Genomic DNA, 54,397 nt, shown 5'->3' with positions numbered 1-54,397 from the left:
ACAGGTTTCCCCCTACATCCACCGAGCCATGCCTCCTCGAGCTGTTGATATTGCTAGTCGTAGTCTCGAGGTCGAGTACATAGTCTGTGCTGCTCCACACCATAGGCCCCACACTTTGTCAAATTATTGTGGTTTGTTGCGATGTTTATATACTAGTACTATGTAGGGTAGGATCTGATTTATTTGTAATTTCCACATGGTCAGGGTCGGTGTGTTGGGGCTGTACCATCTCAGTGCTATACATTTACACGCCATAAACAGGGATTCCCTTAGGAATATTGTCGTATGGTGATCCCAATTATCATCACTCATTATACCTAACAGGCAGTCCTCGGGAGTACAAGACACCCAAACCAGCAGTAGTGAGGAGAGAAGATCCGTCACCTCCCTCCAGAATGCAGCTCCAGATCATGTGCCAGAAGTCTGCCTCTTGTTCCCCACACCTCGGACATGCTGTAGATGCCACCCTACCCATTCAGTACATCCTAGTTGGTGTTAGATATGATTGATGAATTATATAAAGTTGAATTATTTTATTATTTATTGCGGGTGATACTTGTAAATGCGATTCCAATAAATCCGTTATAGATTCATTTGTAAGTGTGGGTATCCTCCTTTTCCATTTGTCAATTACAGGGAGGGGTTCTGCACTAATCTTTGCTTAAACTACATGCAAATAAATTGCCGTTACTAATCCTTCGGGGCCCTGGATTTTGACAACTCCTATAAGTGGATATTTGGATACTCTGGTGCTGTTGTGTGGAAATTTGTTCTGTACTGCAGCCCTAAGTTGTGGGTACGTGGTACTGTATATCATATTTTAGAGTCAAGGCCTCAAATGTCATCAGGATTCCTTGATCATAGATATCGCCTAGGGTCCTAGCTCCCGCCGATTTCCATATGTCCAAGACTACCGCAGTAAATTTGACTAGGAATTTAGTCTCTTTCCAAACCATCTAATTTGTGTAGTGGTAGCATTGGCTTTTGGAATTTGGCTGACCCCTCTAATACTGTCAATAAGGTATTGCATTTAAGGTAGGTTTTTAGGAAGTATTCTGATATGGTAAGATCCTCTGTTGTGAACCAGGTATGAATGAGCCGTATCTGGCCGGATAAGTAATATATAAAATAATCTGGTAAGGCCATACCACCCTCTACTTTTGGACGCTTTAACGTATCCAGACTGAGTTTAGCTCGGGATCTGCCCCATGTAAATATCCTAGTTATGGTATCTAATTCTTTGAAAATTGATTTGGGTATATGCATCTCAGAGTGCTGAGCAGCATGCAGCACTTTTGGGAGCATAATCATTTTCACTAGGTTAATGCGTCCTGCCACTGAGATAGGTAACAGTTTCCAGTTTTTAAATTTATTCCGGATATGCTCGATTAATGGAAGTATATTGAGTGACAGTGCCTGGGAGTGTCGCTTGGTGATATGGACACCTAGGTATTTGAAGGAGTCTACCACTTTCAACTGAGAAACTTGAGAGGGTCCACTCCATTCTGCCCTGCCCAGCGGCATGTACACCAATTTTTACCCAATTAATTCTTAGGCCTGAGTAATCCCCAAATTTGTCTATCAGGTTCACCACATTATTGAGAGACGAGTCAGGTGATGACAGGTATAGGATCATGTCGTCAGCGTATAATCCTATACGAACCTCCTCCCACCCCCCATGGTTACTCTGGTTATATTATTACTGCTCTTCACCCTAATTGCCAAGGTTTCAATTGCCAGGGCGAAAAAAAGAGTGGCGATAAGGGGCAGCCCAGTCTCGTCCCTCTATGAAGGGGGAAGCTGTCTGACAGTTCTCCGTTGACCAATAGCTTACTTATCGGGTTGTTGTACAGGATGCAGACTCATCTGAGGAACTGAGGTCCAAATCCAAAGCCTCTAAGACAGCCAATCTGATATCGCCATTCTATGGAATCGAACGCTTTGGCTACGTCCAGTGAGGCTAGTACCCAGTCTGCGTTCATAGAAGGTCCCAGCTGTGTCACCACCTGTACCCTTCTTATGTTCTCTGTGGTGGATTTCCCTGGCATGAAGCCTGTCTGGTCCTCGTGAACCAACGAGAGGATTACTCTGTTAAGGCGAGTGGCTAAAATTCTGGTTAGGATTTTATAATCCACATTTAGCAGTGCTATGGGTCTATAGACTCCGCAGTCCAGAGGATCTTTGTCGGGTTTGAGTAGAAGTACTACTGTGGCTTCCCTAAATGATTCCTGTAGGTGTCCCGTCTGCAAAGCCGAGTGAAAAGTGGTCAGAAGTTGGGGAGCTAACACCTCTGAATACCTAGCATAATCTTCTTTGGGGAGCCTGTCTGGGCCTAGAGATTTTCCATTGTTAAGAACTGCTATAGTTGCAGTACCTCCTCCAAGCATATAGGTTGATCTAATTGGGTACTTTGAGATGTAGTGAGTTTGGGGAAGGAAATATCTTCTAGATATATGGCCATCTCCGTTTCGGAAACCGTTATATTGGATCTGTATAAGTCAAGATAGAAGTGTGTGAAGGCATGAAGAATGGTTTCTTGGGTTCTAAGTTCTTGTCCCGTGTGGTCTCTAATTGCTAAAATCGCTGTAGATGGCGAATAATGTCGGATTAACTAGGCTAATAGCTTAGCTCGAAGTCAGTTTGTTTGCTTTATCTTTAAGTATTGTTAGATATTGTCGTCCCGCCTGCAGCCATTCATTTCTGTTGGCGTCAGTCGGGCGACTAATATATTGTTGTTCCAGTGTGGTGCACCGGGACTCCAGCTCTGATATTTGGCGAGTGATCCGAGATTCCCCGGGGCAAGTATATTATGGACCTCAAGTGTAACAGTGCTGATTTATTACCTAGTATATAGTCTATCCTGGTTAGGGAGTTGTGACTGTTACTGTGACATGATTATACTCTAGACCTGGGATATCTAGACCTCCAGAGATCGAGCCACCTAAACTCTGTTAAGAATCTGCTAAGCTGTGAGGGGTTCCCTGTATTGGGTAGGCTTGCAACATCATTAAAGCGATCCAGCGAGGAATCTAACATCATATTTAGGTCTCCCATGCAAATTATTTTGGCTCGTGGATACGCAGCTGCAAAGGTGACCGCTAGATGTAAAATCTGCATGGATCCGTGGGGAGGATTACAAACACCTAGCAAAACACAATGTACATTGTCGATAAGAGCATGTACAAAGACATAGCTGCCTTCCGTATCAATAGCTAGTTCTTTTGCCTCCCATCTTAGCTGTTTATGTACTAATAGGGACACCCCCTTGAGGCGGAGGAGTGATAGGAGTGAGCGGACCACTGTACCCATGGTTTCTTTTGCCCCAGAGATGTATTAGGTATAAGGTGTGTCTCTTGAAGACACAGTATATGAGGGCAGGCATTTCTAATAAAAGTATGCACCATTGACCTTTTTTGTGGAGTGCCTAATCCCTGACATTCCATGAGAGAATTTTAAACTCAGCCATGGAGTCCTGGGTAATCTCAGGAGTGGAGTATACTGCAATGTCTATAGTAATTCTGAGAAGGTTTGTTTGGTTAACCATAAACATGCTAACAGTAGCAACTAGACAAAGAAAACTTTAAGTCTTAACAACGTAATATTCGTAGTTTAGGTGTTATGTCTGGTGTAGCTGCCCACTTTCCAGACTCTGGGCCGGTAAAACAGGGATGCCTCGGTCTTTGGTGATTGTTTGACAGAGGCATGCCGGCTACAGCAACTGCCATAAATTTCTATCTAAGCACAGAATTTTAGTGAATGTGGCCCTAAATACTTAACTGAAACCTATAGAGGCCTAGACCAGAACCTGATGAAGGGGAACTATTAGTCCCCGAAATGCGTTGTTTACATGGCTATGCGCTTTCTTTAAATAATTAAAAAAAAGGAATATCCAGATCGAAGTTTCATGTCCGTTTCACCAGTGGATTTGCGCCATTGCAGCATCTTTTCTTCTCGACAAGCACTCTCTGGAGGATTGGACCCCCTTTCCAGGAGAAATATTACCTGTGGCTGCAGCCCTGTGGAGTTGGGTTTTACTCCATTTATATCTACAATAGAGTTGTGCCTATTCTTAGCACAACTCAATAAGGTGAGCCTTGCTCTTTCTTTTCAATAATTCAATTTATTCGAACGTACTATCCTATTGTGCGCCCCTTTCTCTCTTTCTCCCACCACCCCACTTGTGGTTCGAGTGGAGGTTAGAGACGTCCCCTTCTACAACTAGACCAGAAGCTATACATAAGAATGTTTGACACATATCAACTTAGCCTAGCCACTCCACTGGCGTCAACTGGTGGCCCTTCTGCAGATGGTTTCAGGAACTTCATCGTCTTGGTGATCTTCTCCGTAGGGCTAGCCACTCATTGACTTCTCCAGGAGAGATAAAGAAGATCGCTTGATCCCCGTCTATTATTCTTAGTTTCGCTGGGTAGCCCATGGAGTAGGGTACGTTGGCCTCTCTCAGCCGCCGCTTGACGTCCATAAAGGTGGCACGCTGTTTCAGCAGTTCCATGGAAAAATCTGCGAAGATGGAGACTTTGGCGTTGTCGTATTTGATTTCCTGTCGTCTTCTGGCTAGAGACAAAATCTTATCACTATCTTTGCAATTGAGAAACCTTGCAAGCATGGGTTGAGGCGGGGCTCCAGGTGGCGGTCTTGCAGGTACTCTATGAGCTCCTTCCACCGCGAAGGCCGCAGAGAAGTTTGCATTCGGGAAAAGTTATTTTATCCAGTTCTCTATGAACTTGTCCGGTGTACGACTCTCTGCTTTTTCGGGTAAACTGATAATTCTTATGTTGTTTTTTCTATGGAGCCTATTTTCCAAGTCGTCCACTTTTTGTCTTCAGAGTTCTGCTTTAGTGTTGAGCTCAGACAAGGACCTGGGAACATTGTCCGTGGCATCCTCTATTCGGGATATACGTTCGTCGGTGTGTTGGACTCTGTCCCGCAGGTTATGCATATCTTGTCGCAGGAGGCCTAGGTCGATTTTGACTTCATCTAGTTTTCTCGTTAGAGAAGTCTTGCAGGCAGTGATGGCTTCCAGGACCTGTGCTGTCTCTTGTTTAAGAGTAGATTCCTCCAGATCCTCCCCAGATGCCGTGGCAGGGGATGCATTGTCTGGTGCGGTACTAGCTCTAGTGTGAATATTTTGCTGCAATAGAGGGGACCGCGATGCCTCTTATGGTTGTCTGGAAAATTCTTTCACCTTATCTGCAGCACTTTGTGCTTTTTGTGGCCCCATTATTCAGTTATGTGAGGGGTTAATGTATCTAGAGTTATTCCCCACATTTGTGCCTCTTGATATGCCTTCTTGCTGCAATGTGAGCTGCCAGGGAGACGTGCAGGGGTTGTTCTGAGCTGCTTTTTAGTCCCTGTTTCAGGATTGTAGGGTCCTTACAGTAGTAAGTGCTGGCAAATTTCTCCCCTTATACCCCACAGGGTCCTGGAGTCTCCTCTGTGTCTGGGTGCTGCGCTGATCAGCAGCTCCCTCCTCCTCCCTTGTGCTGGCAATTTGGCCGACTGCCGGAAAAGTTGGCGGGTGCACTATATCTCCTGCGCCCTGCTCGCCAGCGCCCTTTCCTCTATCTGCCCGCTTCGGCTCTCCTCTTCCTTTTACCGCGACACAGCGCCGGGTATGTTTCTTGCTGGGAATCCATCCCGGCGCACATGCAGCTGGCGTTCGCGCCGCTCCCACCGGACTTCTGTAGGGTTAGTCGGGCTGTCTTTGCTCTGGCTCACTCTCTGTCAGCTAGTGTCAGGGCACTTTTAGGGGGTCTTCTGCCTTGATAGATGCAGGTGGTGGTCAGGATTTATCCCGCAGTGCTGTGCCGGCCATGGAGATCTGCTCAGGCATGTCTAGCCATCTTGGCTGCTGGCCACGCCCCCTCTACTCAAGTATTTTTATTTATTCAGACTGATCCCTGGTCCATCAGTGATAAATTGGCCAAAACCCTGGTATGAGAAATATCCCCAGAGCATGACTTCTTCCCTACCATGCTTTACTGTCTTCACAGTGTACTGGGGCTTGAAATTGGGGAGGGTGTCTGATGTACTGTCTGCAGCCACTAGTCCTGTGATGACTAACCTCTGGCACTCCAGCTGTGGTAAAACCACAACTCCCAAGATGCACACTTGCTTAGCTGTTTTCAGAACTCCATAGAAATGAATGGAGCATGCTGGGAGTCGTAGTTTCACCATAGCTCGAGTGCCGGAGGTTAGTCATCACAGCATTAGACCCAAAAAACAACAATCCTACTTTCATCAGTCCACAAAACGTTCCACCATTTCTCCTTCAGTCAGTCAATGTGTTTCTTAGCAAATTTTAAAAAGCCTCTTTTTTTCAGCACTCTGACTTTGCAAGGAGTTCTTGCTGGTAACTTTGGACCCTTATGCATCTTTTTGGAGGTGAACATTGGCTGGGCCTTTGCCATTTTGGCCATTCTTCGTTCCTTCAAACAGTAGTTCCCTGTCTTTCAGGTATTGGTTGCTCCTTCAAGGCATCTGAGATCATTTTCGCTGAGCAGCCTAGAATTTGCTTACTTCTCCACAGGTTTTTCTGTCTTCAATCAACTTTTTAATCAAAGCACACTCTTCATCAGAACAATGTCTGGAACAACCCATTTCCCCCAGTATTTCAGAAGGAAATGCACTATAACTAACATGTGTCCTACCTGAAATAAGAGCCAGAGTAACCCCTGTAATTCCACAGAATGAATGACTTCGCCAATTTAATCCTCACTGCTGTTATTTTGAGCCGCTTTCCAGTAATGAGTGCAGTGTGCACGTCCTGATTGTTGAGGCTGTTTTTTTTTGAAGCTGCGGATTACACTTTTTTTCTGCGCCAATCTACAGTACAGACCAAAAGTTTGGACACACCTCATTCAAAGAGTTTTCTTTATTTTCATGACTATGAAAATTGTAGACTCACACTGAAGGCATCAAAACTATGAATTAACACATGTGGAATTATATACCTCTTGAAGCTCATCAAGAGAATGCCAAGAGTGTGCAAAGCAGTAATCAAAGCAAAAGGTGGCTACTTTGAAGAACCTAGAATATGACATATTTTCAGTTGTTTCACACTTGTTTGTTATGTATATAATTCCACATGTGTTAATTCATAGTTTTGATGCCTTCATAGTCATGAAAATAAAGAAAACTCTTTGAATGAGAAGGTGTGTCCAAACTTTTGGTCTGTACTGTATGTGCAGAAAAACTGTGGCGGAATATAGAACCAAAATTGAGTAAGATGTCGCACTAAGAACACTCAAACGACACCAGGTGCTCCTGTAAATTGAGGCCACTCACTCAATTTAGAAAAGCATATACGTATATAGGTGAACAGGGCACTCAAGGATAGCTGCGACCGTGTATTTAAGGCAAAGATGAGCTTTATTGATAATATAAATATATTTGATGCATATAACAATCAAGAATGCAGTAGAATAAATAGGTTATTAACAAATAAATATAATGAATATTCGACAGAGCAAAGGCTATTATTCGATTAATCAGCAAATATTCAATAGTCCAATATTGTAAATCTTGGATCCAATGATTGTGAACATCCAAAGACTTGTTTGCAATAAGTCTATTCGTTTTTTACTTTCATATTGAGACAACAGTCATATGCTTTGCAGTTATTCAAATAGTCGCGGCGGCGTCCCGCCAAAGCGACGTGAATGGCAGCAACTCACTGCTGAAAAGCTTGCAAGCGAATTAAGTCCATTACCTTTGTATCGACCAAGTGTTCGTCCGAAATAATCACAAGAGCCTTCAAGTGTACTTACTCCCAGGATCTGCCTTTAGATATTTGTAGCAGTATTCAATCAGGAGATTAAAGCCGGCTCTCTGTTCGGTTATGGTCGATTTAATGGTAAGGTAGGTTTTTCAGTACAAAGATGGGGTGTAGCACCAGACGCGTTTCGGGGTCCAACCCCTTCCTCAGTGGTATGCTTCACCCCATCTATAACCCCTCTTTTATACTGGATGTTACTTGTTTAACTTGGTCTCAATCCAATCTTCATTTCCTGTCTGTCGGTACTCAGGTGTTCCACATTGTATCACAATCACAAAGAGAGATGTCAGATGTGGAAACTAAAAAATACTTTTGCTGACTTTTGCAATGCATCATATTTCTGCAATTTCACCCAGTTATATACTTTAAATTTCTACATCCATTGATGCAAAAAACGCATCTGGACACCATGCGTTTTTAATGCGGTTTCCATGCGTTTTTCGCATTTTCACTTAAATAAAGGTACATATTGCCCATCAACAATATATATTAATTTTAAAACATTGAGAACAATATCAAATACCATTTCTGTCTGTGATACTCTGGTATTCCACATTATATCACAATCACAAAAAGAAATGTCATATATGGAAGATAAAAAATAAAATGTCATATGTGGAACCTAAAAAATGCTTTTGCTGGCTTTTGCAATTCATCACATTTTTGCAATTTCACCCAGTTATATACTTTAAATTTCTGCATCTATTGATGCAAAAAACGCATATGGACACCATGCGTTTTTGATGCGTTTTTTGATGCGGTTTCCATGCGTTTTTTTTTTGCATTTTCACTTAAATAAAGGCACATATTGCCCATCCACAATATATCTTAGTTTTAAAACATTAAGAACAATATCAAATACCACTAAAAGTCTCTATTACAACTTTAAAAGGGAAATATAGACAGGATGATAATCTACCAAATGACTCCTAAATAAATATGTTAAAATGCACAAATTCTATAAAACTGTCAATATAGACATAAAAGATATAAAAATGATTCATGTTAATACGAGGGATGTGTTAGGGGGGGCGCCCACGTCTAGAGGAAAAACCGACTGTAATATAAACAGTCAGTTAAACGTCGAAACGTCGGCGCCCACCAATTACTTATAAGAATCCAAAGAGTTCAAACTCTGCATTGAGTCCTCTTGGTATCAGAGTATCGAATTCAAAGATTCGCTTGGTTTCAAGTCTCGACATCCTTTCAATATGGTTGCCACCTCTCCATTCTTTCTCCACTTTATCAATGGCTAAAAACCTCAAACCTGAGGGATCCTGATTATGTGTAATTTTAAAGTGGTATGATAGCGAATGGTTCTCAAATCCCTTCCGTATATTATTTATATGCTCCGAAATACGTTTTTTTAAAGATCTTTTAGTTCTGCCTATGTATAATAATTTACACGGGCATTCCATAGCGTAAATAACATTCTCTGAATTGCACGTTAGACAATCCTTTATTAGATGACGATGATTGTTATTAATGGACACCAATTCGTTGGTTCTTTTTTGGAAAGATGTTAGTTTGCAGTTCCTACAGGTACCACACCTAAAAAAGCCCTGTAGACCTATCCAACTTGAAATGGTGGATTCCCTATTTAATTGTTTTTTCACCGTAGGGGCCACTTTTATACTTAAATTAGGTGCCTTTGTAAAGGTGATTTTTGGATTAACCGGCATTAAGGTTCCTATAATCTTGTCCTTTTGTAACAAATGCCAATGTTTGGTCACAATTTGGCGTATTTTTTTATAATCGTCACTAAAGGGCAAGATTAAACGTAATATTTCTTGGGGAGGGTCCACAGATTGTGTCTTCTCCCCAAAAAAGGATTTCCTATCCATATTGTTAACTTGCTCCAATGCTTTATCCAAAATTCCTGTGGGGTAGTTCTTCTCCAAAAATTTATCTCTCATCTCGTCAACCTCCAACTTATATTGGGTTTCCAATGTGCAATTCCTCTTAATTCTTCGGAATTGTCCTTGTGGGATATTTGATAACCAGCTAGGCAGGTGACAACTGTTAAATAAGATGTAACTGTTTTTGGCGGTAGGTTTAATGAAAGTACTGCATACTATATCTTGATTCACAATGCTAATATTCAAGTCCAGGTATTCTACTTTTTCCTGGCTTGTTACCCCTGTGAATTTGAGGTTTCTATCATTAGAATTAATATCTTTCAAAAATAATTGTAGACTCTCATTACCACTTTGCCAAACAAACAGGATGTCATCAATATAGCGTTGCCAGAGCACCAGGTCCGTCCCCAGCTTGGGCTGTATGATCTGCCGTTCCCACTCTGCCATAAACAAATTGGCATAGCTGGGGGCGAACCTGGTGCCCATGGCGGTCCCCTGTGTTTGTAAGTAAAAATTCCCCTCAAAATTAAAATAATTGTGATTTAAAATGAAGTCTATCCCTTCAATTATAAACTCAATTTGTTCCACTCCTAGTCTACCTTCCAATGTAAGTTGGGACCTAACAGCCTGTTTACCCTTATCATGCTCTATTATTGTATATAGAGATTGTATATCCAAGGATCCCATAATCCAGGTGTCCTTAAATTTCAATTTCTCCACTATTTGAATAATTTGTGTGGTGTCTTTTGTATATGACTCTATTTTTTGAACCCTGGGCTGCAACATTTGATCTATATACTGAGATAAATTTGACGTAAGGGATCCTATTCCTGACACTATAGGTCGGCCTGGAGGATTTTCTTGGTCCTTGTGTACTTTTGGTACACAATAAAACATAGGTATACGCGGAGTTTTATTCAATAAAAATTTGTGTTCCTCATCTGTTAAAAGTCCTTTCTTATAACCTCTATTACAAAATGCTAAAAGTTCTAAATAAAATTGGTTAGTAGGGTCACTTGGTAGTCTACAGTATGTATTTGTATCCTGTAACTGTCTGAGACATTCTGTGTTATATTTCTGAATGTCCTGGATCACAATGGATCCTCCCTTATCCGCTGGACGTATTACTATATTTTCCTCTTTCTGTAAAGTTTTTAGAGCTTTTATTTCATCATTTGTCAAATTATTCCGTCTATATTTGGTGCTATTCTTTATTTTCCGTATATCGCTTTCTACGCATTTTTTAAAACTTGCCATTTCGTGACTGATCTCGTTTCTTGGGTATTTCTTGGACCTATTTTTACAAGTTGTATGTACATATTGGTCACCATTATCGATATCTCTTGTAACTGGATTTTTAAGGAAATACTTTTTAAGGCACAAACGCCTTATAAACTTCTCCACCCCTATAAACGTATCAAATTTGTTAAGGGTGATTGTGGGGGCAAATTTCAGACCCTTATTCAATAGTTGTTTTTGAGATTCTGTGAGGGTTGTAGAGCTCAAATTAATAATAGAATCATTTTCTATTGGCTCTTGATTTATCTGCGGTGCCCCCTTTTTCTTCCTTCCTCCTCTCCGTATTTTGGTCTGTCTCCCTCGTACGATTTTATCCTTTTTGGGTAATAAGGTTGTTGATAGTGATTCTGCTGTGCAGTGTAGTGTTCCTGATGAGGGACGTGATGGCGTTGTGATTTGTCTACTTGTTGGTGATATGGTATATGAAATGTTTGAGGCCTGTTCCTCAAATTGTATTGATGGTCCCCCTGGTGATTGGTATTGTGTACCTGTGATTCTTCTTGTTGTGGTATGTGTCTTGTCCGTGTCCTGTGGTGTGGTGGGGTCCTGTCTAAAAAAACCTGCCTCTCTTCAAGTGCTTCAAACCGATTATGTGTTGGTATTGTGTATTTATTCAAATTATGTGGCCTTTCTCTACTCACCACATCCTGTGATTCCTCTAATATTGTCCCTATATTTACAGTGTCTATATTTGTGTTTTCATTAGTGATTAAATTTTGCCCATTTTTAGGTATAAAATGTAACTTTTTAATTTTCTTTTCCATTATATCTTGCTCTACTTTATCAAGATTATTACATAATTTAGATTGCCAATAATTATATTCATCATTTTTAGGCAATTTGCCCATAATTATTTTCATATCATTAATTTTATCTGTAACATCACTCAATATTTCTTTCCTCCTTTTCATGATCAGCTCTACTAGGGAAAGGGAGTATTGGTGAAGCAATTTGTCCCATTCAGTATTAAATGTGGGACTTTGGAGATCCTGAGCAGGGGATTTGGTCAAGGTCAAGCCTTTTGGGGCTTTACCACATTCCACAAACCTGCACAGTGTTTTGATCTCCCATCGCTGTCTTAGTTGCTTCACCAATAAATTTTCCAATTCCCTAAATGTGTTTTTCATCATCATATCATTTTCCACATTAGTCTCATTTTGGTTAAACATGAAATTCTCAACTTTCAACCTTTTAGTTTCTACATGGTCCCAGATATCCATGGTGTTTAAAGTATCTTGTGCAGACATCATGAGCGGAAAGGTATAAATGTAAAATTGAGTAAGATGTCGCACTAAGAACACTCAAACGACACCAGGTGCTCCTGTAAATTGAGGCCACTCACTCAATTTAGAAAAGCATATACGTATATAGGTGAACAGGGCACTCAAGGATAGCTGCGACCGTGTATTTAAGGCAAAGATGAGCTTTATTGATAATATAAATATATTTGATGCATATAACAATCAAGAATGCAGTAGAATAAATAGGTTATTAACAAATAAATATAATGAATATTCGACAGAGCAAAGGCTATTATTCGATTAATCAGCAAATATTCAATAGTCCAATATTGTAAATCTTGGATCCAATGATTGTGAACATCCAAAAACTTGTTTGCAATAAGTCTATTCGTTTTTTACTTTCATATTGAGACAACAGTCATATGCTTTGCAGTTATTCAAATAGTCGCGGCGGCGTCCCGCCAAAGCGATGTGAATGGCAGCAACTCACTGCTGAAAAGCTTGCAAGCGAATTAAGTCCATTACCTTTGTATCGACCAAGTGTTCGTCCGAAATAATCACAAGAGCCTTCAAGTGTACTTACTCCCAGGATCTGCCTTTAGATATTTGTAGCAGTATTCAATCAGGAGATTAAAGCCGGCTCTCTGTTCGGTTATGGTCGATTTAATGGTAAGGTAGGTTTTTCAGTACAAAGATGGGGTGTAGCACCAGACGCGTTTCGGGGTCCAACCCCTTCCTCAGTGGTATGCTTCACCCCATCTATAACCCCTCTTTTATACTGGATGTTACTTGTTTAACTTGGTCTCAATCCAATCTTCATTTCCTGTCTGTCGGTACTCAGGTGTTCCACATTGTATCACAATCACAAAGAGAGATGTCAGATGTGGAAACTAAAAAATACTTTTGCTGACTTTTGCAATGCATCATATTTCTGCAATTTCACCCAGTTATATACTTTAAATTTCTACATCCATTGATGCAAAAAACGCATCTGGACACCATGCGTTTTTAATGCGGTTTCCATGCGTTTTTCGCATTTTCACTTAAATAAAGGTACATATTGCCCATCAACAATATATATTAATTTTAAAACATTGAGAACAATATCAAATACCATTTCTGTCTGTGATACTCTGGTATTCCACATTATATCACAATCACAAAAAGAAATGTCATATATGGAAGATAAAAAATAAAATGTCATATGTGGAACCTAAAAAATGCTTTTGCTGGCTTTTGCAATTCATCACATTTTTGCAATTTCACCCAGTTATATACTTTAAATTTCTGCATCTATTGATGCAAAAAACGCATATGGACACCATGCGTTTTTGATGCGTTTTTTGATGCGGTTTCCATGCGTTTTTTTTTTTTTTTTTTGTTTTTTTTGCATTTTCACTTAAATAAAGGCACATATTGCCCATCCACAATATATCTTAGTTTTAAAACATTAAGAACAATATCAAATACCACTAAAAGTCTCTATTACAACTTTAAAAGGGAAATATAGACAGGATGATAATCTACCAAATGACTCCTAAATAAATATGTTAAAATGCACAAATTCTATAAAACTGTCAATATAGACATAAAAGATATAAAAATGATTCATGTTAATACGAGGGATGTGTTAGGGTGGGCGCCGACGTTTCGACGTTTAACTGACTGTTTATATTACAGTCGGTTTTTCCTCTAGACGTGGGCGCCCCCCCTAACACATCCCTCGTATTAACATGAATCATTTTTATATCTTTTATGTCTATATTGACAGTTTTATAGAATTTGTGCATTTTAACATATTTATTTAGGAGTCATTTGGTAGATTATCATCCTGTCTATATTTCCCTTTTAAAGTTGTAATAGAGACTTTTAGTGGTATTTGATATTGTTCTTAATGTTTTAAAACTAAGATATATTGTGGATGGGCAATATGTGCCTTTATTTAAGTGAAAATGCAAAAAAAAAAAAAAAAAAAACGCATGGAAACCGCATCAAAAAACGCATCAAAAACGCATGGTGTCCATATGCGTTTTTTGCATCAATAGATGCAGAAATTTAAAGTATATAACTGGGTGAAATTGCAAAAATGTGATGAATTGCAAAAGCCAGCAAAAGCATTTTTTAGGTTCCACATATGACATTTTATTTTTTATCTTCCATATATGACATTTCTTTTTGTGATTGTGATATAATGTGGAATACCAGAGTATCACAGACAGAAATGGTATTTGATATTGTTCTCAATGTTTTAAAATTAATATATATTGTTGATGGGCAATATGTACCTTTATTTAAGTGAAAATGCGAAAAACGCATGGAAACCGCATTAAAAACGCATGGTGTCCAGATGCGTTTTTTGCATCAATGGATGTAGAAATTTAAAGTATATAACTGGGTGAAATTGCAGAAATATGATGCATTGCAAAAGTCAGCAAAAGTATTTTTTAGTTTCCACATCTGACATCTCTCTTTGTGATTGTGATACAATGTGGAACACCTGAGTACCGACAGACAGGAAATGAAGATTGGATTGAGACCAAGTTAAACAAGTAACATCCAGTATAAAAGAGGGGTTATAGATGGGGTGAAGCATACCACTGAGGAAGGGGTTGGACCCCGAAACGCGTCTGGTGCTACACCCCATCTTTGTACTGAAAAACCTACCTTACCATTAAATCGACCATAACCGAACAGAGAGCCGGCTTTAATCTCCTGATTGAATACTGCTACAAATATCTAAAGGCAGATCCTGGGAGTAAGTACACTTGAAGGCTCTTGTGATTATTTCGGACGAACACTTGGTCGATACAAAGGTAATGGACTTAATTCGCTTGCAAGCTTTTCAGCAGTGAGTTGCTGCCATTCACGTCGCTTTGGCGGGACGCCGCCGCGACTATTTGAATAACTGCAAAGCATATGACTGTTGTCTCAATATGAAAGTAAAAAACGAATAGACTTATTGCAAACAAGTCTTTGGATGTTCACAATCATTGGATCCAAGATTTACAATATTGGACTATTGAATATTTGCTGATTAATCGAATAATAGCCTTTGCTCTGTCGAATATTCATTATATTTATTTGTTAATAACCTATTTATTCTACTGCATTCTTGATTGTTATATGCATTAAATATATTTATATTATCAATAAAGCTCATCTTTGCCTTAAATACACGGTCGCAGCTATCCTTGAGTGCCCTATTCACCTATATAGGAATATAGAACCAGCAGAGTGCATAACATTAGACAAATCTCATGCATACTTTGTTTCTGATTCCAGTGTGGAAATTGACCTGACATAGATTTAGAAATCCGTAGATTGTCAATTTTGGTGCAGATTCACCCTTTTCAATGCAAAGGTAAGATCTGCGGCAAATCTGCACCACAAACTGCGTTTTTTCGTGAAGATCTGGTACAGAAATGCCCGTTCTCATTTGATATCTGCACTCCTGCGCATGTACCCTTAGGGCGCCTTTACACAATGCGGATTTTGTTGCAGAAATTTCTGCAACTGAAAATTGGTTGTATACACTTGAACGGGGAGGCAGACACATGGATTTCTGCAAGCCCCATTCAGATGAATGGAACAGATTTTCAGTCGTGGAAATTTCAGTGAGTAATTGCACCCTCACAGGTGAATCATTTGCTAGGTAGAAATATCACTTCTACTAAAAACACTGCTTTTCAGGTTAATGATGTTTTACTGCTATTTTTTTAACACTACTATATATCCATCTACATGGAGCTCGTATACAACGTGTATAATCCTCAGAGCAGCAACACAAATCCCTCTCCTGATGGTTTGTCACAATGTATCAATGCAGGTAAAATAAAGGCCAGACTATTAGGGAGGTCTAGGTGGGATGCAACTGTAACAAGCATTCAAAGGCGAGAAGTCTGTTGGTTTAAAAAAAAAGAATGTCCCTAGTCACTGACAACAAGCAGAGATCAGGGACTACGTGGAGGAATTTGATCTCCCTGTTGCACAGTGATTTATTATACAGTGATTAAGCTTCATGATCAATGGATGACAACCTCTTTTACAGACATATGCTCTGATCAGTTGTCACTTCCCTCTACTCTTTTCACACTGCATCTGCAGCCCGAGGTTTCCGCCATATTGCATTGGATGCATGTGTTTAATGGGTGGCACTAAGTGGCGTTCGTCATCCATACGTGCCCATGGTGCCTCCCTGGCATCAAATGTCCACAACATGCGGCCATGGAAGGAAGAGGCTTCACTCATCCCCCGACATCTGCAGCAGCCTTTCTGAGGGACAATTTCTGAAGGTCACCTGCGGTCAGTGCACATACCTCCAGTCATCATACTGGGCAGGCAGGTCAGACCGTCCATGTGACTGAAGGAGGGGAGTGATCGGGCGACTCTGCATTGTCCGCAGCCTCGTAAAGGCCGCCTATTGTTTACCCCCAGTCCGGCAATTACTGAAGATCAAAGTACAGAATCTCATATTTGCATCTTGGATACAAAAGGGGTAGAAGGAGTTATCTGCAGAGCAAATAGTCACAAATTCAGGGAGGGCCAAGGCTCCCAACAATCGCCTGCAGAGGGCACGAAGTCCATCCCCGGAGACCCCTGCTGCATGGGGTCAATGATTTATCCGCTCTGATACAAGTGCACGTCATATGGTCGGCTGCACACACACGGAGGATAGACTGTTATATCTGAAAGACCAATCTTTACAGGCCGTGTGCCCACCACCGTAGCTGTACGCCCGGCTGCACACTGCGTCTGAGCGCCAATGATCTCCTAGGCATTTATGAATAGTATCGTGATATTAGCCAATATCTAAGGTGATGCTGGGATAATTTGTCTGATCCATCCCCGCTGCCCCTGTCATCAGGAAAAATCTGTTTTTGATGCTCATCAGGTTGGAAAAAATTACAAAACCATCTCCAAAGAGTTTGGACTTCACCAATCCACATGGGGGTCATTTACAAAGACCACCAGCATTTATGCCTTGTATCTAGGAGTAATAGTTAATAATTAGTTGGGGTCAATGTCCCAGCAAAAATGTCCATGCAACAAAATACTGTTTCACAGGTGTTTAAAAAGTCCCAAAAAGGGGTTTTGCAACTTTTTTTAATGCCAAAAACTGGCGTAAGTATTTTGTGCTGCACTGTGGTACTTGGTTCTGCTGGGGCGGTATTTTGTGCTGCACTGTAGTATCTAGTTCTGCTGGGGCGGTATTTTGTGCTGCACTGTAGTATCTAGTTCTGCTGGGGCGGTATTTTGTGCTGCACTGTAGTATCTAGTTCTGCTGGGGCGGTATTTTGTGCTGCACTGTAGTATCTAGTTCTGCTGGGGCGGTATTTTGTGCTGCGCTGTGGTACTTGGTTCTGCTGGGGCGGTATTTTGTGCTGCACTGTAGTATCTAGTTCTGCTGGGGCGGTATTTTGTGCTGCACTGTAGTATTTAGTTCTGCTGGGGCGGTATTTTGTGCTGCACTGTAGTATCTAGTTCTGCTGGGGCGGTATTTTGTGCTGCGCTGTGGTAATTGGTTCTGCTGGGGTGGTATTTTGTGCTGCACTGTAGTATCTAGTTCTGCTGGGGCAGTATTTTGTGCTGCACTGTGGTACTTGGTTCTGCTGGGGCGGTATTTTGTGCTGCACTGTGGTACTTGGTTCTGCTGGGGCGGTATTTTGTGCTGCACTGTGGTACTTGGTTCTGCTGGGGCGGTATTTTGTGCTGCACTGTGGTACTTGGTTCTGCTGGGGTGGTATTTTTTGCTTCGCTGTTGTACTTGGTTCTGCTGGGGCGGTATTTTGTGCTGCACTGTAGTATCTAGTTCTGCTGGGGCGGTATTTTGTGCTGCACTGTAGTATCTAGTTCTGCTGGGGCGGTATTTTGTGCTGCACTGTAGTATCTAGTTCTGCTGGGGCGGTATTTTGTGCTGCACTGTAGTATCTAGTTCTGCTGGGGCGGTATTTTGTGCTGCGCTGTGGTACTTGGTTCTGCTGGGGCGGTATTTTGTGCTGCGCTGTGGTACTTGGTTCTGCTGGGGCGGTATTTTGTGCTGCACTGTAGTATCTAGTTCTGCTGGGGCGGTATTTTGTGCTGCACTGTAGTATTTAGTTCTGCTGGGGCGGTATTTTGTGCTGCACTGTAGTATCTAGTTCTGCTGGGGCGGTATTTTGTGCTGCGCTGTGGTAATTGGTTCTGCTAGGGCGGTATTTTGTGCTGCGCTGTGGTACTTGGTTCTGCTGGGGTGGTATTTTGTGCTGCACTGTAGTATCTAGTTCTGCTGGGGCGGTATTTTGTGCTGCACTGTGGTACTTGGTTCTGCTGGGGCGGTATTTTGTGCTGCACTGTGGTACTTGGTTCTGCTGGGGCGGTATTTTGTGCTGCACTGTGGTACTTGGTTCTGCTGGGGCGGTATTTTGTGCTGCACTGTGGTACTTGGTTCTGCTGGGGCGGTATTTTTTGCTTCGCTGTTGTACTTGGTTCTGCTGGGGTGGTATTTTGTGCTGCACTGTAGTATCTAGTTCTGCTGGGGCGGTATTTTGTGCTGCACTGTAGTATCTAGTTCTGCTGGGGCGGTATTTTGTGCTGCACTGTAGTATCTAGTTCTGCTGGGGCGGTATTTTGTGCTGCACTGTAGTATCTAGTTCTGCTGGGGCGGTACTTTGTGCTGCACTGTGGTACTTGGTTCTGCTGGGGTGGTATTTTGTGCTGCACTGTAGTATCTAGTTCTTCTGGGGCGGTATTTTGTGCTGCACTGTAGTATCTAGTTCTGCTGGGGCGGTATTTTGTGCTGCACTGTAGTATCTAGTTCTGCTCGGGCGGTATTTTGTGCTGCGCTGTGGTACTTGGTTCTGCTGGGGCGGTATTTTGTGCTGCACTGTAGTATCTAGTTCTTCTGGGGCGGTATTTTGTGCTGCACTGTAGTATCTAGTTCTGCTGGGGCGGTATTTTGTGCTGCACTGTAGTATCTAGTTCTGCTGGGGCGGTATTTTGTAGTGCACTGTGGTACTTAGTTCTGCTGGGGTGGTATTTTTTTGCTGCGCTGTGGTATTTGGTTCTGCTGGGGCGGTATTTTGTGCTGCACTGTAGTATCTAGTTCTGCTGGGGCGGTATTTTGTGCTGCACTGTGGTACTTGGTTCTGCTGGGGCGGCATTTTGTGCTGCACTGTGGTACTTGGTTCTGCTGGGGCGGTATTTTGTGCTGCGCTGTGGTACTTGGTTCTGCTGGGGTGGTATTTTTTGCTGCGCTGTGGTACTTGGTTCTGCTGGGGCGGTATTTTGTGCTGCACTGTAGTATCTAGTTCTGCTGGGGCGGTATTTTGTGCTGCACTGTGGTACTTGGTTCTGCTGGGGCGGTATTTTGTGCTGCACTGTGGTATCTAGTTCTGCTGGGGCGGTATTTTGTGCTGCACTGTGGTACTTGGTTCTGCTCGGGTGGTATTTTGTGCTGCACTGTGGTACTTGGTTCTGCTCGGGTGGTATTTTGTGCTGCACTGTGGTACTTGATTCTGCTGGGGCGGTATTTTGTGCTGCACTGTAGTATCTAGTTCTTCTGGGGCGGTATTTTGTGCTGCACTGTAGTATCTAGTTCTGCTGGGGCGGTATTTTGTGCTGCACTGTAGTATCTAGTTCTGCTCGGGCGGTATTTTGTGCTGCGCTGTGGTACTTGGTTCTGCTGGGGCGGTATATTGTGCTGCACTGTAGTATCTAGTTCTGCTGGGGCGGTATTTTGTAGTGCACTGTGGTACTTGGTTCTGCTGGGGCGGCATTTTGTGCTGCACTGTGGTACTTGGTTCTGCTGGGGCGGTATTTTGTGCTGCGCTGTGGTACTTGGTTCTGCTGGGGTGGTATTTTTTGCTGCGCTGTGGTACTTGGTTCTGCTGGGGCGGTATTTTGTGCTGCACTGTAGTATCTGGTTCTGCTGGGGCAGTATATTGTGCTGCACTGTAGTATCTAGTTCTGCTGGGGCGGTATTTTGTGCTGCACTGTGGTACTTGGTTCTGCTGGGGCGGTATTTTGTGCTGCGCTGTGGTACTTGGTTCTGCTGGGGCAGTATTTTGTGCTGCACTGTGGTACTTGGTTCTGCTGGGGTGGTATTTTGTGCTGCACTGTGGTACTTGGTTCTGCTGGGGTGGTATTTTGTGCTGCACTGTAGTATCTAGTTCTGCTGGGGCGGTATTTTGTGCTGCACTGTGGTACTTGGTTCTGCTGGGGTGGTATTTTGTGCTGCACTGTAGTATCTAGTTCTGCTGGGGCGGTATTTTGTGCTGCACTGTAGTATCTAGTTCTGCTGGGGCAGTATTTTGTGCTGCACTGTGGTATCTGGTTCTGCTGGGGCGGTATTTTGTGCTGCACTGTAGTATCTAGTTCTGCTGGGGCGGTATTTTGTGCTGCACTGTGGTATCTAGTTCTGCTGGGGCGGTATTTTGTGCTGCACTGTAGTATCTAGTTCTGCTGGGGCGGTATTTTGTGCTGCACTGTAGTATCTAGTTCTGCTGGGGCGGTATTTTGTGCTGCACTGTGGTACTTGGTTCTGCTGGGGCGGTATTTTGTGCTGCACTGTAGTATCTAGTTCTGCTGGGGCGGTATTTTGTGCTGCACTGTGGTATCTAGTTCTGCTGGGGCGGTATATTGTGCTGCACTGTGGTATCTAGTTCTGCTGGGGCGGTATTTTGTGCTGCACTGTAGTATCTAGTTCTGCTGGGGCGGTATTTTGTGCTGCACTGTGGTATCTAGTTCTGCTGGGGCGGTATTTTGTGCTGCACTGTAGTATCTAGTTCTGCTGGGGCGGTATTTTGTGCTGCACTGTAGTATCTAGTTCTGCTGGGGCGGTATTTTGTGCTGCACTGTGGTACTAGGTTCTGCTGGGGCGGTATTTTGTGCTGCACTGTAGTATCTAGTTCTGCTGGGGCGGTATTTTGTGCTGCACTGTAGTATCTAGTTCTGCTGGGGCGGTATTTTGTGCTGCACTGTGGTATCTAGTTCTGCTGGGGCGGTATTTTGTGCTGCACTGTGGTACTTAGTTCTGCTGGGGCGGTATTTTGTGCTGCACTGTGGTACTTAGTTCTGCTGGGGCGGTATTTTGTGCTGCACTGTAGTATCTAGTTCTGCTGGGGCGGTATTTTGTGCTGCACTGTAGTATCTAGTTCTGCTGGGGCGGTATTTTGTGCTGCACTGTAGTATCTAGTTCTGCTGGGGCGGTATTTTGTGCTGCACTGTGGTACTTAGTTCTGCTGGGGCGGTATTTTGTGCTGCACTGTAGTATCTAGTTCTGCTGGGGCGGTATTTTGTGCTGCACTCAGCTACTGCTGTTCACAACTACTTGTGTTGCTCGCCTTCTGTCACTTACACCAAGGGGCTGCTGTTAGTTTTTTCCACGGCCACTTTAAGTTCTCCGTTCGCCCCTCCCTATAAGGTTCTGGGAAATTAGACTGTCAGCTCCTGGGGATAGATAGAAAGTCCAGCACTGAGCACAATGCATTTATGTCACCGCTACATAAGTAATGCCAAGATAAGACCTTCCCTGCGTTTGATGTTCACAAGGTGTACAAAACAAATGCCACCATTCTGAGAGCCGGAGAGGTCCTCTTTCTGATATATTTGTGGTTTGTGCGGGTGAAATCCGGATAAAAGGCGCAATACGGCGCTGAGCTGAACCTTGTGTATCGCCCCCAGATGGCGGCTGCTCCAGAGATGTTCACGGCCCTGAATGATGCAACCTGTGACCAATAGATGAAGTCACGCGACATATGTGTCCTGAGCACGGATTCACTCGCTGCCCGCTGCTTCCTGTTGTCATGGTAACTGTTTACGCTGCACAAGTCTCCAGGTGATTCCACATACATGAATCATACAAAGCCATGAACATATGGACCATGATGTACACGGCCATCACCCAGTGACACAGAAGGCTCTGGCTCATCGCGTAAGACGGATCCAGAAAGAAAAGCGGATCCATCGCCCACAGCGACCAATCAGGTGGAAGAGAGGACTCCCTTTAGTGCCCCGGGTGGCAGAATCCACCAATTTATGGTCTCCTAAACACAGCCATGACTGAACCAATCACCAGACGCGGTTCCTCCGGGCACGGTTTTTACCAGTAAAGCCGCAGCGTTTTAAGAATTTTTGAAGAAAAGTCGATTCAAGGTGAAGGGCTGCGAAAAGGAGCAAAGGCCGCCTCTTCCTGAACACTGAGTGGAAGCATTTTGATGTTTCGCGATCAGACCCCTGGCCGGTCATCAACCCCTCTTCTAAATTACCCACAATTCCACAGGTGGAGATGGACAATGTCTAATCATCTAGCTCACCTCCACCCTACAATGGCGCTGCGCTCCCAGACCCCTCAGAACCTGGCGCTGTAATGTGGAGCGACACCTCCGTGAGTGACGAGTAGCACCAGTAACCCCACAACACGCACCTCGCCCTAAACTAGAAAGCTTATCAGCACACAAGTGCGAGCACTTGACGGAGCCCGACGGGCCCTAAAACAAGTACAGGGCCCTCAGAAATACTCCCCCGGGTCACACACAAGGGTAGATCTCGCCCCACTCTACCTCAGGGCAGCAGATCAACATCTGCCGAAATGAGAGCGCAATATAAAATCCTGCTCTCAGAGCCAATGAGGAGCGGGGGCATCAACGCTCAATTACTGGGAACCCAACTCTCAGCACCCCCCCCCCTCTATCCTCCTCCTGGGGTGACATCACAGGTCAGTGCACCCCTCTATCCTCCTGGGGTGACATCACAGGTCAGTGCACCCCTCTATCCTCTTGGGGTCACATCACAGGTCAGTGCACCTCTCTATCCTCCTGGGGTGACATCACAGGTCAGTGCACCCCTCTATCCTCCTGGGGTGACATCACAGGTCAGTGCACCCCTCTATCCTCTTGGGGTCACATCACAGGTCAGTGCACCCCTCTATCCTCCTGGGGTGACATCACAGGTCAGTGCACCCCTCTATCCTCCTGGGGTGACATCACAGGTCAGTGCACCCCTCTATCCTCCTCCTGGGGTGACATCACAGGTCAGTGCACCCCTCTATCCTCCTCCTGGGGTGACATCACAGGTCAGTGCACCCCTCTATCCTCCTCCTGGGGTGACATCACAGGTCAGTGCACCCCTCTATCCTCCTGGGGTGACATCACAGGTCAGTGCACCCCTCTATCCTCCTGGGGTGACATCACAGGTCAGTGCACCCCTCTATCCTCCTGGGGTGACATCACAGGTCAGTGCACCCCTCTATCCTCCTGGGGTGACATCACAGGTCAGTGCACACCTCTATCCTCCTGGGGTGACATCACAGGTCAGTGCACCCCTCTATCATCCTGGGGTGACATCACTGGTCAGTGCACCCCTCTATCCTCCTCCTGGGGTGATATCACAGGTCAGTGCACCCCTCTATCCTCCTGGGGTGACATCACAGGTCAGTGCACCCCTCTATCCTCCTGGGGTGACATCACTGGTCAGTGCACCCCTCTATCCTCCTGGGGTGACATCACTGGTCAGTGCACCCCTCTATCCTCCTCCCGGGGTGATATCACAGGTCAGTGCACCCCTCTATCCTCCTGGGGTGACATCACAGGTCAGTGCACCCCTCTCTCCTCCTGGGGTCACATCACAGGTCAGTGCACCCCTCTCTCCTCCTGGGGTCACATCACAGGTCAGTGCACCCCTCTATCCTCCTCCTGGGGTCACATCACAGGTCAGTGCACCCCTCTATCCTCCTCCTGGGGTGATATCACAGGTCAGTGCACCCCTCTATCCTCCTGGGGTGACATCACAGGTCAGTGCACCCCTCTATCCTCCTGGGGTGACATCACTGGTCAGTGCACCCCTCTATCCTCCTCCCGGGGTGATATCACAGGTCAGTGCACCCCTCTATCCTCCTGGGGTCACATCACAGGTCAGTGCACCCCTCTATCCTCCTCCTGGGGTGACATCACAGGTCAGTGCACCCCTCTATCCTCCTGGGGTGACATCACAGGTCAGTGCACCCCTCTATCCTCCTCCTGGGGTGATATCACAGGTCAGTGCACCCCTCTATCCTCCTGGGGTGACATCACAGGTCAGTGCACCCCTCTATCCTCCTCCTGGGGTGACATCACAGGTCAGTGCACCCCTCTATCCTCCTGGGGTGACATCACTGGTCAGTGCACCCCTCTATCCTCCTGGGGTGACATCACTGGTCACTCCTCCTGGGGTGACATCACAGGTCAGTGCACCCCTCTATCCTCCTCCTGGGGTGACATCACAGGTCAGTGCACCCCTCTATCCTCCTGGGGTCACATCACAGGTCAGTGCACCCCTCTATCCTCCTGGGGTGACATCACAGGTCAGTGCACCCCTCTATCCTCCTGGGGTGACATCACAGGTCAGTGCACCCCTCTATCCTCCTGGGGTGACATCACAGGTCAGTGCACCCCTCTATCCTCCTGGGGTGACATCACAGGTCAGTGCACCCCCCTATCCTCCTCCTGGGGTGACATCACAGGTCAGTGCACCCCTCTATCCTCCCGGGGTGACATCACAGGTCAGTGCACCCCTCTATCCTCCTGGGGTGATATCACAGGTCAGTGCACCCCTCTATCCTCCTGGGGTCACATCACAGGTCAGTGCACCCCTCTATCCTCCTGGGGTCACATCACAGGTCAGTGCACCCCTCTATCCTCCTGGGGTGACATCACTGGTCAGTGCACCCCTCTATCCTCCTGGGGTGACATCACAGGTCAGTGCACCCCTCTATCCTCCTGGGGTGACATCACAGGTCAGTGCACCCCTCTATCCTCCTGGGGTGACATCACAGGTCAGTGCACCCCTCTATCCTCCTGGGGTGACATCACAGGTCAGTGCACCCCCCTATCCTCCTCCTGGGGTGACATCACAGGTCAGTGCACCCCTCTATCCTCCCGGGGTGACATCACAGGTCAGTGCACCCCTCTATCCTCCTGGGGTGACATCACAGGTCAGTGCACCCCTCTATCCTCCTGGGGTGACATCACAGGTCAGTGCACCCCTCTATCCTCCTGGGGTGACATCACAGGTCAGTGCACCCCTCTATCCTCCTCCTGGGGTGACATCACAGGTCAGTGCACCCCTCTATCCTCCTGGGGTGACATCACTGGTCAGTGCACCCCTCTCTCCTCCTGGGGTGACATCACAGGTCAGTGCACCCCTCTATCCTCCTGGGGTGACATCACTGGTCAGTGCACCCCTCTATCCTCCTGGGGTGACATCACAGGTCAGTGCACACCTCTATCCTCCTGGGGTGACATCACAGGTCAGTGCACCCCTCTATCCTCCCGGGGTGACATCACTGGTCAGTGCACCCCTCTATCCTCCTCCTGGGGTGACATCACAGGTCAGTGCACCCCTCTATCCTCCTCCTGGGGTGACATCACAGGTCAGTGCACCCCTCTATCCTCCTGGGGTCACATCACTGGTCAGTGCACCCCTCTCTCCTCCTGGGGTGATATCACAGGTCAGTGCACCCCTCTATCCTCCTGGGGTGACATCACAGGTCAGTGCACCCCTCTATCCTCCTGGGGTGACATCACAGGTCAGTGCACCCCTCTATCCTCCTGGGGTGACATCACAGGTCAGTGCACCCCTCTATCCTCCTGGGGTGACATCACAGGTCAGTGCACCCCTCTATCCTCCTGGGGTGACATCACAGGTCAGTGCACCCCTCTATCCTCCTGGGGTGACATCACAGGTCAGTGCACCCCTCTATCCTCCTGGGGTGACATCACAGGTCAGTGCACCCCTCTATCCTCCTCCTGGGGTGACATCACAGGTCAGTGCACCCCTCTATCCTCCTGGGGTGACATCACTGGTCAGTGCACCCCTCTCTCCTCCTGGGGTGACATCACAGGTCAGTGCACCCCTCTATCCTCCTGGGGTGACATCACTGGTCAGTGCACCCCTCTATCCTCCTGGGGTGACATCACAGGTCAGTGCACCCCTCTATCCTCCTGGGGTGACATCACTGGTCAGTGCACCCCTCTATCCTCCTCCTGGGGTGATATCACAGGTCAGTGCACCCCTCTATCCTCCCGGGGTGACATCACAGGTCAGTGCACCCCCCTATCCTCCTCCTGGGGTGACATCACAGGTCAGTGCACCCCTCTATCCTCCCGGGGTGACATCACTGGTCAGTGCACCCCTCTATCCTCCTCCTGGGGTGACATCACAGGTCAGTGCACCCCTCTATCCTCCTCCTGGGGTGACATCACAGGTCAGTGCACCCCTCTATCCTCCTGGGGTGACATCACTGGTCAGTGCACCCCTCTATCCTCCTGGGGTGACATCACAGGTCAGTGCACCCCTCTATCCTCCTGGGGTGATATCACAGGTCAGTGCACCCCTCTATCCTCCTGGGGTGACATCACTGGTCAGTGCACCCCTCTCTCCTCCTGGGGTGATATCACAGGTCAGTGCACCCCTCTCTCCTCCTGGGGTGATATCACAGGTCAGTGCACCCCTCTATCCTCCTGGGGTGACATCACAGGTCAGTGCACCCCTCTATCCTCCTGGGGTGACATCACAGGTCAGTGCACCCCTCTATCCTCCTGGGGTGACATCACAGGTCAGTGCACCCCTCTATCCTCCTCCTGGGGTGACATCACTGGTCAGTGCACCCCTCTATCCTCCTCCCGGGGGTGACATCACAGGTCAGTGCACCCCTCTATCCTCCTCCCGGGGGTGACATCACAGGTCAGTGCACCCCTCTATCCTCCCGGGGTGACATCACTGGTCAGTGCACCCCTCTATCCTCCTGGGGTGACATCACAGGTCAGTGCACCCCTCTATCCTCCCGGGGTGACATCACTGGTCAGTGCACCCCTCTATCCTCCCGGGGTGACATCACAGGTCAGTGCACCCCTCTATCCTCCCGGGGTGACATCACTGGTCAGTGCACCCCTCTATCCTCTATTCCCCACATGACCAGCCAGCGACCCGCTCTCTCCGTAGCTCAGGTAACGCCGAAGACTCCGCCCCTCACGTCGTACGTCACGTACTTGAGCAGGACTCTTATGATTTACGTTCTGTCTTGAACCAATCAGCGTCCAGGGGGCGGGAGGGTATATAAGCGCAGGGCCGTGGTGGGGAGATGCAGTGACTCCGTGGCGGTGTGCGGTCCTGTGCGGTCTGTGGGGCTCGGGAGGAGGACGGGCTGCGCTGGGCGGTAGCGGTGTCCTCGGTATGACAGGGGCAGCCCCGCTGTAGACAGCGCACACTGCCGGCTCCAGCTAGAGGGGTCCGCGCTCTAAGGGTCGGCGGTGCTCTGGATCGTGTCCTGCTCCCGGATCATTCGGCTGAAAATGCTCTTCTGGCACACGCAGCCTGAGCACTACAACCAGCACCCGAGCGGAAGCTACCTGCGGTGAGTGCGGGGCCACCGAACGCTGCACAGCTGAGGGGTTGTCACAGTGTGTCAGCTCTGGAGCAGCAGGGGTTCCCTGTTTTGTTACAATGTATCAGTTCTGATTGGCACAGTTTCAATTCACTGACAGCAAGCAGAGATTTGGAAAATGGTTTTCTTATAATGCCAAGTTCTGCAACTTCGATATACTTTGTGTTATACTTCATAAGTTTATGGAAGTTGCAGAACTTGTCATTGTGCAGAGATCGTTCATACAGATAGGACCTGGCAGCCCCTTAAGGTGACCTTTAGCTCCCCATCCCTGACCGTGATCCACCCGGGGTGCATGCTCTACAGGGTGACCCATGTGTGACCTGCTGGGGAGGGCGATGTGGCCCCTGGGCTCTGCGACCTGCTGGGGAGGGCGATGTGGCCCCTGGGCTCTGCGACCTGCTGGGGAGGGCGATTGTGGCCCCTGGGCTCTGCGACCTGCTGGGGAGGGCGATTGTGGCCCCTGGGCTCTGCGACCTGCTGGGGGGGGCGATTGTGGCCCCTGGGCTCTGCGACCTGCTGGGGAGGGCGATTGTGGCCCCTGGGCTCTGCGACCTGCTGGGGAGGGCGATTGTGGCCCCTGGGCTCTGCGACCTGCTGGGGAGGGCGATTGTGGCCCCTGGGCTCTGCGACCTGCTGGGGAGGGCGATTGTGGCCCCTGGGCTCTGCGACCTGCTGGGGGGGGCGATTGTGGCCCCTGGGCTCTGCGACCTGCTGGGGGGGGGCGATTGTGGCCCCTGGGCTCTGCGACCTGCTGGGGGGGGGCGATTGTGGCCCCTGGGCTCTGCGACCTGCTGGGGGGGGCGATTGTGGCCCCTGGGCTCTGCGACCTGCTGGGGGGGGCGATTGTGGCCCCTGGGCTCTGCGACCTGCTGGGGGGGGCGATTGTGGCCCCTGGGCTCTGCGACCTGCTGGGGGGGGCGATTGTGGCCCCTGGGCTCTGCGACCTGCTGGGGGGGGCGATTGTGGCCCCTGGGCTCTGCGACCTGCTGGGGGGGGCGATTGTGGCCCCTGGGCTCTGCGACCTGCTGGGGGGGGCGATTGTGGCCCCTGGGCTCTGCGACCTGCTGGGGGGGGCGATTGTGGCCCCTGGGCTCTGCGACCTGCTGGGGGGGGGCGATTGTGCTCCGGTCCTCTGCAGTGAGGGTCGCGCTGTAGACGGAGCCCCTACCATGTGGCGCTTTACGCTGCCGTCCCTGTCGGAATAACTTGCAGCCGTCTGTATTGATCAGATGTTCGTGCACAATCCACATGCATCCCTGGCCGCCTGACCTGTGCAAATACATAAAACGTGGGGTTATCAAGAGCGATAGGGCAGGTTTGTAAAGCCAACACGGAGTCTACAGATTGCACTGCGGCGGGCACTCGCCTCTGTGGGGGGGACTTTATCACTGGGGGAGAGTCTGCGCTGCGGTCATTTACGCTAAATTCATAATTTCCGTCTAGAGATGTTCCAGATTTTTAGGCCACCCCTATTGGAGTAGGATTGCGCCTTTGGGGGATCGACTTTGCTAAAGTTGCATTTGATAGATCTGGCTTGTGTCCAATAAATGGTTAACCACTCCTAATTTTCAAAAAATGGTGTCGCGGTGTAAAATCGTGGAAAGTTGCACATTTTCGCACAGAAATGGCACGCACCAAAGTCTGCAGCTTCTTACCCTCCTAATCTGGCGCAGTGTCCGTTCCCTGCTAATGCGTTGTCTGTCCGGGAGGTACGTGCCATCTGACGTTCAGGACTGTAGGAAAGCTGGGTTACTGACGGCGATATTGTTGGTGTCAGAAATGTTCGGACGATTATTGTCTATTGTTTTTGGTTGCATTGTCCGTCCGCTCCTCTCGCCGCGGACGTGTCTGGAACTTTCTCTCTGAAATGTCCTGTTAAGACAGCATTGGAGGATTTACTGCGTACTTGCATCCTTGGCGCTCGCTGTATACGTCTTTCATTGCTGCGTCTGAACGCTCTAGCGTTGCGGGCGGGTGGTCGCACCCGGGGTGGACAGGCTCTTCTCCACTGAGCAGAGTCTTTACCGCGGAGTTGCACCTCTTGCGGTTAGTTTAGCAGTGGCGGTCTCCGGTATTTTGGGATGTAGACACTCGGCCCTGTTCCTCTCCCTCCGATATTATGTAAGACGTCTTGCAGCAGACTCTGGATCGCCTCTGGTTGTTGGCTGACGCGGCTGGAGCTCGACTTTCCACGTCTATTTCTGTCCTTCATCAGGGCTGGGGAGACTTGCCAGGGTTCTGTGCGCTGCCAACGTCTGTCCTCATCTGGCATGACCTGAAATGCGTGGTGACCTCGCCTCACCCCTCGTGTCCCGCAGATGAAATCTGGCTCCAACAGAGGAAGATCTGTGATGGTCGCTGCCCTGACTCTGTGTAATGTTCCCGACACGATAAACGGTGGTAATGAGCGCATTTCACGCCATCCGGGCTGTTGTATGAGAGCGTGCAGAGGTTGGGAGTTGTAGTGACTGCAGAACCTACCTTCATTCTGTAATCGGCATGGGATTTAATGTCTCCATGTTACGGGGTAAGGCGTCCGCCGTGTCCTGCGCACGTTCAGGTCAAACATTGGGCTTATTTCTCTACTTTTGTGCGGAAAAACTGCAGCGTAATAAATTACCAGCAAAGTGACAGATTTCACCTTTTGCAATTCAAATCCACCAGAAACTAAGATCTGCAGGGATGTTGTCTGACGGCCCGCGCCGTATCTTAGGGTCCCTTTCTGGTCAAGCTGCAGATTGTGGATCATTGCACAACTCTCATCCTCTGCCCCCCCCCCCCCCCCCCTCCACATTAGGTGCCAATTTTAGGTTGTTCCCATAAAGCTCAATGTGTGGCCGACCAGAATCGCGCACAGGCAGCGGCTCTTGGATTGTAAGTAATCTGTCTGTTACTGAGAACTTATTACCGCATTTACTCAGCTGTAAAATAATTACCGCCAAATCTACACATCAGCCTAAAATATCACCGCCAGAGCTTCTTTTTTTTTTTTTTTTATAATAATTTTCCTCCAAGGAAACCAGTTGCCCATTTTACTGTCCAGAAATCTTTGGCCGGTTGACAACCCTGATGGCCACCAGCATTACACCACGTCAGGCGAGACCTCTGCCGGTAAGGATTGCCTCAAACAGAAAGCCCATGGGCTGCGTTCACGCAGATCCACAGCAGAAAACGGCTTGTTTTTGGTGTCACTTTAAGGCGTTTTTAAAAGAATGTAAGAGTATTTGGTGGAGATTTCTCTGCTCCCCATTGACTTCTATGAAATCCTCAATCAATGCTTCCAGAAGTCACCGCTCCCTCTCTAAATCTACTGAAAAACCTCCACCGTTTTACACTGAGCACAAGGCGGAGTTTTTAACATTAAAGTCAATGGGGAAACTGGTGGAGTTGCTGGGGAACCAGTGGCAGATTTTAGCAGTGTGAACATGTCCTTAGGGAGCCTGCGCACAAAAAACACAAATCCGTGCACCAAAACTGCAATAAATGGTGCGAACAACTGACATGCTGTGGATTTTAAAATCCAGGTAACTTAGGGCACTTTCACACTAGCGTTTTTCTTTTCCGGCACGGAGTTCCATCAAAAGGGCTCAATACCGGAAAAGAACTGATCAGTTTTATCCCCATGCATTCTGAATAGAGAGCGATCCGATCAGGACGTCTTCAGTTCAGTCATTTTGACTGATCAGGCAAAAGGTAAAACCGTAGCATGGACTCGTCCTCACTTTGTAGGCAGATGAAGGTGTCAGCGATGTATAATGAATGGCGACAATGTTACAATGTGTCCGGCACTGAGAAGCTTCCTCTCCAACAATGTTTCCTGTTCACCATATAATGCGAGACCTGGCGGTGCGCTCATCACCAAGCTTATGGAACACAACAAAAATAGTCCTGCTTTGCACAAGCCGTATGACATTGCTCATATATTGTGGTTATAGGCAAGATATCTGTAGACACAAGTCATTGCTGGACCGGTCAACCGCTGAACGTCGCGTAAATAGAGACGGAAATCCTGTCCCGGTGTCGTATTATGTAGCTATAGAAAAAACCAGTAAAGGCGACTGTCACTCGTGTTTGGTGTGGATCCGTCATGGATCTGCCCAGACAGATCCTTTAAGATAATACAAACGTCTGCATCTGTTCAGAACGGATCCGTTCGTATTATCTTTAACATGGCCAGATCCGTCTTGAACACCATTGAAAGTCGATGGAGGACGGATCCGTTTCCTATTGTGTCATAGAAAACGGATCCGTCCCCATTGACTTGCATTGTGTCAGGACGGGTCCGTTTGGCTCAGTTTCGTCAGACGGACACAAACGCTGCAAGCGGAATGGAGACGAAACGGAGGCAAACTGATGCGTTTTGGACCGCGTGTGAGAGCCCTGAACGGATCTCAGAAACGGAAAGCCAAATTTGTGTGTTTTTGGCCGATTGCACTATTTTTGGGGTCTTTTATAACTGAGGGGGTCCCACGGACAGTGAAATTGGAGGTTTTATTGTGGGAATTCTTTTCTTGTGCTCCAATCTCCTGAGCTTGAGAAAAATTGAAATAAAATTAGTCGCTTTTGTTACGGATGTACTACCGCGTCCTGGGTGTTGACATGTAAATGGAGGCGTGATTGCGTCAGGGTTGGCGAGTGCCGGCCCTGCTGCATTCTGGGAGATATTTTTAGTTTTCAGCTCTTGTTTGAACTGGATGGATCCTGACGAGCGGAGTCTCGTGGGCAGCCGACATCATCAATCTTCACCATGTTCTGGATTATGCAGGTTATGCGGAAAGTCAACTTTCTGCTCGTGTCGCAGGCCTCGGAGGGTTAAAGGGGAGAAAATAAACCTAAAGCTGGGATCCAGCCGCAGGGATTAATGCGGTGAATGTTCCTTAGCATCGGATCTGCATAATGAAGTGGATTAAGGCGTTCGGCGTCTTGCTGAGCTCCAGCGCCGCACAGCAGTAAAATGAAATTTGGGGAATTTGGGCCGAACAGTGATGTCATTAAATCTGCATGAAGCTGAAGTTGTGGGAAGTTTGGATCAGAGCAAAACACCATTTTTTCACCCTGTCTTGAGTCTTTGCCTCCACTTTAACCCCTCATCTGCCACGTGCTGGAAATGGTCAGGTTATCACTTGCAGAACGTGGGAGAAGTTCTCAGTTTGTGAAAACTTTGTCAGATTCTATAACTCTTTGAAGTTCAGACTTGTGAAGATCCTGCAGAGTATTTGACGCTGCTCTCTTTCTTATTCTAGTGACGTCCTTACTTTACCAATTTTTAAGCAAGAGGAGCATCATCACCTCTCTCCCGACACGGATGCAAAGCTGCCCCCCTTCCAGTATGTCCTATGTACAGCCACTTCGCCCGCTATTAAGCTGCATGAAGAGAGTTTGACCTATCTCAACCAGGGTAAGTGGCCGGAGCTTCCCCAGCCCAATATGCATGTCGTAGAAGAGCCTATAGAATGTACATCATCTTCTGTTTGGATGCAATTAACCCTTTCCATTACACACTTACAGGATTATGGCTGAATCTGGATGCTCAGTCGCCGGGGTGGATAGGAGCCGACCCTCTGGCTCTGATCTCCTAGCTTATTCCTTAGTGCAGCCCCCCCCTCAGAATTGCGCCGGCTCCTTTGTTAGGACGTAGAACAGAATCGATTATCCCCCCGACTTACATTCATTACACAAATGCTGGATATGTGGCCAGTGCACCAAGGGGCCGCTTGGTGTCCACGGTTTGTATGTAGGGTGCATGTCCCCTTGTCGTCTGCAGCTCCTATGCAACCATAAAATCTTTTTGAAAGAGCCGCACTGCGTTTGGAAATGCCGAGATCCTAGTGCCGCCAACTCTTAACTCTTGTCGGGTACGTCAACCACTCGCCTGTAGCTGGCTATGTTGTGGAGCCTCGCTTGCCCTGATGATATGAGGTAGGCCCTTCTGCCTACAGTGATGCTGACGTACGAGGGGTCCGATCCCACCTCGGACAATCCCAAGGTCGTTGTGCTTCTATGGCCGCACGGGTCCCCTGGAGTTGACGATATTTTGTACGGTATTTGTCCACGCGCTGCTGTTCACAATAGTTCATCCGTCTGTCCGCACAATGTCAGAGCTGTGATTTTAGCCCCATAGGGCGGAGGGTTGGGCAGCGCCTGCAGTATTGTGCACCAGTTTGAGCTTTCTGTGTCTTGTGACCATGGCGCTGCCCACAATAGATCTGCTCAGTGTCCCCAGAATCCATGGCGCTGCCCACCATTTAACCTGCTCAGTGTCCCCAGAATTTGTACCTTCTAGTAATGGAAGACGCAGATTAAGTCTTCACGGTTGAGCGTCTTGTGGCTTTCTCTGGCCAGTGAGACAAGATGTTCCCATTGAAGATCTCCCCAGATCCTGTTGCATAGTATTAGGCCCTGTGTGACAGGTGCACTTATGTACGGGGCCCTGCATCATGGGCTGGGAGGCCTCGGGGCTAAAATACAGGTGACCCTTTAAGAGCTCATGTCGTATGACATGCATGATGTTACCATGCTGAGGCCTGTATAGGGCACCATTGATCAGGAGTTGCAGATTTTAGGTACACACGTCAGTTCTTTCTGCCGATTCCACCCACGGCAATGCATTTGTGGCGACACTTTTTTTACTTTTCCCTGTCCTGCAGAGACTTGCCCTGTTACATAGCGCCAGAGTAGAGATGTAGACCCCTGACCAATATATATATACGGAGTATAGTCAATGTACAGAAGACCAGTAAGTAATGTATCCCCTGTGTCTCGCAGAAGGGCCCGGCTCCATGGAGGAGCTGAAACTTTGTTCTGAGAAACTTGGGAGAATCCACTTCTTCAACTCCATTCCATGTATTGGTGCAGAGCTGCTTCTTCTGGATATTTGGTTGAATTCCCTTTAAGGAGCTCAGTGTCTTCTAATGTGTTGGCCAGGAGCTCCTGAGGGGCCATGTGAGTGTCCTAGTTGACTGGAGGTTTCCTTTTAAAGGGATATTCCTGTTGTATAAAGTAGGATAGGGGATAACTATTAGATCGCTGGGACCCCCAACCGTTCACCAGAAGGGGGCCCATACCTCCTGGATGGAGCAGTCGGTCTCACAGGAGTGCAGCCGCTCCATTCATTTCTATTGGAGTTCCAGAGATGGGTGAGCACTCTACTCTCCAGAACCCTCATAGAAATCAAGGGAGTGGCCGGTCAGCCTTGTTCTCATAATCAGTGGGGGTCCCAGGACCCCCACTAATCTAATAGTTTTCCCTAATCTTGTGGATAGGGGATAACTTGATGCAACCGGAATACCCCTTTAAGTGTTTCTGACTATGAAGCTTCTCTGAGGCTAGCTGCCATCTTGAGTGGTGCTACCTAGCCATGCCCAGGCTCTGCCTTGTAGACCACAAACAGGACCATCTCCAGTTTCTTCCATAGTATTTGCTGAATGGCGCAGGTGTGGCTGCTGACCCTCCTGCGTGCCCGCGGCTGTGACCAGGTCAGTGCAGGGACTACAGAACATGGTTTACATCTAGTCTGGGATGGAACGGATATGGACAACCTGGGGTTGAGGAGATGAGAATCCTGCTTCCTGGGCTGAGATTCCATCTTAACGCCAAGTTGTCATATCCCGTTCCGCCATTTCTCGTTGCACGGGGCCTGTCGCTCGCCGCTGTTCATACTCCCCAGCAATGACTGTCTCAGTGGGGTCATGAAGCCTTTGGCTTTCCACCTGCTTGTGGAGCTATGAGATGTGATTTGTAGCTGCAGAACTGGTGGGGAGCCACAGGCCTGGCCCCTGGTATGGAGGAGGATGGAGCTTCTACTACCCTAAATTTGCATCTCCTGCCCATATATTTACCTGAACCGCAGTTTCTTCAGGGTTCAAAGTAAGATTTGCAATTTTTGCTGTAATGTGACCAACACCTTGAGCTTCATGTCAGGACATGGCTGGCTTGATTACAAAAAAATGGAAGGCTCTCAAATGAGTGAAAAGTTGTCGTCTATCTGCTGGCGTAGCCGAGGGGACTAGTGCCCTGAATGTTTGGCCTTCAGTGGGCTCTGAAGAAACGGAGATGTGGCCCCCGGGGAATCAGACTTCCAGACACATTGTATCCGATCAGTCATTTCTGGGGATCCCGTGTAATGTGTGTGTGACCTCAGCCGTCTCTGCAGGATCGCTCGCCGTCACCCGCTCTTTATGATTTCTGTGTCCTTGTGTTTGCCAATCTGAGGGAGTCTTTTGTTTTCCCAGTTCTGACCTGTTTTCTTTCACCTGTTTCCCTGTGGAGAAAAGCTTGTACTTGAGAAAGAATTGGCCTGCTTGGGTGATACTCAGAGACCCGCGCCCTGCTACCATTGTGTAGGTGGGTGGGTAGAGAATTCCTGATGTACAACATATGGAGGTGATGCTAACATTTCTCCCTTCTCACAGGTATCTATTTTGCTTTTCTCCCTCTACCTATTTGCATTGAGTCTTATACCGGAGGAGGGTCCCTTCTCATGAACCTGCTTGTAGGGATCCAGAGCTTTGACCCCCCCCAAAGAGAATAGATAATCCGTAGAAATCAGTAACTCGTTTCTTTAATGTTTGTTGTGATTGGAGAATCATGTGTGCGGTTGGCATGTTGCGTGTGTGGGTGAGACGGGTGCTGCTGGCTGTAAGATTGAGCCCCTCGGATCGCCTTGGGATATTGTCTGATGGGTGAGTGACTAAATCATGGTGTGATTGCGTTCTGAAATCTGGCGCTGTCATGTCTTGTATCCTCATCTAATTGTAGATAAAGCTGCGGTTCGTAAAGTCTCTGCCCCATGCATAAGATGCCGAGTATCCTGACAGGCTGGACGCTATGTAATTCCTGCCCCAACGCTGCTTCTTACAACGTGTCCGTAGTTGGCGTCTCACCCTGCAGCCAGTGGTTTAGTGCATGGCCCCGGCTGCTGTTAGGAGATCTCCCTTAGCTGTTGCTTGTTACAATGTATCACCCCCCCCCCCCAGCTTCTGGTTGTTACTGTGTTACTACAAGAAAATTTAGAGGAGCGCATCCCACGGGTGCATGTCCATCAAGCAAACGTGGTTGATTGGGAAAAAAAAATGGCTGCACAACATTTCACATACAAACAATAGAGCTGAAATTCTAAATTAAAGTGGTTTAGTGTAACCCCTCCTGCCGGCCGCTGGTTTAGTGTAAAACCCTAAACCCCCCCTCTGCTGGCTGCAGGGTGAGACGCCCCCCCCCCCCTCACGCCGGCCGCTGGTTTAGTGTACCCCCGTGCCGGCCGCTGGTTTAGTCTAGCACCACCTCCCTTCCCCCCAGCTGGCTGCTGGTTTAGTGTACCCCCGTGCCGGCAGCTGGTTTAGTCTAGCACCACCTCCCCACGCCGGCCGCTGGTTTAGTCTAGCACCACCTCCCTTCCCCCCCCCCCCCCCCCCCCAAGCCGGCCGCTGGTTTAGTGTACCCCCGTGCCGGCAGCTGGTTTAGTCTAGCACCACCTCCCCACGCCGGCCGCTGGTTTAGTCTAGCACCACCTCCCTTCCCCCCCCCCCCCCCCCAAGCCGGCCGCTGGTTTAGTGTACCCCCGTGCCGGCCGCTGGTTTAGTCTAGCACCACCTCCCTTCCCCCCAGCTGGCTGCTGGTTTAGTGTACCCCCGTGCCGGCAGCTGGTTTAGTCTAGCACCACCTCCCCACGCCGGCCGCTGGTTTAGTCTAGCACCACCTCCCTTCCCCCCCCCCCCCCCCAAGCCGGCCGCTGGTTTAGTGTACCCCCGTGCCGGCCGCTGGTTTAGTCTAGCACCACCTCCCCACGCCGGCTGCTGGTTTAGTGTACCCCCCATGCCCAGCTGTCAGATTGTCAGGCTTGTCCTGGTCCTTTTCCGGGGTTGTTGTATACATTTAGGTGGAGAATCTGAGTAATCTGGATCTCTATCTGTTCTCCTTGTAACGTCGTGCCCGCCTGTAGGAGCTCGTTCACATGGGAGGTCCTACCACGCTGATACTAGTATTACAATGTTACTTTCTTGTCCTGATTGCAACAGTTGGCAAAAGAATTGGCTGCTGGTCTGAAAACAAAGTAATTGCAGAGAACAGATTTAATTACTAGGCATCGAGCGTTTTATAGGCAACTGCTCGTCATTGATGGGTGGAATAGCCTGTTACCTGGAACACTCTGCTCCGCGGGCGGTTTACTGCCAGTGATAAGGGGTCACGTGTGTCCTGGCAGTGCCCGTCAGGAGGGCCGGATCTGACTACTGCCCTGGGTTTATGTTATACCTGGAGCCTCTGTCATTTCTTGGCCGGGTGTCAGCACTCAGTATGAGCCTTGTGTAAGACGTCCATCTGGGAAATGGTCCCCATCGTCCGTGCGCCCCCATTCATAAGAGGTTTCTCCATAATGTGTGAGTCACTGGTTGTCTGATGAATGGAGGACACTAACTGGTGGTGAAATGCATTGGGTGTCATCTGTACGAAGACCTCTGAGCCCAGGATTTGGGGGGATGCCATGTCTTATGGAGAGCGTCTGAACAGCGTGAGGAGTCTAGGTCCAGACAGCGCTCCTCTGGGTACAGGGTATGCAAAATGAGAGACCAGTTATTACTGGGACAACGGTTTTACCTCCCAACTCCCCAGTTATTTTGTGTTGGTGGTCTACGGGCCACTCGTCTGTTTTCGGTATGTTAGAAGTGACCCTGTGTGTTGAATGCCTGCGGCCCGTCACCTATCCAGATGTATGTTCCCCGACTGCGACCTAGTAAATCAGTAACTGCATTTCTAGTGAAGGCTGATCCGGGGTTTGTCTCATTAATTCCAGGACAATCTTATGAAGTTCGCCTTCTGGACAATAGAAAACTGGGAGAATTCCAGGATCTGAGTAGTAAGCATATCAAGGTAGGAGGCTGCGGATGATGAGCGCTGTGCTTCTGTGCCACCGACCTCCAGGCGGCTGATGCTTTCTCCTGTGTTGTAGAGCATCATACGTGTAGTGTTCCATGACCGGCGCCTGCAGTACACCGAGCATCAGCAGTTAGAAGGCTGGAAATGGAGCCGGCCTGGAGATCGCATCCTTGACATAGGTCTGTACGAGTGTCGCGCGCCTCCTTACACTGTCCTGCTCCTCTGCTTGAGACCCTTTACCATAAGCCCCCCCTGAGCTGATGTGTGTTTAATGCTCCTTACAGATATCCCACTGTCTGTCGGTATATTGGATCCCCGAGCGAGCCCAACGCGGCTGAATACTATAGAGTTCTTGTGGGATCCCAGCAAAAGAGCCTCGGCGTTCATTCAGGTAGCGGGATTTACTATGGAAGTGATCAGTTCGTCTTAAATTCTGCATTCACCTCTGACCCCTGACCTCTTCACTGTCTGAAGGTGCACTGCATCAGCACAGAGTTCACACCTAGAAAGCACGGAGGAGAGAAGGGCGTGCCGTTTAGGATCCAGATTGACACGTTCAAACAGAACGAGAATGGAGAATACACAGAACATTTACACTCGGCCAGCTGCCAGATCAAGGTCTTCAAGGTGAATGATGGAATCTGACAAAGTGATCGTTACATTTATTATCCAGAGTCCTTCTGAAATATGGGGACAGAACAAGTCAGAACATTAATGCTTTTCTATAGAAACTGTACATGGTTTACATTGCTTCTCCCATACTGATCCTGTAATGTATTCCAGAGCTGCACTCACTATTCTGCTGGTGCAGTCAGTGTACATACATTACTGATCCTGAATTACATCCTCTATTATACTCCAGAGCTGCACTCACTATTCTGCTGGTGCAGTCACTGTTACATACATTACTTATCCTGTACTGATCCTCAGTTACATCCTTTATTATACTCCAGAGCTGTATTCACTATTCTGCTGGTGCAGTCACTGTGTACATACATTACTTATCCTGTACTGATCCTGAGTTACATCCTGTATTATACCCCAGAGCTGCACTCACTATTCTGCTGGTGCAGTCACTGTGTACATACATTACTTATCCTGTATTATACTCCAGAGCTGCACTCATTATTCCACAACAAAGCTGAACTTTCCCAGTCATTCTCTGCTTGCACAGAGGTCACTGGTCACTTTCCATTCTGTGCAGTCATCAGAGGTGGGAAGAACAGCTCCTTTCATCCAGCAGACAGGAGACGGCCTCTGTAGAATGTAATACATTGTGTACGGTTATGTTCGCGCACTGCAGATTTCTTGCACGTGTTGCAGTAATCGTGCCTTCACAGGTATGGAATGGATTTTCAGTTACAGAAGTTTCTACAATGAATGTGCCTCAGCGTTGCGGTCATGATCCCCAGGAAGTGAAGTATTTGCAGTGTTACCTGTGCGGCAGGATTTGCTGACACCAGTTGAGGCCCCTCTGAGCCTGTAGATGTCGGCCATGCGCCTGTCCTCGTTCCTGTGGAGCTATGGTGTCGCCAGGTCTTCTGGACCTGCTCCAGGCCTCACTCGGCTGCGGCCAAAATGTTGCTTTTAGTTAAATATTTAACCAAGAGAATGCAGCCAACCGCCCAGCAGGAGGGTGCGCGGGGACTTACCTGTCCTTGCTCGAGAGGTGACGGCCTCTGTATTGTAACGTGTCGCTGTGCATTCTGTTGGCAGTAGATTTGATCATCCAGGGGCCGGGGCTGTGACAACCTCGACTAGCTCTTCTATGTAATATCTGGTTGACACGTCTGAGGCCTACAGCAAGTGACCGTTTGATTGTTCTTTGGTAGCCCAAAGGAGCAGACAGAAAACAGAAGACTGATCGGGAGAAGATCGAAAAACGGACTGCGCAGGAGAGGGAGAAGTATCAGCCATCATATGAGACCACCATTCTGACCGAGGTGAGGAGCCATCGTGTGTCCTGCTCCAGTCACCTCCAGAGCTGCGCTCAGTCCTGCAGGTTTCCTGCTCGCAGAGCAGTGCATTGTGGGAACCCGGAGCACGGTTACGCCGGCCGGGCTGATTGCAGATTGTAGAGAAGCCTCAGAATTCTGCACACGGCTCTAGATCTGACTGAAGTAAAGTGATCTGAATGGAGTTTTTTTAATTGCTGTTTGTTAGTGTATCAGTGTAGACAATCCACTGTGCGCAAAACATGGCAGCACAAACCTACCATGACACATTGTAACAGAAGGACAGTCGTTAACCTTTACAGCATTGAAGGCAGGGGCCATTAGAAATGTTCTATAATGCATTAGAGAAGTTTTATTTTCAGAAGACTGTACTGGCCCTTTAAGACCTGGTGGTGATCATCTTTGTGTCCTGATTTTTCCTAGTGCTCGCCTTGGCCGGATCTGCCTTATCAGTCCAACAGCTCCTCTTCCCCGGGATACAGCAGCTCCCCGAATAGCTTCCACATCGGAGAAGGGTACGCCGGATGGTCTCCTCGTGTAGACGAGTGGTGTGATCGAGTGTCCTAGAATGTGACAGTGTAATAGAGCATGTGATGGTGTAATAGAGCACAATGTAACAGTGTCACATAGTATAATATAGTGTCATAGTAGAATAGAGCATGTGATGGTGTAATGTAATAGAGCACAATGTAATATAGTGTAATAGAGCACAATGTAACAGTGTCACATAGTATAATATAGGGTAATGTAAGTGTCACATAGTATAATAGAGCATGTGATGGCGTAATCTAATAGAGCACAATGTAACAGTGTCACATAGTATAATAGTGTCATAGTATAATAGATCATGTGATGGTGTAATAGAGCACAATGTAACAGTGTCATAGTCTAACATAGTGTCATATAGTATAATAGAGCACAATGTAACAGTATAATATAATAAACCAAATATTGCCACAACTATGGGATACACATCCCTAACTGGCGCCATCCTGGAGGGAGCACAACATGGATAACTGTTCTTTGTCTAATTGACTTTTGTATAGTTTCTCATACACTTGCACTTTAATTATTTTTGCCTAGCACATGGACGTCTGTATGGACTGTTTATCGGCTGTGGTCTCCCTCCAGGTGTTGCCATTTTCCCTGCACTTGAATCCTCTTTTTACCACTTTTATGTTATTTGTCTTTTGGAATTGTGTAATTGCTATTCCATTATAAGTGGTCTGGTAGTGATTTATAGGTGTAATAGATTGCAGGGAGCTGCTGCTGCCGCCTGTGCTTGGCTTCTGCATGAGGTTCCTGGTGTTGGTGCTTTTCTCCGGCTGAGTCAGCAGGTTTTCAGCACTGCTCCTGTGGACAGCGGCACGTGGTTGATCCGCTCGTCGCTCCTGCTCCGGATCCTGTTTCTCATGTTTTTGCTTTTTTTTTTTATTTTTTTTTTTTAGCAACTGTTCTCCAACCCCTCAGGTGGAGCCGGCTGTGCTGCAGAACGATGTAAGTATGAGAAGTATTTGCAACCTTTTCCCTACAAAGAAGCGGCGCTTGGTGGCTGATCTCGGCCGGCTTTATTTCACAATAAAAATGCATCATTACTGCCGCCTAAATTCACCGGAATTCCAACAGTCAGAATCTGGCGTCCCGTCTTGGGCTACTTTCACAGAGTGATCCGGCAAGCTGCACGCGAACGGACAGCATTTATAGACTGATGCGGATCCGTCTTACAAATGCATTGCAAGAACGGATCAGTCTTTCCGGATGTCATCTGGAGAAACGGATCCGAATATATATATATATATATATATATAATATATAATTTTTTTCCACATTTTTGCCAGCATTGCAGTATTTTTAATGCCTGATCCGGCACTAATACATTTCAATGTAAATTAATGACCCGGAATTTAGGACGGAGATGATACCGCAGCATGCTGCAGTGTTTCCTCCGTTCAGTGACCTCCTGATGCATCCTGGACGGATCGCTCTGCGTTCAGAATGCATTAGGAGAAAACTGATCAGTTCTTTTCCGGTATTGAGCCTCTAGGACGGAACTCAGTGCCGGAAAATAAAAACGTGTGAAAGTAGCCTTAGAGGGATGTGTACTCGGAGAATAGCGTCCACGTCACCGGGTGCAGTGGGGACCCCCCATTGTCTTGTGCCTTGGTTACTTGTGTTCAGTCTTTATACTTTGTTTCATTAACCTCTTAATGACCTCCCAGTGTCTTTTGACGGCAGGTAGCATTTCAGCACGTGCACAGAATTCAGTGTTTTATCATTTAGGATCCCCCCCCCCTGTCATTAAGGGGTTAACAGTATTTATCTTCCATAGAAAGCCATTCCTGGATATAACGAGACTTGGACTCCAGAGGGGAAGGTAATTGCCGTGGTCTCCATCCTCTGCTTTCAGTGACTTTTTACTTCATTTTCGGGGGACCTCATTTCTTGTCCCATCTCCTCCTTCCTTCAGCATCTTGTGCCGTCGGCGACCATCCAGGACGTGCAGCAGTGGCTTCAGCGCAACCGCTTCCCACAGTACTGCCGGCTGCTCTCCAGTTTTTGCGGTACGTCCGGTCGCCCCTCCAGTTGTTTTATGTGGGCGCTGTTCATGGGGACGTGCGTGCGCCATTTATGGCTGTGCCTGTCTACATGCTGACTGTTTCCGGCCCAGGATGCAGCTCTCTATATGAACTGTACGCTGGTGTTTTGTCAGCTGAAGCCTGCGAGAAGTCTGGCAGCCATTTTAGATTTATTTTTGCAGATTCTTTCATTTTTGGATCTAAAATGCGCTTTAGATCGTTTTAATAACTATCACCAGGTGATTACCGGCTCCTCTAATGGATTTTGTTCTACAGGCGCTGACTTGTTAAAGATGAGCAAAGACGATTTCGTCCAGGTCTGTGGCCCGGCCGACGGCATCCGGCTCTTTAATGCAGTGAAGGGAAGGTAGGTACAGGCCTGGTGCGGGGGGGCGATCAGCTGCGGGGGGCAATCAGCTGCGGGGGGCGAACCTCATTTGTCTCTTCCTGCAGGAATGTGCGGCCCCGGCTGACCATCTATGTCTGCCACGAATCTGAGCAGAACCGATCCGTCCCACAGCACAAACGGGAGGCTGACAACTCCGCTGTGTGTGGTAGGTGACCGCTATGCATTAACCCTTTATTGGACACGTTATTTTTCCAAGTGTTTCCATGAGTGAGCTATAGGTGTGGGGTGTCGTACACGGGCTCTGTTGTGTGGACCGTGTTGTACAGATATTACTTGGCGCCTCTATGTAGGGGCTTTTCCAGAATCTTGGGATGGTGTCCAGCCCGGGCAAAATGAGAACCCGCAGTCCTGGGGGTGACGGGGACGAGTCCTTGTGCGTTTCATCTCCGGATTGTAGGGTTAGGGTTGTCTCTGGGTCTGTATTTCCTGACACGGCTTTCTCTGACCATAGTGCAGGCTCAATACCCCCCAAAAAGAGTGGTGCCCCTGCTGAAGGTACCGTGCCTCGGGGCAATCTGGGGAGACGTCTGTGCCCTTTTAGTCACCCTCTTGTATCCACCGCGTCCTGCGTGTTTCTGCCGCTCGGCCTGGTTGATGACGACGTGCTCTCTCTGCAGTGTACCATGCCATTTTCTTGGAAGAGCTGACTGCTCTGGAGTTAATGGAGAAGATTGCGAACCTGTATACAATCTCACCGCAGCAAATCAACCAGATCTATAGACGGGGACCGACTGGGATCCACGTGGTTGTAAGCACAGAGGTGAGTCCACGTCCTCTTCCATTACATGCTGGAAACGTGACCCCTGAACAGAAATCTCCATGAAACTGGCCATAGAGATCAGACTATTCAGCTGCCACCAGTCGGGTATCTTATCCCAGTAGTGGGGGGGTACAGGGCTGAGCAGCGGCAGGTGTACGTGGCCCCTTATCTCCAGATCTAACCAGTGGATTGAAAACTATGGCTTCTGCTTAGAAATATATACAAATGGCCGACATAGAGCACAGGTGTGGTACCAGTGTGGCCATCTGTCTGACTGACATCTCCAAGATGTTACATACTAAGCACACGGGGAATGCAGAGTGCAGCTCTGGAGTATAATACAGGATGTAACTCGGGATCAGTACAGGATAAGTAATGTATGTACACAGTGACTGCACCAGCAGAATAGTGAGTGCAGCTCTGGAGTATAATACAGGATATTACTCAGGATCAGTACAGGATAAGTAATGTATGTACACAGTGACTGCACCAGCAGAATAGTGAGTGCAGCTCTGGAGTATAATACAGGATGTAACTCAGGATCAGTACAGGATAAGTAATGTATGTACACAGTGACTGCACCAGCAGAATAGTGAGTGCAGCTCTGTAGTATATAATACAGGATGTAACTCAGGATCAGTACAGGATAAGTAATGTAATGTATGTACACAGTGACTGCACCAGCAGAATAGTGAGTGCAGCTCTGGAGTATAATGCAGGATGTAACTCAGGATCAGTACAGGATAAGTAATGTAATGTATGTACACAGTGACTACACCAGCAGAATAGTGAGTGCAGCTCTGGAGTATAATGCAGGATGTAATTCAGGATCAGTACAGGATAATGTAATGTTCATGAATGTCCTGGCCCTGCTGCCTCGGTCAGCCCTCGCAGAAGCTCCTAGGTTGTCCCAAACACTTCACGGATTATACTGAAGATTGTACAGTCCTGATCAAAAGTTTAAGACCACTTGAAAAATGGCGAACAATCCTATGTATCATGGCTGGATCTTAACAAGGTTCCAAGTGGAGCTTCAACATGCAACAAGAAGAGATGGGAGGGAGACAAAACACTTTTTGAGGATTCAATTTAATGAAAACAACGAATAAACTGAAACAGGTTGTTTTTCAGCTGATAAAAAGTTTAGGACCACACCTCCAAAAAAAAAACTAAACCCCTTCCCCCCCCCCCCCCAAAACAGAAATCCAACTTCCAAACATGAGCTCAGTAATGAGAAGCTCCGCCGTTATTGTTTCGGCATGCTTGATGCAAGCGTTTCCATGAGGTGAGTGGGAACATTTCTCCAAGTGGTGAAGACGGCCGCACGAAGGCCATCTACTGTCTGGAACTGGTGTCCATTTTTGTAAACTTCCCTTGCCATCCATCCCCAAAGGTTCTCAATTGGATTTAGATCAGGGGAACACGCAGGATGGGCCAAAAGAGTGATGTTATTCTCCTGGAAGAAGTCCCTTGTCCTGCGGGCATTGTGTACTGTAGCGTTGTCCTGTTACCCCACAGACGAGGGCCCTCAGTCATGAGGAATGCTCTCTGCAACATCTGGACATCGCCAGCGGCCGTTTGACGCCCCTGCACTTCCTGAAGCTCCATTGTTCCACTGAAGGAAGAAGCCCCCCAGACCATTATGGCGCCCCCTCCACTGTGGCGCCTAGAAAACATCTCAGGTGGGATCTGCTGGTCATGCCTGTAACGTTGGAAACCATCAGGACCATCAAGGTTACATTGTTTCTCATCAGAGAATAAAACTTTCTTCCACCTTTGAATGTCCCATGTTTGGTGCTCTCTTGCAAAGTCCAAACAAGCAGTTCTGTGGCGTTCAAGGAGACGAGGTCTTTGAAGACATTTTTTGTTTTTGAAGCCCTTCAGTCTCAGATGCCGTCTGATGGTTATGGGGCTGTAGTCAGCACCAGTAAGGGCCTTAATTTGGGTCGAGGATCGTCCAGTGTCTTGACGGACAGCCAATTGGATCCTCCGGCTCAGTGCTGGTGAAATATTTTTTTTGGGTCTTCCACTTGACTTTTTTGTTCCATAACCCTCAGGATCATTTAAGAAATTCCAAATGACTGTCTTACCGCGTCCCACCTCAGCAGCGATGGCGCGCTGTGAGAGCTCCTGCTTATGCAGTTCAACAACCCGACCACGTTCAAAAAGGGAGAGTTTGCCTTTGCCATCACAACGTGTGACTACCTGACAGACAATGAATCCACATTTTTGCACAGATTTGGTCCTAAACTTTTGATCAGCTGAAAAACTGCCTGTTTCAGTTTAATTGTTATTTTCAATTAATTAAATGCTCAAAAAATGTTCTGTCTCCCTCCCATTTCTTCTTGTTGCATGTTGATGCTCCACTTGGAACCTGGTTAAGATCCAACAATGTAAAATAGGAATTTTTTGCCATTTTTCAAGTGGTCTTAGACTTTTGATCAGGACTGTATAAGATCTTCTGCTGATTCACCAGACTGGGGCTTACAGGAATCCAAAGGCTTGCCGCCCCATCCACATGATTAGAACACATTTCTGGTTGTGGACATTTCTGCAGCGCGTGAAGGCCTCTTACTGTGCGGAGATACAGCGACTGCTGCGTCACGCGAGAAAGTTACCATCAGACTCTGGATTCAGCCGTTGCCTCCTGCGATTATAGATATTAACAGGATGGATATTGGACTAGAAAGGGCCGTATATCAAAGGAGAAACCTTTTCAGCTAATAGAGCAGATTTGGGGCCCTTGGATGGCCCCACCAAGGCTGCCCTCCACGTATTTAACTGGGCATGGAACGGCTACCTTAGCGGGATTACAGGGCTTGATCTGTGGGGATTTGAGACTTTGGCGTTAACCGTAATATAGATTGAGTTATTCTTATTTCCATCTGGTTGTGTGAATAGGTATTGTCCCTGGGGGGCCAGAGGGGGGGGGGGGGCAGGGGGGCTGACCCCGTATTGGGTTAGTGGTTTTGTTCCAATAAAAGAGTTAAAAACAAAGCATTTATTTATTTTGGTCTCTGAAAGTCACATTTTCAATCTCTTCCTCAGATGATCCAGAACTTCCAGGATGAAACCTGCTTCATCCTCGGCACCATGAAAGGTGGGTGCTCTGAGGCCTGGCTGGTGGTCTGTGGGGGTCTTCCTCGTTGCCTGTATTAATCATGGCTGTGCTCTGTCTTGCAGCTGAGAATGGCGCTGGTTATCACATCATCCTAAAGTGAGATCTCCTCCACGTTGTCAAGATAAAGACTTTAAACTCTGCTGCGGGGGCATCAAGTGGCCAGTGAACAACCCCCCCCCAGAGCCCCCGTCAGTGCGTAGCAGCATAGATCCGGAATGCAGACATTGTATCCGGAAATCCTTAGGTTTGTTGACCCGGTGCCCGGCAGGCGTCTCGCGGCTGAGATGTACAGATGTAAATATGGGATCCGGGCCTTGTAATCATGTACATACCAGAAGCTTTCCAAACACTGGACCCCAGGTAAAACTCCGGACCCCTATGAGAGAAGGAATTGTACAAGTACAGGATCCGTCGTGCCTTCCATGTAGTCTCTGCCGCCCGTTCACCAGCGCAGTGTCCCTGTGCTGCTGTACGGCGCCTGCACAATGCCCACTGATGGCGCAGACCACGAATGTATGTATATACACTACCTGGGAAATCCATGTATTGCCCCCCCCCCCCCCACATACACACTTGCTGCAAAAAATGTTTTTTGTCTTTACGTCTGTGCTTCTTGTACACTTTGCACTCTCTGAGGTACTGCGCACACTACATGGGGCCAGGGGTCTTGTAGGTCATGGATCTACGCTATGTAGGACATGGACCTCTGGTAAACTTGAGTCTTCTACCTGGCACAGCTCGTCTTGTCTGGATCCCAATGAGCGCGGACGAGTTTCTGCTCCCCGATTAACATTTTGCTGTGTCAGGTTTTACAAGCTGCTGATAGATTTTTGTGCCTTGCAAATCCCCTTCCCCCAACACTGCTGGAGACCTCACAATTCAGGGATCGGTGTCTTATCGTGATCCCAAAAATCTGAGCCACTCGTTACCTGGGGAAGCGCTGGAGCCATTGCACTCAGGTCACATTGCCATCCGTACAGAATAAGGCAGGCACATGTGATGCCCCTTTGTATAATCTTCCTCCTCGTCTGAAGTAGTAAATGAGTCCCAGTAAGATTACAGCAAGTGATAAATCCCTGTGCAGCGGAGAAGCTGAACAAGCAGCAGTAGCTCCAGGTCCGCGAGCTCACATGACCCCATAGGTGCAGTCATTTCCATCTGAATGTAGAAATCGACTCTTTCTGGGTTGGTTCGGGAATTGGCTGCTGCAGGGAACGGTCCTTGATGTAATTTGGTTATGGCTGCTCCTCGGGGGCGGGAGCTTGGCTACTACAAAGTAACAAAGTAGCCCTTGTTATGGAAACGTTGAGCATGTCTGCCTAGCATTACTGACGGAGGATTTCACTATGGTGCTGGGTATAACGCAATAAGATGGGGGCACCAGAGGTTTGTGGGTGTTCAGGGCTGACGTAGAATCCGAGTGCAAGTGCTCACCCTGCATATCGAGGTTTTTTGTGGGATTTTCTTCTTCCATCTGTTACATTTTTCCCTCTCTTCTGTGGCGCATGGGGGGACCTCAGCCGGCCTGAGCGTTCGGGTTCCGTCCGGAGGGTCGGCGCCTTGCGTCTCTTACCCCCCAGGCTCCCGCCATTTCTCTTTGGGGTCATCTGTTTCCTGGAGGATTCTATTGAGGTGAAGGTGTCGTCTTTATTGTTTTCCTTCCTGGTGCCTAATGTTTTATATTTGGGGGTCGGGTTTCTATTTGCTTCGAGGTTTCTTGTCCATTAATCAGAACTCTCTGCGTCGATGACTGAACCATTACTGCCACTGGGAATCGTGTTTTGTACGTGTAGTGGATGAAGCAGATTTTGCACTGACTTCAGCTCTACAGGAACCTTCTAGAACTGGAATCTGTATTAAATGCAAATAAACCTGTTTATACAAAAGAGTCGAGACTTTGTGCTTTATTGTGAGGAGCGGGAAGTGGGGCGAAGGTCGTAAACTGCAAACGCAGAATCGCGGATTTTACATAATACAGAATATTGTGAAATGTAACGTGTGTCCGGTGAGAAGACGTCGCTGCTTCCAGGGCGACTCGTAAGGATGCAGTAATGTGTGCTAAAAGGGGCGACATATAAAATGGTTTAGTGCTTATTCCCATTATGCATAGTTCCCCATGCCCCTGGATACAGGCTGCAGTGTAAAGAACAGAGGCTAATACTAGTCATCATATAATGGTCTTGTATACACTTTTTTTTGTTTAGAACCTGATGTAAACCCCATTCTCAAGACCTTTCAGAATCGTGCCGTGTCTTTAAATGGTCGTCACGTTTTAGTTCTGCATGAAAAGGAGATGGTGTCGGGCCTCGGTCACTGTTGGTGGTCGGGCCTCGGTCACTGTTGGTGGTCGGGCCTCGGTCACTGTTGGTGGTTTCTTAAAAAAAAAAGCACCTAGACAACCTTGTGCTTGAAGTGAATGGGTCCGAATCCGTTATGCGGAATGCACGTGGCCGGTGCCCTGTGTATTGCAGGAGCGCTACGGCCGTGTGACAGAGGCCTAACCGGTTTGCTGCAAAAAGGCACCAAAATCCTATGTGAATCCCCCTTGGGCCAGTTTCACATGTGATTTTGGTCAATCTGACCTCGCTGAATCAGTGATCACTGCGTACAACCCCCAGCACTGGCCCGTGGCCCCCAGTAATGATTGCTGTACTTCTATTTGACCACTGCAGCCAGTCCCTGGTCTCAGCAGTGATACCAGCCGAACAGCACGTCCTGCCCTCTATAAAACAGTCCTATCCTAGTCTGTAACGTGGATGAGAATAGGTCATGGTTTGTATTTTTGCGGATGGCGCACATTGTGCTCTACGCATCTTTTGCAACCCCGCTGAAGTGAATGGGTCCGCATCCGACCCGCAAAAATTGTGGCTCGGATACGGACAAAAATGCATTTGTGTGCTTGAGCCCTAAGGTTTCAGCATTTCCTTAGTATTGAGCAGGTGGCCCTAGGGCCTGGAGTGGAGGAACACTGCTTTTAGGGGCCACTCTAAAAGAATCCAGGCTGAATGGGCGCACAAGTCCACGTGTAGCTTTTGGAGACCTGAGCTGCTGGTCACAATGCTGTGGCCGCCACGTCCACGGTCTTGGAGTTTTATCATCTTACCTGTCCATGGCCTCAATCTCTGCAGCCGCTGGATTGGTTAAACTACTGTCTGGCGCCAACACAGACGAGGATGGGTCAAAAAACACTGTCACGGGATTAAACCACTGCACCATCTTGGTTCCCATGGATGCCACAGTGGCGGATACTTCCATATCTGGGAAACGGGCAGCCGGGTGCACTGCAAGGTACCTGGCAGATCAGCGTGGCGCAGCGTGCCCGTTCAGCCTGGATTCTTTTAACGTGGCCATAACAAGGAGGCCAATGTTACAATGTCACGACCTCTGCCTTGTGGGAATCTGCTACATTGTCTGATCTTTAAGGTGACTGGTCGCCTCCTGCCCCAGGTGTGGACTTTGCCGACCCCCACTTCTCATTACCGCTGATGGTTTCTATGCAGGATCGCCCGCCCCGCCGCTTTGTTGCATTTTAACCTTTAATGAGCTGAGTCCTGGAGCAAAACTTAATGAGCGGCTGAATGTAGATCAGATGGTTAATGGTCCAGGAAATGACTTTAGTATATATAAAAAAAAATGCAGAACATTGCGTCCCGATGCGCGGCTCGTCACACGGCTAAGAATAGCTGGTGGGTGGAGACTGCAGGATCGGCGATTGTTCTTTCCACCTCCTCGAAAGTTTGATGTGTTCTGTTCTTCTAGTGATGGATGACCAGAGCGCTGCCAGGAGGTCAAGGGGCGCCGGTTCTGCTGGATCCAGTCCGATAACATGTATTTTCTGTGGTTGTATCGGTCGTGGCCCTCAGGGGCCACCTGCCGCTCATGTTCTCAGGGTTTCCTTAGTATTGAGCGGGTGATATCAGTGTCCATGGATCAGGACTAGGGATGAGCAATCGACTTAAGAGGAAACATCCGAAGTCTATTTGCATAAAACTTCGGTCCAATACTGTACTCAGCGAGCGCTCCGTACAGTTAGAATGTATTGGCTCCGATGAGCCGAAGCTATTGGGGCCACTCACAAATGGTGGGATTTCCACCGTGGCTGCTGCAACAAAATCTGTCCACGTGTGGATTGCATCCTGTGAATCACACTGATTCACATCTGAGGATTTAAAGCCGCACTGCCCGTCCATTTCAGATATTTTCTGCAGCGTGTGGGGACAGTGACTGCATTACACAGTGGAAGGAGCAGGGTCCCCAGCAGCACAGAGGGTTTCAGGAGAGCAGTGTGCTGATCTTGTGGAGGTCACAGGGTGTGAGTTACATACTGGATGGAGCAGGGTCCTCCCTGCAGCACAGAGGATTTCAGGAGAGGAGTGTGCTGATCTTGTGGGGGGTCACAGGATCAGAGTTACATAGTGGAAGGAGCAGGGTCCTCCCAGCAGCACAGAGGGTTTCAGCAGTGGAATGTACAGCAGCTCATGTGACATGGATACAGCAATAATGCAGGTATGCCCCCCTCGGGACCCCCACCTCTCTGCTCTTATGTTCAGTAGCAGCTTTCATTGGCCATTATTAAGATGTATGTCTTTTTCCCGGAGTTATACATTAATCGGGAGGGTTATATATTAATGGCGGCCTCGCTCGGGGGGGCGTTACATTCCCTGCGATCCATTTCATCTATTACAAGTTCTGACACGAGGCAGAACCACAATTCATGAATCTTCTGGATCAGCACCTCCATTATTACAGATAATGACCAGCAGGCGCACAATGTACAACCTGTAACCTTTGGCTGGTGCACTACAACCCCCAGCATGGCCTGACGACTGCAGACTCTCACGCCATTAGGGGTTGTCTGGCCAATGAGTCAATGAGTCATTTTTAAATCGGCTCCAATATGAAATAAGTGATGATCAGCGGATGGACCGCGGTTGACGTCATTGCTGCGCAGCCGCATCGCTCCTCCTCAGCTGGAGCAGGGCAGCAGCTGAGTGACGCCCCCGGACACAGTGACTGCGCTGGAGCCCGCGCTGGACCGGTTTGCATTCCTGCCTGTTTTTTAGTAAATATTGACACCCACTACGAAAATATTATTCTGGAGCACCTTTAATTAGAACTTTGCATTGTGCTGTTCCTCTGTTGTTCCTCCTGGAAATGTATGAATAAACTGACCTCTCAGTGTTGGGCCTCTTTCACACGGGTGTGACGGATTAGGTCCGGGTGTGTTCAGTGGAAATCGTGCGATTTTGCTTGCGTGTGCAGTCCATTTTTATGCGGTTAAGTTATTTCCACACGGGTGCAATGCATTTAATGCGTTTTTCAAAAAACGGAATGTTTACAAACAACATCTCTTAGCAACCATCAGTGAAAAACACATCACAGCAGCACTTGCTTGCGGATTCAATGCGTTTTTCATGCAGCTCCATTCACTTCTATGGGGCCAGGCCACGCAGAATATAGAACGTGCTGCGATTCTCACGTAACGCAGAACTGATGCGGAAAAAAAAAAATTCAGTGCGGGTGCTGTGCGTTCACGTCACGCATTGCACCCATGCGGAAAACTCGCTCGTGTGAAAGGGGCCTTATACTTTGTAACAATTTTCTATTCAGTTGTCCACGTTTCTGTGTCATTTTCAAGTCTTGTTTCATCCGTGAAGATGTCCGAGAAGGATCTGTGTTCGGTCCGTGTGTCTGGTTTTACCCTCCGTCTGACATCTGTCAGTTTTTAGTGAAAAACGGACGCACCTCGGATGCCATCACTGTTGTGTCCATGATTTTCACAGACCCATAGACTTCAATGGGTGCGTTTTGTCCTCATCACAATTAGTGCATGGTCCGTACAATATACCGATCTGTGGACAGACACATGCAACTCAATGGGTATGCTGTCTGCAGAAAATGCGGACAGCGCGCGTCAGTGAAAAACGGAAATGTGGTTTTCCCAGAGAGGGGAAAAAAAGGCACTAGTGATCTTTGCAGCCAGATATTAGCGGTTGGCTCCAGCTCCGCCGGCGTGTCCGCGATCTTCAGTCACCCCTCAGCCAGTGATTGAGCCGCGACATAGACTCACAGCAGGGACTGTTCTTAAAGGACCCCCTAATGAATCCACCATCTCACAGTGCAGGGGCCCCCGTGCTGGAGGTTAGGGCCAATGGTCGTCCGTAGATTTTTGGATGCATTTGTTTATTGGGGGCCGAGCACCCGATTATCCAGGGTGTGATATGGAGCAGCTGCCGTCTCCTGGATACGTGGTCCTGGCGAGTCCTCGGTGAACCGGTCCCCGGTGGCTGCGGCCGGCTGCAGACTTATCTCAGGAATGTCAGCTAAACGCCAGCCGGCTGCAGCCAGTTCTGAGCTCGGAGCAACGTCAGGGCTGGGGCCCCTGCGCCTCATCTGTGTGGCCCCTGAGAGTCACTAGAGCCCGGCGTCAGGCTTAGATACTGGGGCGTGGATCCAGCAGCTCAGCAGACTGTATCACACAGGATAGGATTAGATACATAGCTCAGCAGACAGTATCACACAGGATAGGATTAGATACACAGCTCAGCAGACAGTATCACACAGGATAGGATTAGATACACAGCTCAGTAGACAGTATCACACAGGATAGGATTAGATACACAGCTCAGCAGACAGTATCACACAGGATAGGATTAGATACACAGCTCAGCAGACAGTATCACACAGGATAGGATTAGATACACAGCTCAGCAGACAGTATCACACAGGATAGGATTAGATACACAGCTCAGCAGACTGTATCACACATGTTAGGATTAGATACACAGCTCAGCAGACAGTATCACAGAGGATAGGATTAGATACACAGCTCAGCAGACAGTATCACACATTATAGGATTAGATACACAGCTCAGCAGACTGTATCACACAGGATAGGCTTAGATACACAGCTCAGCAGACAGTATCACACAGGATAGGATTAGATACACAGCTCAGCAGACAGTATCACACAGGATAGGATTAGATACACAGCTCAGCAGACAGTATCACACAGGATAGGATTAGATACACAGCTCAGCAGACAGTATCACACAGGATAGGATTAGATACACAGCTCAGCAGACAGTATCACACATTATAGGATTAGATACT

At 47.8% G+C, this 54,397-nt stretch overlaps 1 protein-coding gene across 1 annotated transcript; it reads left to right on the top strand.

Annotated features, from left to right (window-relative positions):
• Positions 1–27,281: 27,281 nt before the first annotated feature.
• TFCP2L1 (transcription factor CP2 like 1) lies at positions 27,282–49,172 on the top strand. Its single transcript, XM_040440941.1, has 16 exons — positions 27,282–27,561; positions 32,838–32,992; positions 38,381–38,457; positions 38,537–38,642; positions 38,748–38,854; positions 38,938–39,090; positions 40,296–40,406; positions 40,842–40,933; positions 41,867–41,915; positions 42,748–42,792; positions 42,886–42,979; positions 43,271–43,361; positions 43,448–43,548; positions 44,021–44,163; positions 47,212–47,263; positions 47,347–49,172. Exons 1-16 carry the CDS (start codon positions 27,500–27,502, stop codon positions 47,382–47,384), a joined length of 1,476 nt encoding a protein of 491 aa, XP_040296875.1. The 5' UTR covers positions 27,282–27,499; the 3' UTR covers positions 47,385–49,172.
• The last annotated feature ends 5,225 nt before the right edge of the window (positions 49,173–54,397 follow it).

The sequence above is a fragment of the Bufo bufo genome, chromosome 7 (genome assembly GCF_905171765.1).
Source record: "Bufo bufo chromosome 7, aBufBuf1.1, whole genome shotgun sequence".
In the NCBI taxonomy this organism is placed as follows: domain Eukaryota; kingdom Metazoa; phylum Chordata; class Amphibia; order Anura; family Bufonidae; genus Bufo; species Bufo bufo.
Note: the sequence above shows the minus strand (reverse complement) of the source record. Positions and strands in the feature narration are given on the sequence as shown.

Excerpts from the sequence above, each read along its gene's own strand:
- TFCP2L1 (XM_040440941.1), top strand. The coding sequence starts at position 27,500 with ATGCTCTTCTGGCACACGCAGCCTGAGCACTACAACCAGCACCCGAGC. Across the intron at positions 42,793-42,885 it reads CTTGGACTCCAGAGGGGAAG|CATCTTGTGCCGTCGGCGAC; the intron begins GTAATTGCCGTG and ends TCCTTCCTTCAG. Across the intron at positions 47,264-47,346 it reads CATCCTCGGCACCATGAAAG|CTGAGAATGGCGCTGGTTAT; the intron begins GTGGGTGCTCTG and ends TCTGTCTTGCAG.